This window comes from Bubalus bubalis, chromosome 4 (assembly GCF_019923935.1).
Source record: "Bubalus bubalis isolate 160015118507 breed Murrah chromosome 4, NDDB_SH_1, whole genome shotgun sequence".
NCBI lineage: Eukaryota > Metazoa > Chordata > Mammalia > Artiodactyla > Bovidae > Bubalus > Bubalus bubalis.
The window spans coordinates 163,458,996-163,530,695 of record NC_059160.1 but is presented as its reverse complement, the minus strand read 5'-3'; the positions used below and the strand labels follow the sequence as shown (position 1 = coordinate 163,530,695).

Sequence of the window (71,700 nt, the reverse complement as noted above, 5' to 3'; positions counted from 1 at the left end):
TAGAGTAGAGTTTGGAATTTCAGGAATACAATGTTAAAGAAAAGATGAAGAGAAAGAAAGAGAGAGGAAAAAAAAGTCACAAAAGTTATAAAATATATATATATAGGTACAAAATTGATAACAAATACCAAAAAACTAAAATTAAAAATCTAGAGCAGAGTTTGGAATTTCAAAAATACAATGTTAAAGAAAAGAAGGAAAAAAAAAAAACAAGGTCACAAAAGTTATAAAAAATATATATATGAAGTTTGCTTTTTTAAAAAAAAAAGGGTCTTTTTTTTTTGCAAAGTAATAGTAGGTTATAAAAGTGAAAATTAAAGGAGTAATAGAGGACTTAAAATTTTTTTTAATTAAAAAAAAAAGAATGATCGTAAAAATAGCAAAAACATATCTAGGACTTTCTCTGATGTTGTTGTGGGTATTGTGGGTTCAGTTCATTTTCAACTAGTTCCTTGTTCCGGCTTATATTTCTCAAGATCTATAGGCCCCTTCCTATGTAGTCGGTACTAACCACGGGGTTTTAATCTATTGCCTGTTGTTTCCAAGGTGATTCCCTCTGTTACAGCTTCTTCTTTTTGCTGGTCTCTTCAGTGTCTGGTTTCTGCCCTCATACAAAGGGGGTGGTGGTGGACACCGTTTTTTTTTTTTTTGTTTTTTTAAGGCTCACTTGTTCAGTCGTGCTGTGGGGAGGGAGGGACGCTGCAAACAAATAAGACTGGCGTGTGCTTGAAGTGCCTCAGCCACACTGGGTCTGCCCCCGCTCACGGCGCGTGTAGCCTCCCTGCCCACACTTCTCAGGCTCTAGATTGCTCTGCTGGGAACAATCCGCGGTCGGCCCTGGGCTGCCTGCACCTTCCAGGTCCAAGCCGCTCAGGTTCAGGCACTCGGGTAGTCCTCAGAGGCACAGACTTGGTTGGGCCTGCGTTTTGTGCCCTTCCCAGGTCCGAGCAGCTCAGGTGATGAGGTGTTTGGCGAGCACGGTTGCTGCGACTTATCGCCTCCCTGCCACTCGGTTATCTGGGTGTACAACCGGTGCATCTTCTCAGGCGGATATTGACTGTCCAGAACCCCAAGAAGTTTTGGTTAGCAAAGAAGCCTGCTTACAGTTTTGTAGATAATGTCTCTCTGGGGCTGCGATTGCCCCCTTCCAGCTCTGGCTGCCTGTCACTGGAGGGGGATGGTCTGCAGCCAGCTATCTCTGTACAGTCCTTTGTTTCGTGCATCGGCCTGGCGGTGTCTTAGGTTAGGGCTGGCTTTTCGCGTGGTAGATATTCCACAGTCTGGTTTGCTAGCCCAAATTATTTTGCTCAGGTAGCGCTCAGGGTATTCAGGCCAGATCCTTACTCTATGCGATGAAGCCCACGCAGTGCCTCCCTGCCCAGCCCCCGCTTGCTGCTAATGGCGGATGCAGGCGTCTGTGCTGCTTCTCCGCTGGGGGAGTTACCATAGGGCTGGTAATCTGTGGGTTTTAATTGTTTATTTATTTTTCCTCCCTGTTATGTTGCCCTCTGTGCTTCCAAAGCTCGGCACAGACTTGGCAGTGAGAATGTTTCCTGGTGTTTGGAAACTTCTCTTTTTTTAAGACTCCCTCTCCCAGATGGAGCTCCGTCCCTCCCTCTTTTGTCTCTTTTTTTGTCTTTTATATTTTTTCCTACCTCCTTTTGAAGACAATGGGTTGCTTTCCTGGGTGCCTGATGTCCTCTGCTGGCATTCAGAAGTTGTTTTGTGGAATTTACTTGGCGTTTAAATGTTCTTTTGATGAATTTGTGGGGGAGAAAGTGTTCTCCCTGTCCTATTCCTCCGCCATCTTAGCTCCTCCCCCTGGAACTCTCTTGCTTTTTTGATGATCCAGCGGATGTTGGCAATTTGATCTCTGGTTCCTCTGCCTTTTCTAAAACCAGCTTGAACATCTGGAAGTTCACGGTTCATATATTGCAGAAGCCTGGCTTGGAGAATTTTGAGCATTACTTTACTAGCATGGGAGATGAGTGCAATTGTGCGGTAGTTTGAGCATGCTTTGGCATTGCCTTTCTTTGGGATTGGAATGAAAACGGACCTTTTCCAGTCGTGTGGCCACTGCTGAATTTTCCAAATTTTCTGGCATATTGAGTGCAGCACTTTCACAGCATCATCTTTCAGAATTTGAAATAGCTCAACTGGAATTCTATCACCTCCACTAGCTTTGTTCGTAGTGATGCTTCCTAAGGCCCACTTGACTTCACATTCAAGGATGTCTGGCTCTAGGCCAGTGATCACACCAAGGTGATTATCTGGGTCATGAAGATCTTTTTTGTACAGTTCTTCTGTGTATTCTTGCCATCTCTTCTTAATATCTTCTTCTGTTAGGTCCATAACATTTCTGTCCTTTATCGAGCCCATCTTTGCATGAAATGTTCCCTTGGTATCTCTAATTTTCTTGAAGAGATCCTTAGTCTTTCCCATTCTGTTGTTTTCCTCTATTTCTTTGCATTGATTGCTGAAGAAGGCTTTCTTATCTCTTCTTGCTAGTCTTTGGAACTCTGCATTCAGATGCTTATATCTTTCCTTTTCTCCTTTGCTTTTCACTTCTCTTCTTTTAACAGCTATTTGTAAGGCCTCCCCAGACAGCCATTTTGCTTTTTTGCATTTCTTTTCCATGGGGATGGTCTTGATCCCTGGCTCCTGTACAATGTCATGAACCTCCATCCATAGTTCATCAGGCACTCTATCTATCAGATCTAAGCCCTTAAATCTATTTCTCACTTCCACTGTATAATCATAAGGGATTTGATTTAGGTCATACCTGAATGGTCTAGTGGTTTTCCCTACTTTCTTCAATTTAAGTCTGAATTTGGCAATAAGGAGTTCATGATCTGAGCCACAGTCAGATCCTGGTCTTGTTTTGGCTGACTGTATAGAGCTTCTCCATCTTTGGCTGCAAAGAATATCATCAATCTGATTTCAGTGTTGACCATCTGGTGATGTCCATGTATAGAGTCTTCTCTTGTGTTGTTGGAAGAGGGTGTTTGTTATGATCAGTGCATTTTCTTGGCAAAACTCTATTAGTCTTTGCCCTGATTCATTCCGTATTCCAAGGCCGAATTTGCCTGTTACTCCAGGTGTTTCTTGACTTCCTACTTTTGCATTCCAGTCCCCTATAATGAAAAGGACATCTTTTTGGGGTGTTAGTTCTAAAAGGTCTTGTAGGTCTTCATAGAACCATTAAACTTCAGCTTCTTCAGCGTTACTGGTTGGGGCATAGACTTGGATTACTGTGATATTGAATGGTTTGCCTTGGAAAGGAACAGAGATCATTCTGTCATTTTTGAGATCGCATCCAAGTACTGCATTTCGGACTCTTTTGTTGACCATGATGGCTACTCTATTTCTTCTGAGGAATTCCTGCCCACAGTAGTAGATATAATGGTCATCTGAGTTAAATTCACCCATTCCAGTCCATTTTATTTCGCTGATTCCTAGAATGTTGACATTCACTCTTGCCATCTCTTGTTTGACCACTTCTAATTTGCCTTGATTCATGGACCTGACATTCCAGGTTCCTATGCAATATTGCTCTTTACAGCATCGGACCTTGCTTCTATCACCAGTCACATCCACAGCTGGGTATTCTTTTTGCTTTGGCTCCATCCCTTCATTCTTTCTGGAGGATCCTTTCAGCAGGATCCTTACAAAGAAAGACACTCATGAGTCTTAAGACTTAGTTTTATCCCTCTTATTCTTCCTGGGATAGAACAAATGGCAACAAATAAACAATGAGGCTGGGAGGAGTTGAGAATATCTACCCTGAGGGGAAGTTGGTCAGAATTTTGAAGACATCTATCCTAAGACTCTGGTGCGGGGATGGATGTCTGGACAAGACTTCTTTTTTTTATTTCTCTAAATCCCCAATGAATGAGCATTTCTTTTTAGTGCTCAGTGGTAGACAATGTTTAATTCTGTTTAACTATTCTGTTTAACAGCAAATGGGTCAGGAGGAATTGAAATGAGCTATAAACATTTGGAGCCAGAAGACAGAGTGGTCCTACAAAACATCCTCCAGAGAAAAAGGACTGCTCAAAGGACCCGAGCCCAGTGATGCTCTTGGCCAGCTAGAACACCAGGGCTGTTGTCCTGCAGGAATGCCATCACTGCAGGGCTTCCTGTGGACGTGTCACCGGTTCCACTCCATGACTCATGGCATCATGTGATCAACTAGAGGGGAAGTTAGAGTTATTCTCTTGAGTTTAGGTTCATGCTGCCTGTCTGCTCTGCCAACCACAAAAACCATACTTTCCAAAACTCTCCTGGTGGTCCAGTGGTTAAAACTTCACACTTCCAACACAGGGGATGTAGGTTCAATCCCTGGGTGGGGAACTAAGATCCCACATGCCGCACATCATGAGGAAAAAAAAAAAAAAAAAACATACTTTCTTAGCAAATTTCAGGCTCTCCAGTAAGAGCCTACCTAGGAATTATTTACATTTTCTCTATGACTGGCATTGTGCTGGAGACCAAGACATGAATAAGACAATCCCTGCCCTCAAGTACTTCAGAATATGTTAAAGGAGATGGCTGCTGCTGCTGCTGCTAAGTCACTTCAGTTGTGTCCGACTTTGTGCGACCCCATATACAGCAGCCCACCAGGCTCCGCCATCCCTGGGATTCTCCAGGCAAGAACACTGGAGTGGGTTGCCATTTCCTTCTCCAATGCATGAAAGTGAAAAGTGAAATTAAAGTCGCTCAGTCGTGTCCGACTCTTAGCGACCCCATGGACTGCAGCCCACCAGGCTTCTCCGTCCATGGGATTTTCCAGGCAAGAGTGCTGTAGTGGGGTGCCATTGCCTTATTTGAAAGGAGATGGAGACAATAGAAAATACTGACAAGATGGAGAGGCAATACGCCAGATTGTGGCAAGAGCCAAAGTCGTGAGAACTCAGAATACGTGCAGTTAACTCTGCCTGGGGAAGTCAAGAAGGGATCCATGGAAAAAATAACATTAGTGCAGGTTTTTGGAGGAGGAAATCCAGAGACAAAGAAGAATAGGAGTATTTCCTACCAAGGGAAGGAAATGTGCCAGAATTTCATGGGACGAGAAAATGTAGAGTGTTCAAGAAAGAACAGAACAGGTGAAGCAGAGTAGGTCAGCTTTATTCATCAACGTGGCTGGGCTACAGTACTTAGTTACTCATTCATAGGTGTTTCTATGAAGATATTTTGAAGACATAATTAATATCTACAATCAACTGACTTTATGTCAGAAAACATTATCCTGGATTATCTGGATGGAACTGATTCAGTCCTTTGAAAGGCTCTAAGTACAGAAATGAGTTTTCCCTAAGAAAACAGAAATTCCAGCAGCATCAGCACCTGCCTGAGAGTTTCCAACCTGCCTTCCTGATAGCGTGACCCACAAGAGTCAGGCTTACCCAGCTCTTAGAATCACATAAGCCCATATTTGTAATAAATCTCTTTATTTGTACACATATCCTTCTGGCTCTGTTTCTCTGAAGGAACTCCTTCAGATACACATGGAAATGTAAAGCAGTGAGTGGATGAGGGCAGGTAGGGAGAGAGAGTGAAGGGCCAATGCACAAAGTAGATACTTTATCTTAAAGGCAGATGATTCTCAAAGTGTTTGCACTTGCATAAATGACCTAGAGGACAAGAGTGGGGGGAAGGGATGAAATAAGAGAAAAGCCAAGAACATTAGTTCACTTTATATTCAACCAGATTGTCTTCTCTTTTGTTTCCTTACAGGATTTCATTTGAGAAAAAAAAAAAAAAAGAAAGGAATTCACTCTTCAGATTATGGGAGTACGGATACAAAATAAAATTTAAAATATATATATATTTTAAAAAAATAAATAAATATTTCCAGAACAACAACATGAAGAGCTCCACAAACATTCTCCAGAGTGAAACAATCATAACTGGTGAAAATTAAAAACAAAACAAAAAATATTAAAGTGAGTGGAAATTGTCCTAAAGGCATGTAGCAAATGAAGACACATTTATCCAAGAAAATCTATTGATCTCAGTAAGAGAAGTGAGAGTCTGCGACATTTAAGCTTTGACCTGCTTTCTCCCTCCTTTCCACCCAGCCCAGTGAAACCAAAATTCTACTCTGGCAATGTGTGGCCATGAAGATAGGGCTGCCTGCCCTATTACCCAGCTCCCAGACTAGAGTTACAGTTTCACCTTGAGGGAAATCACCATTTCTCATCTCATCTGGCTCTACATTACAAAAGGTCTGTTCCAGGCAAGCTTGGCAGAAAAGTCTTGAAGCTCCTTTTTTCCACTCAACCTCTACTCTTAGAACACAAACTCTATCCCAGGTGCAGCCAATGAGAAGAATGGACCTTGAATGATCTCACCCTGGATCACTCATAGGGTGGAAATTCCATGCCAAAAGAAATGGTTCCATACCTGGAGATGCAGAAGAACAAGGGGTACTGCCTTATTCATAATTAAGGAAATCCATCTGAGAAAAGTACGCCACTGTCTCCAACCCAGGTCAAGAGCAGTGGCATGGAGAATCTGCTCACAGGGCTAACTTTATTTGGAAGAGAGCGTGGGGAAGTTCAACCCTATTCTGTTCAAAAACAGGGGAGATTTTGGTGGTAAGCAATTAAGAAGAGGATGACAGCTTTATGAGAACAACAGTCGAAACCATAGACCAACTAGACATGTGTAAGAGAAACTACATAAGGAGACAGTTAAGGAGAGACTTTCTAGGTTTAAACAAAATTCAAAGGCAGGTTTCAAAGACTACTCCTGTAAGTTCAGCTCAGTTCATTCACTCAGCCATGTCCGACTCTTCGCGACCCCATGGACCACAGCACAGTAGACTGGGTCACCTCAGGCCAAACAACCACAGGGAGGAAGTGCAATCCCGTCCCTCAGCAGATAATTGGATTAAAGCTCTACTGAGCAAGGCCCTGCCCACCAGAACAAGACCCAGTTTTTCCCATCACCAGTCCATCCCATCAAGAAGATTACACAAGCCTCTTAGCCTCATCTGTCAGAGGGCAGCCAGAAGAAGCAAGAAGCACAGTCTCACAGTGGCCAAAACAAAAACCATTTTACAGAAAGTTAATCATGATGAAAAAAGCAGAAAGTTATGTCCCAGAGAAAGGGACAAGATAAAACCCCAGAAAAACAACTAAATGAAGTGAAGACAGGCAACCTTCCAGAAAAAAAGTCAGAATAATGACAGTGAACATGACCCAGGATCTCGGGAAAAGAATGGAGGTAAAGATTGAGAAGATGCAAGAAATGTTTACCAAAGACCTAGAAGACCTAAAGAACAAACAGAGGAATAATACACTAGAAGGAATCAATAGCAGAATAACTGAGACAGAAGAACAGAAAAATGACCTGGAAATCACTGCCACAGAACACAATATAGAAAAAATAATGACATGAAGACAGCCTAAGAGAGCTCTGGAACAACATTAAATGCACCAACATTCACATTATAGGGGTCCCAGACAGCGGAGAGAGAGAGGGGGCCTGAGAAAATGTTTGAAGAGATAATAGCTGAAAACTTCCTGAACATGGGAAAGGAAATAGTCAACCAAGTCCAGGAAGCACAGAGAGTCCCAGAAAGGATAAACCCAAGGAGCAACACATTGAGAACACAGTAATAAAACTGACAAAAATTAAAGACAGAGATAAAATATTAAAAGCAACAAGGGGAAAATGGCAAATAACATACAAGGGAACTCCCATCAGGCTATCGGCTGATTTCTCAACAGAAACTCTATAAGCCAGAAGGAAATGGCATGATATATTTAAAGTAATGAAAAGAAAGAGCCTACTACCAAGAATACTCTACCCAGCAAGACTCTCCTTCAGATTTGACGGAGAAATCAAGAGCTTTCCAGACAAAAGTTAAGAGAATTCAGCACCACCCAACCAGCTTTACAACAAATGCTAAAGGAACTTCTCTAGACAGAAAACACAAGAGAAGGAAAAGACCTACAGAAAATAAACCCCAAACAATTAAGAAAACAGTAACAGGATCATACATATCAATAATTATCTTAAACGTAAATGGATTAAATGCACCAACCAAATGACATAGACTGACTGGGTGGATGAAAAAAAAAAAACATGTATGCACTTCCACTTACCACATCACTCTGCTGGACCGCCCCCTTCACATTGTATGCAATTATCCTAAATTGTTAATCATGTTCCCATTACGGCTTGCAATTGTAATTTTCTTTTATTTTTGTCTGGCTATTGATTGTGAAACTGATAAACATGATTATATAACTATTACTCACTAATACCATTGTATTGTGATTGGTCAACAGAAAAATAATAGAACTCTATATCAACAAAACTAGGATCTAAGAGGAAAACCTGTAATCACTTTTTTAAATCTAGATACATATCAGAATTATCCTGAAATTTTTGAAAAATACAATGCCCAGTTATTGCTTTTCTTCACCAGAGCTCCAGATATGTTTCTAACGAGCAGTCATGTCTTAAAACAACTGGACTATATGATGATCTTTTACTTTTATCTAGTTTGTTTCACTTTTTCTATTTCATATTTAGTGCTCCCCTTTCATTTAGTTTATGTTCTCCAATTTCTCCATCTCTTTTTTTTTAATGTTCGTTCTCAAGCTTTTATCAAGTGTAGTAGAAAGCTTTCCTACACATATATATGTATCAGTTCATTTCAGTTCAGTCACTCAGTCATGTCTGACTCTTTGCAACCCCATGGACTGAAGCATGCCAGGCCTCCCTGTCCATCACCAAATCCTGGAGTTCACTCAAACTCTTGTCCATTGAGTCGGTGATGCCATCCAACCATCTCATCCTCTGTTATCCCCTTCTCCTCCTGCCCTCAATCTTTCCCAGCATCAGGGTCTTTTCAAATGAGACAGCTCTTCTTGTCAGGTGGCCAAAGTATTAGAGTTTCAGCTTCTACATCAGTCCTTCCAATGAATATTCAGGACTGATTTCCTTTAGGATGAACTGGCTGGATTTCCTTGCAGTCCAAGGGACTCTCAAGAGTCTTCTCCAACACCACAGTTCAAAAGCATCAATTCTTTGGTGCTCAGCTTTCTTCACAGTCCAACTCTTACATCCATACATGACCACTGGAAAAACCATAGCCTTGACTAGACGGACCTTTGTTGACAAAGTAATGTCTCTGCTTTTGAATATGCTATCTAGGTTGGTCATAACTTTCTTTCCAAGGAGTAAGTGTCTTTTAATTTCATGGCTGCAGTTACCATCTGCAGTGATTTTGGATCCCAAGAAAATAAAGTCTCTCACTGTTTCCCCATCAATTTGCCATGAAGTGATGGGACCGGATGCCATGATCTTCGTTTTCTGAATGGTGAGCTTTAAGCCAATTTTCTCACTCTCCTCTTCAACTTTCATCAAGAGGCTCTTCAGTTCTTCTTCACTTTCTGGCATAGGGTGGTGTCATCTGCATATCTGAGGTTATTGATATTTCTCCTAGCAATCTTGATTCCAGCTTGTGCTTCATCCAGCCCAGTGTTTCTCATGATGTTCTCTGCATATAAGTTAAATAACCAGGGTGACAATATACAGCCTTCACGTACTCCTTTTCCTATTTGGAACTAGTCTGTTGTTCCATGTCCAGTTCTAACTGTTGCTTTCTGACCTGAATACAGATTTCTCAGGAGGCAGGTCAGGTGGTCTAGTATTTCCATCTCTTGAAGAATTTTCCACAGTTTGTTGTGATCCACACAGTCAAAGGCTTGGCATGGTCAATAAAGCAGAAATAGATGTTTTTCTGGAACTTTCTTGCTTTTTTGATGATCCAGAGGATGTTGGCAATTTGATCTCTGGTTCCTCTTCCTTTTTCTAAAGCCAGCTTGAACACCTGAAAGTTCACGGTTCATGTATTGTTGAAGCCTGGCTTGGAGAATTTTGAGCATTACTTTACTAGTGTGTGAGATGACTGCAATTGTGTGGTAGTTTGAACATTCTTTGGCATTGCCTTTCTTTAGGATTGGAATGAAAACGGACCTTTTCCAGTCCTGTGACCATTGGTGAGTTTTTCAAATTTGCTGGCATATTGAGTGCAGCACTTTCACAGCATCATCTTTCAGGATTTGGAATAGCTCAACTGGAATTCCATCACCTCCACTAGCTTTGTTCGTAGTGATGCCCACTTCCTAAGGCCCACTTGACTTCACATTCCAGGATGTCTCGTTCTATGTGAGTGATCACACCAACATGATCATCTGGGTCATGAAGATATATATTTTAGAAAACATGAATTATTACCTAACTAAAAAAATTATGACATTTTGATTCCACTTGTTTGACTTAGTATGAATAGAATGCTAGATTTCTAATTAAAAAATAGATACGCAACAAAGGTTTGCTATATAGCATAAGAAACTATAGTCAGTATCTTGTAATAACCTATGATGGAAAATAATTTCAAAAATAATACATGTGCATTTGTGTAACCGAATCACCTTGCTGTGCACCTGAAACACTGTGAGTCAACTCTACTCCAATAAAATATATATATTAAAAAGTACAACCACAGAAAAAATCAGCACACAAAAATCTGTTGCATATCCAAAAAATAATGAACTATCTAAAAAGGAAATTAAGAAAGCAATGCCATTTACCATAACATCCATAAGTATAAAATACTTTGAAATAAGATTAACCAATGAGATAAAAGACTGGTACACAGAAAACTACAAAAAAAATAGAGACAGCTGAAAAAAAAATTTAGAGACACATAAATGAAACAAACATCTCATGTTAATCTTGTTAAGATGACAGTACTACCCAAAACAATGTACACATTCAATCCAACCCCTATTAAAATCCTCACAATGTTCTTTTTTTTTTTTTTTTTACAGAAACAGAAAGTCCATCCCAAAATTCATATGGAATGGCAAGGGACCTTGAATAGCTAAATAATCTTGCAAAGGAAAAATAAAGCTGGAAGCACCACAATTCTTGATTTAAATTCTTATTCCAAAGTAATCAAAACAGTGTGATATCAGCATATGTTGAAAACTTATCCTACACCACATACAAAAATTAAATCAAAATGGATCAAAGACACATAGGAAACAAACTTACAGTTTCCAAAGGGTCAGTGTGGAGAGGGATCAATCGGGAGTATGGGATTAACAGATGCACACGGCTATATATAAAATAAACAACATGGATTTACAGCTAGCACAGGAAATGATACTCTATCTTGTAATAAACTATAAAGGAAAAGAATTCAAAAAGAATATAGATACATACGTATACATGTACGATCAAATCACTTCACTGTACACATGAAACTAACACACTATTATAATCAAAAAATGAAAAAAGAGGATCAAAGACCAAAATTCAAGACCTTAAACTATAAAACTCTCATACGAAAACAGCAAAAATCTTCAAGACATTGCATTTGACAAATGATTTACTGAATATGACAACAAAAGCATAGGCAACAAAAGAAAAAATAGAGATAGATAAATAGATAAAATTCAAAACTTCTGTGTATCAAAGAATGTTTTTAACACAATGATAAGATAACTCATGAAATGAAAGAATTCTTTACACATCATATATATGATAAGGAATTAATATCCAGAATAAAGAACTCCTACAACTTAACAATAAAAAAAAAATTAACAATGCAATTCAAAGTAGAGCAAAGAACGTAAACGGAAATTTCTCTCAAGACATACAGATGGCCAACAAGCACATGAAAACATGTTTAACATCACAATTTCCTTTCCTTTCCTAGCAATTTCTAATCACTAGGAAAATACAAATCAAAACCACAATGAAATACCACCTCTCACCTACTAAACCAGCTGTTGGTAAGGATATGGAGAAATCAGAACCCTGTACATTGTTGGTAGAAATGTAAAAAGTTCCAGCCACTGTTAAAAACAGTAGTGATTCCTCAAAAAAGTTAAACACAGAATTACCATATGATCCAGCAACTCCACTCTGGGTATACATCCCAAAAAACTGAAAGCAGGGATTGGAACAGATATTTTACACCAATGTCCATAGCAGCATTATTCACAATAGCCGAAAGGTAAAAACAACCCAAATGTTCATCAACAGTAAATGGATAAACAAAATACGATACACTGGAATATTGTTCAGCATTAAAAAAAGGAATGAACTGACACATGCTGCAACACACGTTAGACATTATGCTGAGTGAAGCCAGCCAGACACAAAAGGACAACTACTGTATGATTCGCATCCAGGAGGTACTAGAATACCTCAAGTTGGTAAGAACAAAATAAATTGGTGACTGCCAGGGGCCATAGACAGGAGGGAATAGAGAGTAACTGTTTCATAGATAGAGTTTCCATTTGGAAAGCTAAAAAAGTTCTGGAGAGGAAGGCAAAACATCATAATGTACTTATAGCCACTGACTGTACACCTAAAAATTATGCAAACGGTAGTAAATTTTATGTTATATGTGTTTTATGACAATAAAAAGAAACTTTCATAAAATAAAAAAATTGCTATTATAAATTTAGTTTATGTATTTGTACACAATAATAAAAAGAATCATATATCTAGCAAAACTACTTTCCAAAGATGAAGGTGAAATAAAGACATTCACAGAGAGACTTCATAGGTAGCAGGCTAACCCTAAAAGAAACACTAAAACAAGTTTTTCAGGATGAAGCAAGTGATATCAGATAATAATTTGAACCCACCCATAAAAACCAAGAGAACAAGTAAATTTAGTTATATAGGTAATTATAAAATACAGTTTAATTCAGTACAAGCATATATTTTTTCCTTTCTTCTTTTAACTGATTTAAAAGACACATGTATTAAATGAGGAACAAGACAAGGGTGCTTGCTTTCAATACTTAAATTCTGTCTTGTGCTGGAGATTCTGGCCAAGGCAGTTAGGCAAGAAAAAAGAATAAAAGGCATTCAGAAAGATAAATAAGAAGCAAAGTATCTGTACTCTCACATGACACAATCTTGAATAAAAGGAATATGCACATACATGCAAAGCCATTTGAATCAATAAACAAGTTTGGCAAGTTTGCAGAATACAAAATTAATACACATCAATCAAATGTTTTTCTATAAACTAGCAATGAACAATCTGAAAATAAAATTATAAACCAATTCCATTTACAGTGATGCCAAAAGAAAAAAAATACCTACTAATAAATTTAACCAAGGAGGCAAAAGATTACCAAAAACTGTAAGATTACAATAAAAGAAATTGAAGACACAAAAAAATGGAAAGATATTCTATGTTCTCAGATTTAAAGAATTAAAATTGTGAAGATTTATATACATACATATATCTGATAAGGGACTAACTTCCAACCTACACAAAATAATGTACAGATTCAAGGCAATCCGTATCAAAATTGCAATAGGACTTTTCACAGAAATAAAGAAAATAATCCAAAAGTTCATATGGAACTACAAACAGCCAAAGCAATCTTGAGAAAGAGGAGCAAATATGGAGGTATTTTTGGTATCAAATTATATTACAAAGTTATAGTAATCAGAACAGTATGATACTGGCATAAAAACAGACACAGATCAATGGAACAGAGTAGAGAGTTCAGAAATAGTGTGTGTGTGTGTGTGTATATATATATGTATATGCATGTCAACTAACCCAAGAAAAGGGTAGAAAGAACACACAATGGGGAAGGAATAGCCTCTTCATTAAATGATGTTGGGAAAACTGGATATCCACAAGCAAAATGAAGTCAGATCCTTATCTTACACTATATGCAAAATCAGGTCAAGATAGATTAGAGACTTAAATGTAAGATGTGAAGTCACAAAACTGTAGAAGAGAACATGGTGGAAAAGCATAGGGGGAAATCGGTCTCGGCAATGATTTCTGGATATGACACACACAGGACAACAAAGGTGAAAATAAAATAGGGCCGTATCAAACTAAAAGCTTCTGCACAGCAAAGGGAACCACCAACCGAAGGAAATGGCAACCTACCAAGTGGGAGAAAAATTTGTAAACCACATATCTGATAAGAGGGGCTTCCCTGGTGGCTCAGATGGTAAAGAATCTGCCCACAGTGCAGAAGATCTGGCTTCGATCCCTGGGTTGGGAAGATTCCCTGGAGAAGGTAAAGGCAACTCACTCCAGTATTCTCACCTGGAGAATTCCATGGGCAGAGGAGCCTGTCGGGCTACAGTCCATGTGGTTAACCTTTAAGCTACACAAGGGACAAGGAACTCATACAACTCTGTAGAAAAACAAAACAAAACAAAATGTCCAATTTAAAAATAGGCAAAGGATCTGAAGCTGCACAAAGATGAACAAATGGTCAACAGGTACATGAAAAGATGCTCAGCATCACTTAGCAGAGAAATGCAAATCAAAGCCACAATGAGATACCACCTCACACTTGTTAGGATTATCAAAAAGATAAGTGTTGGTCAGGATGTGGAGTAAAGGGAATCCTTGTATATTGCTGGTATGTAAATTGGTGTAGAAACTATGGAAAACAGTAGAGAGGTCCCTCAAAAAATTAAAAGTAGAATTGCCATATCATCCAGCAATCTCACTTCTGGGTATATATTCAAAGGAAATGAAAGGATCTTGAAGAGATATCTGCACTTCAATGTTCATTGAAGCACTATTCACAATAGCAAGATACAGAAACAACCTAAGTTTTGATGAATGAATGAGTAAAGAAAATGTGATATACGCATACATATGTGTGTGTGTGTGTGTGTGTGTGTGTGTGTGTGACCCAATGGAATAGCGTTCAGCCATAAAAAAGGAAATTCTGCCATGTGACAACATGGATGAACCCAGAGAACATCATGATAAGTAGAACAAACTAAACACAGAAAGCAAATGCTGTATGATTTCACCTCTATGTGGAATCTTAAAAAGTCACATCAAAGCCAGAGAGTACAGCAGTAGTTACCCAGAGCAGTGGTAGGGAAAATCAGGAAAGGTTGGTCAAAGGGTACAAACTTTCAGTTATAAGATGTATAAGTTCTAGACATCTAATGCACAGCATGGTGACTATGGTTAATAATACTGCTTTGTATACTTGAAATGTGCTAACAGAGTAAACCTTAAGTGTTCTTGCTGCAGCAAAAAAAAAAAAAAAGTAACTAATGAACTAAGGGATGTGTTTACTGGCTTAACTGTGGTAATCATGTTACAGTTTGCTTTTATTTTTTGCAGAAATTTACAAGTTGATCCTATAATTTATATGAAAATGCAATGGACACAAAGTAGGCAAAACATTCTTGGAAAATAAAGAAGAAGGGCAGATTCGCACTTCTCAATTTAAAACTCACTATAAAGTTACAGTAACCAACACAGTGTGGCAGTGACAGAGACACACATATTGGTCAAGGGGATAAAATTGATAGTCTACAAAGAAACCCTTACATTTATGCTGAATTCACTTTCTACAAAGATGCCAAGGCAATTCAGTGGAGAAAGAATCTTCTCAACAGTCCAGGACAACTGTATAATCATATGCAAAAGAATGAATTTGGATCCCTATATTACACCATACATAAAAATTAGCAAAATGGACCATAGGCCTAAATGAAGACTCAGATGAAAAAATTCTTAGAAGAAAACATAGGAGTAAATTTTTGTGACTTTAGCATAGGCAACAGTCTCTTGGGTATGGCACTAAAGTCACAAACAACAAAATAAAATATATATGACTTGGGCTTACTTAAAATTAAAAACTTTTGTGCTTCAAATATAACCATTTAAAAAACTGAAAAGAAAGCAACAAAGTATCTATAAAAGAGTTGATAAGGGGCTTCTATCCACAATGTATGAACACATACAACTCAATAATGAAAAGATAAACAAGCTAAACATTTTAATGACTCAAAGATCTAAATATATGTTTCTCAAAAGAATATATACTAGTGACCAATAGCATGAGATAAGATGCTCATCATCATTTGCAATTAGGAAAGAACAAATCAAAACCACAATGAGATACCCCTTCACAAAGAATATAATGTGTTGATGAGGATATGGAGAGAATGGAACTTTGTATATTGCTGATGAAAACACAGAATGGTACAACCACTTTGGAGAACAACCAGGCATTTCCTCAAAATGATACACACATCAAATTATTTGGACCCCCTGGATCAAGGGGAATGGTCCAGCAATTCTCCTCATAGTTATTTCCTGAAGAGAAATGAAAACATATGTATACACAAACATTTGAGTGTTCATATCACCATTATTTACAATAGCCCTAACTCGAATTTCCATCATCTGATGAGCAGATAAACACAATCTGGTATATCCATAAAATGGAATATTATTCAGCAACAAAAAGGAGTAAAGTACTGATACATGATGCAACATGGATCAACCTGGAAAAAATGATACTAAGTGAAAGAAGTCAGTCACAAAAGGTCATATACTGTATGATTCCACTCATGGGAAATGTCCAGAACAGGCAAATCTACAAAGATAGAAAATAGATTTGTTTGCCCTGACTGGAAGAAGGAGGAGAGAAGGAAATGGCAACCCACTCCAGTATTCTTGTCTGGAGAATCCCATAGACAGAGGAGCCTGACAGGCTACAGTCCACGGGATCGCAAGAGTCGGACACGACTTAGCGACTAAACCACCACCACCAATGGGAAGTGACTGCTAATGGAGTGATGAAAATATTCTGAAATTGACTGTGGTGAAAGTCTCAGAACTCTGAACATTACATTACTAAACAGCATTGACACAAATGCTTTAAATGAGTGAAATTCATGGCATGCTAATTACATCTCAATAAAGCTGTAAAAATAAAGAAGAAAGGAAGGAAGGGACAAAAGGAAAAAAGCAAACCACGATGGACTTTAAGTAAGGCAATACATGACTCCACCTATGCTACAGAGAATTGGGGGATGGGGTGGGGGCTGGCAGTTAGACTAGAGATAAAGGTATTAGATAGGACACAGTCACTACAATCCATACAGAAGATGTTGAAAGACTGAGCCAGGGCAGAGCAGCAAGGACAAGACGGAGATATCTTGGAAACTATCCCAAGATGGCAAAGTTTCTGTTGAAACAGACATTTCATTTCATTTTCTGCATGAGAGTAAAGGGCATGAGTAGCTTAATAACATGTTACAAAGGTTTCAAAATGTTCATACACGTTGGTCCCTATATTAAGAAAAACTTAATGTCTTAAGCACAAAATATGTACTACAGCATTATTTATGAAGGAAAGCAATCTAAATGCCCAATAAAAATGGATTAATTAAGGGAATGATGGTATATCCATATAATTATAATTAAATATTACACAGTTGACAAAATATTTAAGACATGAAACTACATAACAAAATATCTTACAATAGTAAGGAGAATAGAAATATGACAGGAAGTTACACATACAGTGTGCTCTTAATGTAAATATATATAATGCAATTAGTGTTTACTCACTGCTTTTTCTGCACATTGTTATGAGTTTTATTTGTGTATCAAACTTCTATATCCTACAAAGACAGTTCATTACTTTCATCAAGAAACATATTGTATTTCTTTTTTCTAGAAAAAATAATGGCCATTTTATTCTTAGATTTGAAGAACATTTCCATAGCCACCCTGCATACCTTCTCCAGAGTTCCCTGGAGCACACATTTTGGCTGGCAGGAGCTGGATCCCATTTTTGTGATATCATCATTCACCCTATCTCAACTGTAGCCAGTCTTTCACGTCCTACGATTTGATTCCCAGAGAATCCCTCTGGTATTTGTCCTCTGATAAATAAAACCAGTCCTACTGAAATCTGCCCTCATTCCCACCTGTAGACAACGGCAGGTGCGCACTCTCTCCCTCTGCCCAGAGTGGTGGTCCTACCAGGCAGAGGAGGAAGCAGAACTTGCCACCAGGCAGTCTCAGCTCCCAGAAATGAGAAATCTATCTTTAGCCTGCCGCTTTGCCTGTCTCCAAAAGTGACTGTGCAAAACAGGCAACTTGAAGGACCCGCCACCTCAGGTGGAATGAATTTATTTTTAAATTTAGCTCAACTCATTACTGAATGCATAGCACAGTCAGTTTTGCAGTTGGGTATGGGGGAGGTATGGAGAAGGCGATGGCACCCCACTCCAGTACTCTTGCCTGGAAAATCCCAAGGACGGAGGAACCTGGCGGGCTGCAGTCCATGGGATCGCTAAGAGTAGGACACGACTGAGCGACTTCCCTTTCACCTTTCACTTTCATGCATTGGAGAGGGAAATGGCAACCCACTCCAGTGTTCTTGCCTGGAGAATCCCAGGGATGGCGGAGCCTGGCGGGCTGCCGTCTGTGGGGTCGCACAGAGTCGGACACGACTGAAGCGACGCAGCGGCAGCAGCAGCAGCATGGGGGAGGCATGGGGAATACAGAAGACTTCTGAGATCAGGACACAGCAGTTAGAAAGCTGACCACCGCGGGAAGTTTCCCTCTAACACAGAAAGCCTTTTACTACCATCCCTTCCGGGCCTCTGCCCATCATCAGTTACAAAGCCGATTAAAAAATAATTAAAATAGATAAATGAATAAATAAAACTCTGCCAGGCAGCGGGTTTTCCAAAACCAGCTCTAACTCCTGGAACATCCTTGCTATGGAGTCCACATCATCTTCCCTAGACTTCCGGCCATGCTTCCACTCCCAAACCATCTCCAACAAGTCCCATTGCACGCCCAGCCTCCCTGCCCTGAAGCTCCTGCAACCCTTCTGAGCTCTAGCCCCCTCCATACACCCTCCTAAGTGTCCGGATTCCAATTTTCCTGTCCTGGCCTCCCTCCCTCTCTGGCTGCCCTGCCTCCCACTACACACTGACCATCTCCAGGCCTGAGTGTGGCTGGCACCTGACTCCCCTCAATGCCCACCTACACCCGGCCTATTGTGACATTCCAGAAAGGCTGTGGAGGAAGCCCATGCCCACGGAAGTCTCAAAGTACCAACTCAGGTGTCACCCCTAAAAAGCTTTGCTGACGCCCCACCTGGGCTCCTCTTCCCGCCCTAGACTCCCCAAACACCCCTGCTCTCAAGAATCACAGAACTGCCCCAGTCGCGCCGCCTCCCACTCCCCCTGGGGCCTCAGTGAGAGCAGGGGCTATGTCTGGTTTTTCTAGGGGTCCTTGGAGCCCAGCCCTAATGCCTCACAGGAACTCGGGACTGAGGGAGGCCTAGGCAGGAAGGAAGGGTGAAGAGTGAAAACAATGACGGAGAAACGGAATGAGTGAACGGAGGGACAGAGAGAGCGAGGAGGGGTAGCCGCTGAGGTGCAGTCAGTCCCCTGACTGCTAAAACACACGCCAAGTCGAGGACATGAGGTGCAGGGACGGGTGACGCTCATGATGCCCTAGGCGAGTCCGGCGGGGTCAGAGCTGCGGGAGGGCGGGCCCGGGGCGGGGTCAGAGCTGCGGGAGGGCGGGGCGGAGGCGGGAGTGGGGCGGGGGCGGGGCGGGGTCAGAGCTGCGGGAGGGCGGGCCCGGGGCGGGGTCAGAGCTGTGGGAGGGAGGGCCCGGGGGCGGGGCGGGGGCGAGGCGGGCCCGGGGCGGGGTCAGATCTGAGGGAAGGCGGGCCGGGGCGGGGTCAGAGCTGCTGGAGGGCGGGGCGGAGGCGGGAGTGGGGCGGGGGCGGGGCGGGGTCAGAGCTGTGGGAGGGAGGGCCCGGGGGCGGGGCGGGGGCGAGGCGGGCCCGGGGCGGGGTCAGATCTGAGGGAAGGCGGGCCGGGGCGGGGTCAGAGCTGCTGGAGGGCGGGGCGGAGGCGGGAGTGGGGCGGGGGCGGGGCGGGGTCAGAGCTGTGGGAGGGAGGGCCCGGGGGCGGGGCGGGGGCGAGGCGGGCCCGGGGCGGGGTCAGATCTGAGGGAAGGCGGGCCGGGGCGGGGGCGGGCCCGGGGGCGGGGCGGAGCGGGGGCGGGCCCGGGGCGGGGGTCCCAGGGGCGGGGCGGGGCGGGGCGGGCCCGGGGCGGGGGTCCCAGGGGCGGGGCGGGGCGGGGCGGGGGCGGCGAGGACCCGGAGCGCTGGGACTGAGGAAGCTGCGGAGCCGGGGGGAGAGGTGCTGAGGCGCGCGAGGCTCCCCGTGCTGACTGCGCCCGCGCCCCGCGGCCCCCGCTGCCCTTTGCCATGCCCTCCTACACCGTCACCGTGGCCACCGGCAGCCAGTGGTTCGCGGGCACCGACGACTACATCTACCTGAGCCTCGTGGGCTCCGCGGGCTGCAGCGAGAAGCACCTGCTGGACAAGCCCTTCTACAACGACTTCGAGCGCGGCGCGGTGAGGGCGCGCGACCGGGACGGGCTGGGGCGGCCGCGGGGCGGGGTGCGGGCGCGTCCAGGACCCATCGGGGTGGCTGGGACCCAAGCTTGGGGGCGAGGGGCTGAGCACTTAACTGAGCACTTGCCCAGTTAAGAGAATCCTTAACTGGGCAAGTGCTGTGACCATTACTTGCGCCCACTTCGTGGGACTCCATAGATGGCGCCTCAGCAGTGGGGAGAATGAGGAGGGCTAGGAATCCGGAGACCTGAGTTCCACCAGGGCCTGATCACTAGCTCGCTCCGCCCCCATCCCGGGCGTCAGTTTCCCCAGACATAAAGTGCAAATCTAGGAGTCCTGGCTTCAGGTTGGTCTAGGAGTCCCAGCCGCTGGCTCAGTGTGGAACTAGCTGATGTCTCCACACCTGGGCAGTTCACACTCCCAGGCCAGGTTCCCAGAGGGATGCAGGGCGAAGGAACGAGAGACCGAGGCCAGGAGAAGACTTTTGCAAACCTGGAGGTCTTCACTGGCTCCCAGTAGGGTGTACACCGGGGAACATTTCCCCCAGGCTGTGAGTGCTCAGAGGAGGAAGAGGAAGGAGGGCTTCCCCTTTCCCCACCTCACCAGAAACCCTGGTGCCCTGGGAGTACAGGAAGCAAAGGGACCCCGTGTTGACTGCGCCTCTAGTCTGCGGTGCCTCGCGCTGCAATAAGGTTTCATTCAGAAGTGGATTCCCAGTGCTGACCTGGGAGTGAATTCTAGCCTGTAGCGTTCTCTGTGAGCACAGAGGTGCTCACAACTGGTCCTTACCAGGTGTTTGGTGCCCAGTCCACTGGGTTTATTAAATGATCATTACTTAAGTGCTCATTAAATGTGGTGATAGTCCCAACACACTACAGGTACCCAGAAAATATCTGTTCCCTTGTGCCACTCCCAACTTCTGAACTGGACCATAAAGATTTAGCTTTTATGAAGCTGTCTTTTTACATCTTCATTATTTTGTTGAACCAAAAGGAATTACTCATAGTTGACTATTTTTGACAAATAAAACTGGCAATTTCATATGGTTCAACCAAACACTTCTTGGGTAATATTCATGAAGCCTGTTTTAGGTCTGCAGAGCCTAAAGTCAGCCAGTAATAGTCCACTCCTTTTCCAGACTCAGAATGGGCTTGATTCCTACCCAGGTGCCTCAGAACCTCGCTCTGGAAGTCCACCTGACATTTAGCCAAGTTCAGCATACTTATGCGGCTAGAGAGTACCCTTCTGGAAAAGTTTTTAGGCATTGAGTATAAGAACTACCTCCTGTTGTTTGGTTTCCCCAACCAGGGACCTGGCCGAGAGGATTGTGGTGCAGGAGGGCTAATGAATCATCCATTTGGGGTGATGATACCCTCAGCTATTTCTGAAGCACCATTATTTACTTCCATTATTTTGTGGCTTCCACCAATACGCGAGGAGGACAGGGTGCAGACTGCTTGATCTTTATAATCTGTCTTCAGGGGGTCCATTCTCCTTCATACACTACGCATCGGTGTGTTCATGCTGTTCAGCATGGGGCACCTGGGTGTGGCTTCTCAGAGGGGAGATAAGGATGTGACCAGAACACTGGGCGTTGGAAGAAAGATGAAAGCATACCTCTGTTCATTATTTCCCCACCCTGAGAATTCATTCAAATGACATTGTGATTAAACACCTCGGTGAGAGTCCCAGAAGCAAATTTCAGGAGAGATTTGCATATCACATTTGAATGTGATATCACATTGCATATCACATTGGGGTGAGAAGGGGCACTTCAGGAGGGGCACTGCAGGGGACTTGCTGTCTCCAAAGGCTCTTTGAAAAAAAATCAGCCTTTGAGAAAGTTCGCGTTGATGCAAAGTTACTCCACACTTGGTCTTGCACAGCCCTGAGCTACTTCCTGGTTCTCCAGACAATGTCTCTTTAAGGACAATCTGTCCCTTCGGGGTAAAGGTGAGGGAGAAATCTTAGAAGAAATACTTTCGGAGAAGATAATGCTATCCCATTTACCCTGAAAAGCATTACAGTCATTATAGTAATAACAGTAATGGTAACAACAATAAAGACTTTTTCCAGGCAACCAATTCAGACATTTCCAGGTCATTGTCAGGTCAACACCACACTCCCCTCACTCAAAATTCAGTCCCTGTAATGAACAGGACTGCTTTTTTTCCCCTGCAATAAATTGAGTCACAAATCACTGGTTATTCTCATCAGAGTTTTGCAGAGTGATTCAGGACTGGAGTGGGAATCAGAGTCTTTCACAGGTGAGATTCTCCTGTCAAGACAAGTTGATGTTTCTTTGACTCTGTCCATTTAAAGTAATTCAAGTCCAGGTGGGATGACTTTCACAGATCAGAAGACTTCTGGGAAATCTTAACCTGAGCCTTTTTCATTCCCTGGCAGCACTTTTAGGAAAGCAAAAGGCCATAGGGTGCTGTTTAGTATATCTCCTTGAATGTAGTCAGTGAGTGTGAACAAGTCTTACAGCTTCACTTATTAAATATTTTCAGTGAATATTCTTACAATATGTTCATGAAGAATATATTCTAGAATACTGCCTTCCCAGAAAGACTATATTACTGAAGAATAAGGGCTTCCCTGTTGGCTCAGATGGTAAAGAATCTGCCTGCAATTCAGGAGATTCGGGTTCAGTCCCTGGGGGAGGGGTGGGAGAGATCCCCTGGAGAAGGAAACGGCAACCCCTCCAGTATTCTTGCCTGGGAAATCTGAAGAAAACATATTTCCTTCTGATCCTCAGTCTATCCTTCACCTGCCCTCTCTGCGCCATCTATTCCCTGCGTTCTGCCTCTTCTTCCTCCTTCTCTTCCTTCCTCTGCTCCGTTCTCCTCACAGTTCCCCAATGCCTGGAATCTCTGTCGTCTTTTCTGCTCCAGTTTCTCCCTTCTGCTGTCTCCTAGATTCCCCCAGCTCCCCAGTTCTTTGCTTCTTTAATCTCCCTAACCACTGCCCCTTTTCTCCCTCTCTCTGCCCTGTTGCTGCTGCTTCTGCTAAGTCACTAGCCTCTCCCTATCCACCCCTTAATCACCTCCCTCTCTCTGCTCCACAGGCCCCTCCTCTCCCTTCCCACCCCCCATCAGCCCCTCGTTAGCCCCCTCCACAACAGGCCGTCCAGGCTGGACCACATCATGACTGTTCTCTGTCCTTCCTGTAGCAGGAATCTGGGGCAGAGACAAAGGAACCTTTCTTTAAATGCCAATATAAAGATCAAAACAAAAACTGACCAACTAACACTTTGCTGAAATATTTCAAAGCCTTAGGGTTGTGTGTCCAATGTTGAGTTGAGAGCAACTGGATGAAATCAGCAAGCTGGCCCTTCTGAGAAAGGAGGCTAGTGAATATCAGGTTTCCCTGCCTCCACGTCTCTCTCCAGTGCCTGACTGCTGCACCCACCACTTCTGCCCCAGGAACTCCATGCACCAGACTCCCTCTCCCACATGTGAATTCCTCACCTCCTTTCTCCACATTCAGAATGCCCTGTTCATTCCCCTTCTCCACTCAGCCCACCTCCAAAATCTTACCAACTCCTAAGAGCTACCTCAAATGCCATCTCATAAGAAGCTTCTCCATGTCCTCCACCCCACTCCACATTACCTTCATACTCCATAGAGGGCTTGAACCCGGGCTCAAAGCCAGGTCACCTGGCTTCCAGGCCAAGGTTTTTCCCGTGATGTGATCATCGGGAGAAGTGAGAGGAACCCAGACTGGGCCATCACACAGGTATGGGTTCTAATCATGGGGCCACCAGTTACTTACTAGCATGGTAGCTGCCTGACCTCAGCCTGAGCCTCAGTTTCCAGCTAAAAAATGAGATGAGCATCTGCTCGGCCAGGCACATGTGCTGTATTTAGTGTGTGCTGCACCACCCACTGCTGGCACTGTAGACTGTGCAGAACGGACACGTGATGTTAATGAGTCAACAAGCATAGTACCCATCCAGCACAGCGGCCCAGGGAGAGGAGGAAGGAAGGTCATTACACCTCCGGCTCTTTGCTCCTTCCTAAGACCTGACTTTCTGTTTGATGGACAGGACCCTGAGATCTCCCTGGAGGCCCCCTCTATCCTCTGTGACTCTCCAGCAGCAACTCCCCCAGAAACCAGTTTCCAGTCACCAGACTGTCCCTAGACAGCCCGAGTGAGGACTGAATTCCTCAGACCCTCGTTCACCTCCTGGGGCACTGCTCCAAAGCAGGGCCAGCCAGAGACCAGCCAGACGCGCAGGCCTGTCCTGCCCCCTCCCTGTCAGATAGCATATTGAGTCCCTGTAAGTCTGTCCACTGATTCCATCCCAGGTGAAGCTCAGGGCCTCCCACCAGGTACCTGTAGGGGCCACTGGGCCCGGGGGACCTGAAGGGTCCATTCTCCTGTGACATAGGCGAGACAGGGTGACCCTGCTCTCCCTTCCCTCAAAGAAGCTACTTCGTCTCTTCTTTATCAGTCGCCACCCACAGCTGGACGTCTGGCCCTCCCTCTGAGAATCGCCCTGGAGAGGCTTCCAGGGCTCCATCCCACATCCCTGAGAATGTCCACCTCAGATGCTCATGGCTCAGTGGCTGTTCTCTCCCCCTTCACCTCAGCCTTCCTGCATCAGCCCCCAGACACCTGCAGCCCCCGACCCCCACCCCTACGGAGCCGCAGGAAAGCCACTTCCCCTGGAGCCGCCACCCGGGGCCCAGGATTCACCGCACTTCACCACATGTTGACTTCCCTCTGCGGGGTCTGCGCTGCCAGCAGCAAGATGCCTGCAGGCCTCACTCGGCCTCAGTTGGGTTCTCAGTGAGAAACAGTTTCTGGCAACAGAATAGCCAGCCCATGTGGTGGGTCCCTGTTCTGCCAGATGCCCCACCCTTCAGGCAAAAGAGCCCTCCCGTCCCACGTCCCACGGTGTGTCTCGTGAGAGAGCAGGGATCACAGAGAAGTACACAGAGAACGTGACCCCCAGCCCGTGGGGCCTTGGGCGGGGAGGGGCTTGTCTGTACTACAGATTGTCAATCCCTGGGGAGAAGGCGGCAGGCCCCAGGTTGGGAAAGGAGTCCCAGTGAGGGGCTGGGTGACCAGAGGAGCTGGGAGGAGGGAGAGGAAAGGTCCAGACCACAGGGAACTGGCAAGAGGCTTCCGCTTTCTGACCATAAGCGTCTAGCATCCGCAGCAGTAAAGATACGAAACAGCTCCCTGTGCTCGAAGCAAGAGGGTTTGCTGAAAATACCCAACTTCCCACTCTTCTTAAGAAGTCCTCCCAGGGGTGCCCTGGGGTTTGGAGGGCGAGCATGGAAGTGGGGATGCACAGGGTCTTGTGCACGATGAACACCCGTCCCCTCTACTTATCTCACTATTGCACTGAGAACTCTTTAAGTTCTGCTAAGGAAAAACCTCGGAGATGGGTGAAATCTGGCTTAGAAAGTGCGGCAGATGGCACTGAGTCTGAGTGTTCGAGCCCCAGTCTTCTCCTCCAGCTACACATATGGAGAGGAGGGCCTCCAGCAGCACTGCCGCCGTGCCGGCTCGTCTTCTGGGGTCGGGAGCCTGGCAGCAGCCCGGGGTGCAGTGCTGCGCGTGGCCTGGGACAGCAAGGCCAGCCTCAGCCCACCACTATGCCTCTGACATGGTGGGAACCACTCATCTGATTTTCTTGGCATCACTGTGGCTCAGGGAACTGCAGAGGTCCCGGGACAACTTGAATCTGTGTGACTTCACTTTCACCCGAGCCTCCTCATTTTCACCCAGTTATCTGCCCCGCTGATAATGAGAGACATATGGAAAGGCTTGGACTGGAAGTCCAGCTCTGCCAATTAGTAGTGGGAGTGGGACTGAGTCCCACTGTCTGCATCTGAGACACAGGTCATAACCTTCCGTCCTCCCAGAGTGCCTGTGGAACTGAGAGCAGCAGCAGTGAGCCCTTTGCCAGTCGCCCCTGTGCACAAGGACCAGTTTGCCTCACCCAGCCCTATAGGGAAGCAGGGCCAGCAGCCTGCTGCCCTTGTGAGTGGGGCCAGCTGCAGAGGCCCTCACAGCCTGGCCTGGAGGAGGCACTCCTGCCTGGAGACTCCACCTCCCCCATCCTGGGCCTTGTGAAGACAGCAGAAGGTCTCCCTCCAAGCAGCGCGGTCACTTACTCACTTCCATCTCCCGAGGGCAGAGCTGGGGGACTCGGCCATCTCTGTCACCCAGGGCACAGCACAGAGCCATGCCAAGGGCAGACATCAGCAGACATCTCTGCTAAATGAGCTGAGGATGATACAAAGGCTCAGGGGCTCCCAGACTCTGATTTGCCTTTTCTCCTCCTCAGGTTGATTCTTACGATGTGACAGTGGATGAAGAACTGGGCGACATCCAACTGATCAAAATCGAGAAGCGCAAGTACTGGTTCCATGACGACTGGTACCTGAAGTATATCACGGTGAAGACGCCCTGTGGGGATTACATCGAGTTCCCCTGCTACCGCTGGATATCGGGCGAGGGCGAGATCGTCCTGAGAGATGGGCAAGGTGAGCGGCTCAGTCCCCGCCCACCTCCTGGGCCTCCAGGAAATGAGAGGGTTTTTGGCCCTCTATCCCCGAAGAACTGTATCCACGGGAATAATAACAATGCCGCCCATGGCTGAGCACCTGCTCTGCGCCCTGATGCACCTGCAGGAAATGTGACTTCCTCTGGGTACTGATAAATCCCGGTCTCAGAGGGTGGAGTGACAGGCTCCAAGCTCCATCCAGCCATGTCCCGCCTCTGCCATACAGTCCTTCAGGGGAAGATTATGAGCCCCCCACTTTTGTCAGAGGGTAACCAGGATCTCTAGTAGCACATACCACTAGGACGTGTCCCTGGATGGATGGTTCTCCAGTTTAGTTCTTGGCTCTTCTCTCTGGGAGGTCACAGTGGGGCTTGGGCTCCTAGGGATCCCACTCAGGCCAGGGAAAGGAAGGGGGTGACCAGGAGTACCTGTGCGCCAGCTCAGAGGAATCACGGGCAAGGCTCATGCTTAGTGGTCACCAATCATTAAACCTGAAGTCTCACTTCTTTGCTGAAAGAGAGAAGAACCTAAAATGTGCCCTCTATGCAAGACCCTCAAATGTGCAGACCCCAATCTGACGCTTCCTCACGAGGCCATTCTTGGTAAGAGACACACAGCTAGTTTGATTGGAGGTGGAAGAGAGAGACGAGATGGTGGGGTCAGCTCAGGCCGCTTCCCCTCTGAACAATGCACCTCCCCACTTGCTCACCATCCTCCTAACATGATTCAAATCTGTGCCTGGTGCTCTTAAACCCTCAGACCACATCCCCTTGTTTCTGACCTGGAATTTAACTCAAGAAAGAAAATTTCAGGAGCATTTCTGAACTAGATGATTGGGGCAAGAAAGATTTTTACCTTCTGTCCTCATGGCAGGGAAAAGATCACAAAAGTCATTCTGTCTTTCGGTGGCCACCATGGAAAAGGTCACAGACAGGGCACTTCTCTTCTACCAAGATTTTGAAATTGCAAGCTCCGCTTCCTCCTGCCCCCTGCCACCCAAGGTCTCAGCTGTATAGTCCAGTCCTTCTTCCCACAGACCCCAAATCTCTTTCCAGCAAAAAAAAAAAAAAAATATATATATATATGGCACATTCAAACTGGGATATTTAGAAGGCATAGGCCAGTGTGGAAGGCCATTAGCACTGCTAGTCCTAATTGGGTGGGGGAGGGAAAAAATGCCAGAGTAATTCAGAAGGGGAGAGTCCTGCAGCCAGAGTTGCCTTGGGAGGAGCTATAGCCCTCAGCAGAGATGCAGACAGTCTGAGGAGACACTACAGAGAGGCTGGGGAAGAAATGTCTTCTCCTCACTGTCCCACGCCCTCCACTCTCTAGCCAGGGTTCCCAGTGGCTTGACCCAAAGTGAAGCCCACTGATGCACTGATCAGGGACCCTCAGGGATAGGACAAGATGAAGGGTGGATCTGGAGGGGCACATGGAAGCCACCCAGCATGTCTCACAGATCCATTGCCCTGTGGCAATCTTAGTGGCTTTAAATAGCCATTTTATCTTGCTCATGACCTTAGGGGTCAGGAATTTGGGAAGGGCTTAGCTGGGTGGTTCCTCTGTGAGCTGAGGGGGGAGGGCTAGAGAATCCACTTCTAAGATGGTTCTCTCACGTGGCTGGAGCTTCGGGGCTCCGCGGTCTCTTGCTCTCCACATGGCATCTCATTTTTGAGGCTTCCCCATAGAGCTTAGACTTCTCACAGTTTGGTGGTCTCAGGGGACTCATGCTTCCTAAGTGGTGGTGGGCTTCCGAGAGTCAGAAAGTGGACGCTGCCAGTTTCTTCACACCTGACTCTGGAAGCTGGCCCATGTAACATGCACCGTATTCTGTTGGCACAAGCAGGTTTCTGGGGGAAACCTGAACACTGGATGTTATTTCTGTCCTTCTCTAGGCTCATTTCACACATGTGCTTTCTTCACAGCGAAGTTGGCCTGTGATGACCAAATCCACATTCTCAAGCAGCACAGACGCAAAGAACTGGAGACACGGCAAAAGCAGTATCGGTGAGTATCAGTGAGACTGAACAGCCATGGAGCCATGGTTTCTTCTGTCTCAGAGGCATAGCTCTGCCCACCACTTATGGCCCATCAGTGTTGGTATGTGATGACTAAAGCACCAGATGCCTTCAATTCCCCTCAATACCCAAGCTCCACCTTACCACCACTCCAAGCAGAGATGGTCAAAGAGTTATGAAAGATGTGGAATCAACCATATTGACATTTGGAAGCAATGGGACAGCATTCTCTCACTTCCCATTGTAGGGATTACCCCCTCACTTTTTATGTCTTCTTATCATACTTATCATAAAGTATGACTTCCCTGGTGGCTTGGATGGTAAAGCGTCTGCCTACAATGCGGGAGACCCGGGTTCAATCCCTGGGTTGGAAAGATCTGGAGAAAGAAATGGCAACCCACTCCAGTATTCTTGCCTGGAGAATGCCATGGATGGAGGAGCCTGATAGGCTACAGTCTATGGGGTCGCAAAGAGTCGGACATGACTGAGTTACTTCATTTTTTTTTTTATCATACTTAAGTTATAAATGTGATACATGATCCACAAGAAAACTGACAAATCTTTAGCAAACAGACCAAGAAAAAAGAGAAGACTCAAATTATTAAAATTAGAAAGAAAAGAGGGAACATCAATACCAACCTCACAAAAATTAAAATGAATGAAAGGGAATAGAATGAATAACTGTATACCAACCTGTTAGATAACTTAGATGAGGCACTTCCCTGGTGGTCCAGTGGTTAAGACTCTGGATTTCCAATGCAGTGGGCATTGGGACATCCATTCAATGGCATTGAATTATGTATACATGCTAAACTATAGATGAGTCTCAAAGACATTATGCCAAACGCTATTTACAAAAGGCTGTATGTTATGTGAATCTCTTTTTGTGAAATTTCCAGAATAGGCAAGTCTATGGACAAACATTAGATCAGTCATCAGCTAGGGCTGAAAGTTGGGAATGGGTCATGGGGAATGACTATTAGTTGGATGCAAAGTTTCTTTTGGGGGTGAAAATACTCCAAAATTAGATTATGGTGATGGTTGCACAACTCTGAAAATATAAAAACCTTATAATTGGATATTTTTAAGGGATGAATTTTATTGGATGAATTTCATTAGATGAATTTTTAAGGGATGAGAAAATTATATCTCAGTATAGCTGTTTTTCATGTTCACTTTTATTTATTTATGCGGCTGTGCCAGGCCTTTGTAGTGCCACACGGGACCTTTGGTTGTGGCACGCGAACTCTTAGTCGGAGCCTGTGATATCTAGTTCCCCGACCAGGAATTGAACCCAGGCCCTCTGTATTGGGAGTGCGGGCTCTTACCCACTGGACCACCATGGAAGTCTCTTAGTACAACTGTTTTAAAAAATAATACACATGAGCAAGAGTTCACATCTGGAAAGTGATGCTCAATGGGCTGTATGCAGCCTATAATTTAATGGGAATTTGTGGAATTCTGAGTGAATGGAGCTTTTATTATCTTTCCATTTTTGTGTGCATTTTTAAGTATTTCCTCAGGATAGATGCCCAGGAGTGAAACTGCTAAATCAAATAGTATAAATTATTAGTATGTGTTGACAAATTTCTTTTCAAAAATCTTTCAGCTAGTTTTCAGGATCAGTGTGTGGGCATCCATTTCACTTAATACTTGCCAAAGCTGAATAGTATCTTTTATTTTTTAACTTTCCTAGTTTGTGAAAGCATCTCTTAGCTCCTTATTCTTCCCCCACTTCTCAGAGACCCACTCCTGCCCAGTGGTTGAGAAATCCCCATTGAGACCACTGATTCCCCAGTCTCAAAATTATGTTTAGCTCTATCGCCCTTTCCTTCAAAAATTTACATTTCCATGAAACAGAATGGAAAGTGAAAGAGTCATACACATGTAGATATATTTGATATATTATAAATACATTTTGATGTATTACAAAGGCGCTGATGGTGAGTGGTGTGGGGCTATTAAGCATCATGCAGAATGGAAAGAAAGAGGCAGAGAAAGAGGAAAAGGAGACTAAACTGAACTCTGCATCATGGTGTTCAGAAAACTTATTTTTGGATTGAGTAGGCTTAGATATTAAAGGCAAAACTGTTAACACTTTTAAACCATAAAAGATTCTTCTTCATGACCTCAGGGAAAAAAAGATTTTTCAAATAAGACTCAAAATGCCCTAACCATAAAGGAAGACTAATCTCACCTATTTGAAAGTGAGGAAGTCCTGTTCCCTACAAAATAGCACAAAGAGACTGAGAAGGCAGTTCACAGAATGATGAATGAGAATTATTATTCAGTGTGTACCAGGGATCTCAACAAATCTGCAAGAAGAGGATTGTCAGTTTAGTAAAAAAATAAAAAAGAGACTTGCAGTCACTGCACAAAATGTGAACAGCAACATCAAAAAGGTGCTCAGCCTCATTTGTAGTCGGAGAAATGAAAAGATCAGAATGAGCTATTGCTTCTACTATACTACACACACAGGCAGAGCTGAAACCACCTGACAAGGCCCAAGTGTCAAAGACGGCGTGCGGGGTGGGAAGGCTCAGGCACTGCTAACAGGGCTGAAAACTGAAACAACCTCTGCACAACACAGTTTTGTAACATCTGATGGAAGTCAAGCTACATTATGATCTGTGGCTCAGAAGCTCTACTCCTGGATCCAAATCCAGGTGTGCATCTGCACCTGGACCCATGCACAGAGACGGCCACAGTGGTGTTATTTATGAGAGCAAAGCAACAGAGACCACCCAATGCCCATCAAGAGTAGAAGAGATGAATAAACTATGACAGCTCTACGCTGCAAGGAGGAGCAATGAGCTGCTGGCACTCAGAGCAACAGGAACAAACCTCACACACACAGTGCTGAGCAGAAGCCAGCCACGTGTCTGGTCAATTCATGAGGTTTGAAATTATATTGTTTAGGGAAACTTGTATAGCAGTAAAACAATAAATAGTAGCAGGAAGTGATTATTACAAAGTTGAGGTGATTGGGGAGGTTGAGTGGGCATGTGGGGGGCTGAGACTACTGGCAGTGTTCTGATTCTTGATCTGGATGTTGCTTACACAGATGTTTTGTGCATTTTTCATATGTGAGTATGTGTGTGCATATATATATATACACACACATATGTTTATATATTCTTTTTCATAGTAAAAAATTTTTAATAAAACTTTTATGATTTTAGTACCACATATGGGAGAATAAAGGGCTTCCCAGGTGGCACAGTGGTAAAGAATACGCCTGCCAATGCAGGAGACACAGGAGATGTGGGTTCGACCCTGGTTCAGGAAGATCACCCAAAGGGCAACCCACTCCAGTATTCTTGCCTGGAAAATACCATAGACAGAGGAGACTGGTGGGCTACAGTCCATGGGATCACAAAGAGTTGGACACAGCTGAGCCCCTGAGCGTGCATGTGTGATGTTAAGGATCTATGAATTTGCGACTTGTTGCAGAGTATTTGTGAGTAAGCCTCTCAGCTCAGGCAACATGTGAGCTTTGAGACTTTTGTGCTTGATGCAGCGCACAAGGCATTGTCCAAGAGCGCTGCGCCGCCCATTCCCATCCTAGGGGGCTGCTGTCCTCATACCCCTTCCCTTCCCATTTCAACCACAGTGGAAAGCCCCTACAGCAAGTACTCCACGTGCTTGTGGAAGGAAGGAGTCCTATGCTATGGTGAGTTAAGCAGCAGCAGAGAATCTGCGAGTTTATGTGCAATTAAGAGAGTGGACAGCAGATTTTATCAGTTCCACACTAATTCAGACTAAGATGTTAATTCTTATAACAGGCATTTTGTCTTAAACCAGTATTTTCCAAAATGCACCCTGGAGCATTGGTCCCCAAACTTTCTCTCCAGAAAAGGGTTCCATGGTAAAACAAGTTTGGGAAACTGTTTATCACAATCTCCTCCTGGACGTTCATGGTGCACATAAGCACTGAGAATTCTGAGACGTTTTGGAGTAATGATCCCTGGTTGATCTTTTTTAACCCAAGATTTCCTGAGAGAATTTGATGTAGGCCTCAATGTCCTGAAGAAGGAGGGCTCTGTGAAGCTCCTTTGGGAAACACCCCTTCCCCAGGGAGAGGTGGATTCAGTGGTGTGTTTGTCTTATAGGGATGGGGCTTTGACAGGCTCTAGAGAAGCCTGGCGGGCTACAGTCCATAGGGTTGCAAAGAGTCGGACATGACTGAGCACACACCACGCACGAGCGCACAGGGACACGGGGCAGAGGGTATTCTGATGAGGTTGTCTGCTCCTTTCGTAGATCTAATCATTATTTTTCTTCTTCTTTCTGCTCATCTGTTCTTTTCAGACCTCCTCCTCTGTTTCCGTTTAGGAAACACTGAACTTTGCACAGTCTGCGTATTCTTAGAGTTCCTCTTTCACATGAACCCTCAGGCTTCCAGATAAGAGTTTGAAAGTAAAGTTAACAGCTAAGAATAGTCTCCAGAACATCAGAGGCTGGCAAATTCAGCTGGTTCTCTTCACTCACTCAGCCAAGCTGGAAGATGGAGAAGCCCACGCAGCGCATAACGCAGCACCCATGTTCTCTCACTGTGACCGCATGTGTGGTGTACAGTCACACACACACACAGAGCAAACGAGAGTGTAGGGGGGTTTCGTCTACATCATTTAATCATTCCATGGCTTGCTTTTTCTTCCCCCGTTATTCTGTTGCAGACAGCTGCCAATTGATAGGTGCCGTCCATTCATTTCGGAGAAGGCAATGGCACCCCACTCCAGTACTCTTGCATGTAGCTTCTGTGTAGCACACCGTCGTGTGAATATACCATCATGCTCCCCACTCCCCTGCTGGTGGACATGTCGGAAGTCTTTAATTTCTGGCTGTCACACCCAGTGCAATAAGTCTCCTCATACATCTTGGCTCCTGATTTCTTCAATGAGTTGCTCCAGGGAACAGACACAGGAGCGGACCGCAGGGTTGCAGACCACGTGTTAAGTTTTCTAAATATTGCCTATTGTTTTCCAAAAGGCTTCTGCCAGTTTTCACCCCAGGAGCTGTTCCTGAGTTGCTGTTTCCCTACATCATCCACCCACTTTACACCCTGACACATTTTCATCCTTGTCAGTATAATGTGTGTGCAATAGCATCTCACTGCTTTCCTCATCCTTAAGTTGCCTCTGTTTCTTGCTTTATGTGACGGTATGAGAGTTTATTCAACCGTTCTCCTACTGATGGACATTCGGTTTGTTTCCCATTTGTACACTGGATTATACTTTGTATTAAAACCAGTGCTGCAAGAAGCAACCTCATACAAACATCTTGATGTACTGGTGCTCGAATTACTGTCAGATTAATTTCCAGAACTCACATACCTGGGTCACATCATCATTTTTCACTTTAAGAAATAATGACAAAACTCTCTTCCCAAACTTTTACAGCAGTTTTCAATCTCACCAATGTTATATGAAATATACTATTACCTATACCTTCGCTAATGCCTGATGACATCAATTTTTCAAATTTTTAACAAAACAAAAGGCCCTTACCCTGAAGTAAGAGCCTACTGCTGTCTTAATCTGCATGCCTCTGACCACTGGTGAGTTTAGCCTCTGCTTTGCTTCTTGTTCAAATTGCCTGTTTCTACACTTTATTTTTCTATGAGTTTATTATTAATCTAAAGGGGTCTTCATATATTGGGATAGCATCCCTTTGTTATATGTATAGTGTATGTCATTTATCTTCTGTTGCTCTTGCCGCAGATTTTAGCTCTTTATTTTCTTAATATATGCATTCTTTTTCTTTGTAACTTTTGGGTTTCCTGCTTTGCTTAAGCAGGCCCTCCCCATCCCAGGGTTACATAAGTACTCATATTTTTCTAATATTTTTATAATTTTGTTCTTGACTTTAGGCTTTTAATTCATCCGCTATGTACTTTTATACATGATGTGAAATCAGAGTCAGTGTTTCTGGTATCATTTGTTAAGTAATAAGTTTCTTCCTGCTGCTTTGGGATGACCCCACGGCACTCGGAGCTGCCGTGACAAGCGTGTGTGCAGGCTCTGCAGTCGATGCCTGGGCTCAGCCCCACTTACTGCCTCTGTGAAAGCTGTCCAGCCTCTTTGCACCTCAACTGCCCCATCTGTGAAGTGGGAGAAATGATAAGACCACCTCTTAGGGCTTTGAATTAAACAGGTCACACTATGAAAACACATCAAGGATCTGACACACAGAAAGCACTGGGTGAGTGTTAACTAGTTTTAGCTGCTAGCTACGTAGGATTAGCTATTTTCTTGGGTCTGTTTTTCTACCCCATGACCCAGCATCATCTTTTGGTGATCAGAACTTTCTAATAAATGTGAATGGTTGTTTTGCTATCTCACTGTTCTTTTTAGTTTTTCATGATGAGAATTGCTTTGAATTACAAATAAATGTGTCCCATGCTGGCATTTTAATAATGTTCCATCTTTCCACCCACTTAGATCTATGTGATATCCTTCAGTGGAATTTCTAGTTTTATTCATGAAGTGCTTTCACCTTTCTAGTCGCTTTATACCAATGGAAACTGTAGCTGTTACCATTCTAAGTGGGATATTTTTTCCATTTTTAATGAATACTGCTGGGATAAAGATGAATTACTCATTTTTCACTATTTACTTTGTATTGATACCTTGCTGAACTACTTTATTGGTTCTAATTATTTTTAAGTGAGTCTTTTAATTGCCTGGTTATTTGATCATGTTATAAAAATGATGATACTGTTGTCTCTTAGCTTACATTATTTACATGAGTGATCATTTTTTTCTTATTGCCAGAACAAAGTAACAGTAGCAAGGATGAACATCCCTTCTAAGTCTTAATGTTTTAGAAAATGCCTTTGATATTCTTATTTGTTCAATATCTTGTTTTCTGATAAACACTCTTTGCTTATTTATTTGTTCAATATATTAGCTACTGTTTTGAGATAAACAGTAACTTCATGGTTCATTTTAACATCATGTCTGTTTAGCTGAATTTGTTCAATTAATATGGGGCTTCCCTGGTGGCTCAGCAGCAAAGAATCCTCTTGCAATGCAGGAGGGGCAGGAGACGCAGGTTAGATCCCTGAGTCGGGAAGATCGCCTGGAGGAGGGCATGGCAACCTACTCCAGTATTCTTGCCTGGAGAATCCCACGAACTGAGAAACCCGACGGACTACAATCCATAGCGTCACAAAGAGTTGGACATGACTGAAGCAACTGAGTGCTCACACACACACTTTCAGTTAATATATGAAAAAGTGGGCAATGTGATGCCCCATTCCCTGCTTGTCTCCACAACCCCTCCCCACAAAAGTATTTCTCCTGCCCTCACTAATTCCTCGACTTGATGTAAGAGGCTTAAATGATTATCTGAACGACGTCCGTTAAACAGCCTACGCTGCCTCCCTGTCGTCACTGTGGCCAATAGGAAGCCTAATGCTAGTTCCTTAGTTTCCTTTTCTGGAAGTTTGTGAGTTGGTAGGAGCAGCTCTCCTCCTCCATATCCATTCCTTCTGCTCCCCTCCTTCCTCCAACTTTCTCCTATTTGGCATTTACAATATAATTAGAATATATCTAGGAATGTCTTTTTTTCCTTTGTTATTTTTTTCTGTATAGGATTTACTCAGAAAATTGAGGTCTCTTCAGCTTAAGGACGGAGAAGGCAATGACACCCCACTCCAGTACTCTTGCCTGGAAAATCCCATGGACGGAGGAGCCTGGTGGGCTGCAGTCCATGGGGTCGCTAAGGGTCGGACACGACTGAGCGACTTCCCTTTCCCTTTTCACTTTCATGCATTGGAGAAGGAAATGGCAACCCACTCCAGTGTTCTTGCCTAGAGAACCCCAGGGACGGGGGAGCCTGGTGGGCTGCAGTCCATGGGGTCGCTAAGAGTCATACACGACTGAGTGACTTCACTTTCACTTTTCACTTTCATGCATTGGAGAAGGAAATGGCAACCCACTCCAGCGTTCTTGCCTGGAGAATCCCAGTAATGGGGGAGCCTGGTGGGCTGCTGTCTATGGGGTCGCACAGAGTCAGACACGACTGAAGCGACTTAGCAGCAGCAGCAGCTTAAGGATGTTTTTCTCCAATTTCTTTGATTTTTACTCCTCCAGATATTACTCTCTGTCCTTTGGAACTCTGGCTCTCCACATATCAAAGCCTGTATACCCAACTTTCATGTCTCCTGTGTTTTTTTCCATGGCTTCCATTTCTGTGTATATCGGTGTTACAGTTTCTTCCATTTGGCACAGGGCAGTTCCCGTCATATAACAGGTGCTCAACAATCAGATAATGAATAGACTTTGTCTTCCAGGAGACTGATCAGATCTCACAGTGACTGGTATTCTCTTCCCATTTTTCTATGGAATTTTCAGTTCAGAAATCATGTGTTATGGTTGCAGAAAGTCTTTTTAGATTCTAATTACATCTCCTTAAGACCTCTCTAGCTCTCTCTCTTTTTTAAGAAATTAAATGTCTTTTCTGCTTTTTCCTTCCAATTGATTGTTCAACATGGTCTTCCCAATGGAGTGTGGTTTCTCTCTGCCTACTTATCTATGGCTGTGAAGGTCTTTGGGCCTTGCCCAGGTCAGCCTGCCAGGTCTCGCAGGCACCAGGCCTTGAGTGGAAGGAACATAAGCGTTTGGTTCAGGTGCCAGCTGTAAACTGGCTGGCAAACTGCACTGTCTCCATGCACCAAGAGGCTGTGGTCTCATGACCGCCCAAGGTGGAAGCATTTCGGAGGCTGGGGTCAGCGGAAGTCAGGGAGGTCCTGAGGAAATGTGCTCCAGGTAAACTCTGCACTTAAAAAAACTGGGAACGCGTTACCTGGCACCTCTCCCCTCATTGGCTCAGTGCTTGCATACTGAAAAAAATCCAGCTCCACTAAGCTCTTAAAATTGATTAGAGCCCTTGGACTTCCAGTGCCTTAGAGAAAATGTTTAGTAATGTTTAAATTGATTTGACCAACAGTAATTGGTGGCACAGTGATAAAGAATTTGCTTGCCAGTGCAGGAGACACAGGATAGGGGGGTTCAATCCCTGGGTCGGAAAGATCCCCTGGAGGAGGAAATAGCAACCCACTCCTGTATTATTGCCTGAAAAACCCCATGGACAGAAGAGCCTGGCAGGCTACAGTCCACAGAGTTGCAAAGAGTCAGACATGACTGAGCGATTGAGCATGCATGTGCCCACAATTGGTAGTTAATACCAGTGGGGCTACCAGATGACTGTCTTAGTTTTAGAAATATATTGGAGATGCCTCGAATCATTTTTTAAAACAAAGGAAAAAAAACAATAAATTGGTTGATATTTGTGCATTCACCCACATTTTTACTCTGGTTAATGTCCCAGCATTGGTGTTAATACAAACAACAAAAAAAGAAGGCTTCCTTAATGTCTAGGAAAATAGAACACTGTAAGTAAACCAATAGCAGGAAACATATGGTTCTATGCAACAGAAAACACTTATCAAAAGCACCCTGAGTGATTATAAGAGTGCTCATATCCATTTCCTGTTCACCTCTAATGATAATGAGAGGCTTACTGGGCAAACACTTCAGTTCAGTCGCTCAGTCATGTCCGACTCTTTGCGACCCCATGAATGCAGCACGCCAGGCCTCCCTGTCCATCACCAACTCCCAGAGTTCACCCAAACTCATGTGCATCAAGTCAGTGATGCCATCCAGCCATCTCATCCTCTGTCATCCCCTTCTCCTCCTGCCCCCAATCCCTCCCAGCATCAGAGTCTTTTCCAATGAGTCAGCTCTTCACATGAGGTGGCCAAAATATTGGAGTTTCAGTTTCAACATCAGTCCTTCCAGTGAACACCCAGGACTGGTCTCCTTTCGGATGGACTGGTTGGATCTCCTTGCAGTCCAAGGGACTCTCAAGAGTCTTCTCCAACACCACAGTTCAAAAGCATCAATTCTTTGGCTCTCAGCTTTCTTCACAGTCCAACTCTCACATCCATACATGACAACTGGAAAAACCATAGCCTTGACTAGACGGACCTTTGTTGGCAAAGTAATATCTCTGCTTTTCAATATGCTATCTAGGTTGGTCATAACTTTCCTTCCAAGGAGTAAGCATCTTTTAATTTCATGGCTGCAGTCACCATCTGCACTGATTTTGGAGCCCCAAAAAATAAAGTCTGACACTGTTTCCACAGTTTCCCCATCTATTTCCCATGAAGTGATGGGACCAGATGCCATGATCTTAGTTTTCTGAATGTTGAGCTTTAAACCAACTTTTTCACTCTCTTTCACTTTCATCAAGAGGCTTTTGAATTCCTCTTCACTTTCTGCCATAAGGGTGGTGTCATCTGCATATCTGAGGTTATTGATATTTCTCCCAGCAATCTTGATTCCAGCTTGTGCTTCTTCCAGCCCAGCATTTCTCATGATGTACTCTGCATAGAAGTTAAATAAGCAGGGTGACAATATACAGCCTTGACATACTCCTTTTCCTATTTGGAACCAGTCTGTTGTTCCATGTCCAGTTCCAACTGTTGCTTCTTGACCTGCATAGAGATGTCTCAAGAGGCAGGTCAGATGGTCTGGTATTCCCATCTCTTGAAGAATTTTCCACAGTTTATTGTGATCCACACAGTCAAAGGCTTTGGCATAGTCCATAAAGCAGAAATAGATGTTTTTCTGGAATTCTCTTGCTTTTTCCATGATCCAGCAGATGTTGGCCATTTGATCTCTGGTTCCTCTGCCTTTTCTAAAACCAGCTTCAACATCTGGAAGTTAATGGTTCATGTATTGGTGAAGCCTGGCTTGGAGAATTTTGAGCATTACTTTACTAGAATATGATATGAGTGCAATTATGTGGTAGTTTGAACATTCTTTGGCATTGCCTTTCTTTGGGATTGGAATGAAAACTGACCTTTTCCAGTCCTGTGGCCACTGCTGAGTTTTCCAAATTTGCTGGCATATTGAGTGTAGCACTTTCACAGCATCATCTTTCAGGATTTGAAATAGCTCAACTGGAATTCCATCACCTCCACTAGCTTTGTTTGTAGTGATGCTTTCTAAGGTCCACTTGACTTCACATTCCAGGATATCTGGCTCTAGGTAAGTGATTACACCATCGTGATTATCTGGGTCATGAAGATCTTTTTTGTACAGTTCTTCTGTGTATTCTTGCCATCTCTTCTTAATGTCTTCTGCTTCTGTTAGGTCCATACCATTTCTGTCCTTTATCGAGCCCATCTTTGCATGAAATGTTCCCTTGGTATCTCTAATTTTCTTGAAGAGATCCTTAGTCTTTCCCATTCTGTTGTTTTCCTCTATTTCTTTGCATTGATCGCTGAGGAAGGCTTTCTTATCCCTCCTTGCTATTCTTTGGAACTCTGCATTCAGATGCTTATATCTTTCCTTTTCTCCTTTGCTTTTCGCTTCTCTTCTTTTCACTGCTATTTGTAAGGCCTCCCCAGACAGCCATTTTGCTTTTTTGCATTTTTCTTTTCCATGGGGATGGTCTTGATCCCTGTCTCCTGTAGAATGTCATGAACCTCCGTCCATAGTTCATCAGGCACTCATCAGATCTAGTCCCTTAAATCTATTTCTCACTTCCACTGTATAATCATAAGGGGTTTGATTTAGGTCATACCTGAATGGTCTAGTGGTTTTCCCTACTTTTTTCAATTTAAGTCTGAATTTGGCAATGAGGAGTTCATGATCTGAGCCACAGTCAGCTCCCGGTCTTGTTTTTGCTGACTGTATAGAGCTTCTCCATCTTTGGCTGCAAAGAATATAATCAGTCTGATTTCCATGTTGACCATCTGGTGATGTCCATGTGTAGAGTTTTCTCTTGTGTTGTTGGAAGAGGGTGTTTGCTATGACCAGTGTGTTCTCTTGGCAAAACACTTTTAACCCTTGCCCTGCTTCATTCCGTATTCCAAGGCCAAATTTGCCTGTTACTCCAGATGTTTCTTGACTTCCTACTTTTGCATTCCAGTCCCCTATAATGAAAAGGACATCTGTTTTGGGTGTTCGTTCTAAAGGGTCTTGTAGGTCTTCATAGAACTGTTCAACTTCAGCTTCTTTAGTGTTACTGGTTGGGGCATAGGGTTGAATTACTGTGATATTGAATGGTTTGCCTTGGAAATGAACAGAGATCATTCTGTCATTTTTGAGATTGCATCCAAGTAGTGCTTTTCAGACTCTTTTGTTGACCATGATGGCTACTCCATTTCTTCTAAGGGATTCCTGCCCACAGTAGTAGATATAATGGTCATCTGAGTTAAATTCACCCATTCCAGTGCATTTTAGTTCGCTGATTCCTAAAATGTCAATGTTCACTCTTGTCATCTCCTGTTTGACCACTTCCAATCTGCCTTGATTCATGGACCTGACATTCCAGGTTCCTATGCAATATTGCTCTTTACAGCATTGGACCTTGCTTCTATCACCAGTTACATCCACAGCTGAGTATTGTTTTTGCTTTGGTGCCATCCATTCATTCTTTCTGGAGTTATTTCTCCACTGATCTCCAGTAGCATATTGGGCACCTACTGACCTGGAGCGTTCCTCTTTCAGTATCCTATCATTTTGCCTTTTCATACTGTTCATGGGGTTCTCAAGGCAAGAATACTGAAGTGATTTGCCATTCCCTTCTCCAGTGGATCACATTCTGTCAGACCTCTCCACCATGACCTGCCCGTCTTGGGTGGCCCCATATGGCATGGCTTAGTTTCACTGAGTTAGACAAGGCTGTGGTCCTAGTGTGATTAGATTGGCTAGTTTTCTGTGATCATGGTTTCAGTGTGTCTGCCCTCTGATGCCCTCTCGCAGCACCTACCATCTTACTTGGGTTTCTCTTACCTTGGGCGTTGGGTATCTCTTCACGGCTGCTCCAACAAAGTGCAGCTGCTGCTCCTTACCTTGGACGAGGTCGCTGCTCCTTACCTTGGACAAGGTCGCCCCTCCTGACCTTGAATGTGGGATATCTCCTCTCGGCCCTCCTGCACCTGCGCAGAATGCCTCAAAAAACACTGGGAATTTTTGTGACAGTAAAAATGCAACATGATATTAAAGGGCCGTAAGGCTTTTTAATGACCTGTACACTCAGTGTTTTACTTCCCTCTCATAAGAAAGATTAAAAAGTAAAGATAGTTAGGACTACAAATGGAAAAGCTGAAATCCCAGAATGTAAATTTTGGTTTTTAAACAAATATAAGATCGTTCTCCCTGCACTAAAGAAGTTAACAGATTTTTGGTTTAGTTTGCTTCTGTAGTAAACAAAATTTTTTAAAGATTTAGAGAATTCTCTGGCAGTCCAGTGATTAAAACTCTGAGCTTCCACTGCAAGGGGCTGGGTTTGATCCCTTGTTGGGGAACTAAGATCCCACAAACCCTGAGACATGGCAAAAAAAAAAAAAAAAAAAAAAAATTAAATGCCCAGTGCTGCAGAATAAATTTCAAGGATAACAGACTCTAAAGACTTTGGTATAGACTTTGGTACTTTGGGTAGAGTACAGGGCCTGTGTTTGAGGGGGAGCTCTTTGACTGAACCCGCTATTGGCAGCTGTCTGTGCCTGGAGGTCCTTGCCAACTACCCTGCTGCCTGTGCCCTGTGTGTGAAGGCATGACCACTGTCCCCTTTCCCCTGACCGCCACACACAATACAAGGGTGTTGACCAAGCTGGTGAGACATTGGACGTCCAGGTCAGATGTGGGAACAGCCTACACCGCTTCCCACTCCAGTTAACAGCAAGGCAGCTCTGGGCTGCGGGCATCGCCCTTGAATGTCACCTCAAAAAAATGAGGTCTTCTGATGCTTTCTGTATGCCCATACCTTCCAGTCCTCTGCTGGAAGCCCAGCCTCAGGTTTAGGAGACCTCAGGCCTCCCACTGGGAGGCTCAGGACCCAGCAAGGTGGGGGGCTACCAGACCGTGGGAGGCATCCCAGTACCTCACCTGGCACACACTCAGCCACAACGTGGTCACCTGATAAGCAGCCTTCAGCCTGAGGGGCCCGTCCAGAGGCCAGACATTGAATTCTGTTTTTTCTCCTCCGCTTTCACACTCAGATGGATGGAGTGGAACCCTGGCTTCCCACTGAGTATCGATGCCAAATGCCACAAGGACTTACCCCGAGATATCCAGTTCGATAGTGAGAAAGGAGTGGACTTTGTTCTGAACTACTCCAAAGCGTAAGTGTGCAAGAACTTGAGCAGCTGGGGCCGGAGGCGGGACTCCCATTCCTCCCCTCATGGGGGTCTTGGGCTGAGGGAGCAGCTCTGCTGAGCAACTCATCTCAAATCACTTGATTACCTCTTGGTCATAGCATGGATCCTGAATGCGCAATCCCTGGGGAACCTGTATCTAAACAAAGTTACAGCACACAGGACTCTAGATGCCAAACTGAGCTGTTTCCAGCCCAGAGTGAAGGTCTTTACTTGGAGTGTCTCATCTCCCTGTGGACCAGTTCCAGGGTAGACAAGGCGTAAGCTGTCCCCTAACAGCAGGGTCCTGCAGTAATAAAGGCCAGCATGCCAGATGGCTCAGACGCACCTCTGTTCGTCTTTCACTGCAGCCCCATGAGGTGGGCACAGTTCTTAACCTCATTCTGCAGTTGAGGAATCTGCAGAAGAAGGAAGTCAGATATTTGCCCGATAGCTCCTGCTGATAAATGGCAGAGATCTGACTTCTGTGCTCCTTCTTGGCAGCTGAATTGCTGACGGTTTTCAAAGACTCCTCAGGTGCTTGTTACCAACGTGGGGCCCCAGGCCCACCCCGGGGCTAGTGGAGGGGTCTTTGAATCGTTACACTGACGCTTTAGGGAATTCTCCCCGTCGTGCAAATCTGGAAAACCCGAAACCGTGGACGTGCTCCCCGACCAAGCCTTGCACTGCCCTGAGGAGCTTCAGCACCTCCTGGTGCCAGCCAGTCCCTACCGCCAGGGTGAGAGTTTCCCCAGGTGGGCCCTCGCCTTGGGTTGGCGTAACCACGAGGCAGACAGGCTCATTAGTTAGCCTCTGTGGCAACGTGTGCTTAGTTACACAGCTTCTCCCCTCGAGAAGTTGCCTCATTTGGTTGAACTTCTGCACTTCTGTAAAGAAAGGGTGGGAGGCCACACCCCCAGGTCTTGCTCCTGGGGACATTTGAGAAAAACCCTACACAGACACACACACAGCCTGACAAGCAAGCTCTGCAGGGAAGCCCTCATATCAGAGAGACCCAGTTTATCTGTCTTCCTGAGGCTGTGTCTCTGCGAGGAAGAGAGTAATAAGGGCCTGACGCTTACCACGCCCCAAGTCAGTGCCAGGCTGTAGGTATGGGTGCTTTCTCCATAGGACTGTCTGCTTTAACCTTCATGGCGACCCTGGGGGGAAAGCGATTAATCTCTTAAAATTATAACAAATGTTAACTCATCTCTAAGTACCCTTTACAAGCAAGGGGTCACCTTATCTAGAGCCTGGAAAGCAGTGGCCATTTCAGATTCTAGCTGCACCATCTTGGGAGAGGCTTTTAAGTTTCCTGACTTTAAAGTTCTCTGACTATAAAGTAAGGCCGATGCTGCCTAACTGCTAGAATTGTGAGACTGAAATGAAGTCATGCGGGCACTGCCGCTGTGGGGGGGCCTAGCACACTGTAGGGGTGTGGCCTCCAGTAGCTCCCTTCTGGGTGACTGGGGGGACCGCCTTTTCCCTGAGTGCAGGGAAGGAGACTGGCCAGCAAGCTGCCACCTGAGGCTCTGTCACGGCCCATCTGCTGGCTCCCCTGGGCCCCCTCCACCCCCGTGGAAGCTGGCCCAGAGCAGGCCATCTGCTGCTCGCCCTTTGACAAATGTTTATTGAGCTCCTGGGAGTGGGGGCCTGAGATGCATCAAAAGCAGTCCAAGAAGCTCAGAGTCTAGTGGAGACAGAGCTGCGGGCGGCTCATCGCGATGGCATGTGATGGATATTCCTTAGGAAAGGAGCACTGGGGAAGCGGGAGGCAGGGAGGGAGCTCTGAGCAGGCAGCATCAGGAAAGAGCTTTCTAAGAGGGAAGCCCAACCTGGGTCTTGAAGGATGTATAGGAGTTCACCAGGCTGATTGGAGGAGGACAGGGGTGGCATTCAGGGCAGTGACAACTCCGTGATCTGTGAGGACTGGACCCGGGGGCCTGTGTGGGGAAGTGGGAGTGAGGCTGCCAGTGCAGGGAATGGGGCAAGGATCCCAGCCTTTACTGGGATGAGGCTGCAGGACTAAGGGTTTGAAGCACCCTCACCGGGGATGAGGTCCATGGGGGTCAGTATTTTAGTGTCAAGGAAAGAGAAGTTGGTTTGTCAGATGCTTTGGGGAGGTGAGGGGAGCTTAGAGCTGACTCTGTGGATACAGTGACTAGGATGTGACCCCCAGTGTCCTGGAGGAGAGCACTCAGGGACAGCAGAGGCGAGGAAGCAAAGAGGAACCAGTACATACAGATTCCTTGGTGAACTGAGTGTGAAGCAAGAAAGGGATGAGTGAATTAGACAGCAGGACCCCAGGAAGGAGGGGGCAAGTGCTGTGCCGTAGCCTGGATTGTGAGCTTATCCACTGGTCCCCCCAGAACACCATAGCTTAAGGCTACAGACTTTAATATTAATATTAACAGTAAGTGATAACCAGGGTGCTAGTCACTAATATTTGTTGAACTCATTTTACATACCAATGCTTTTTGTATATCATGTCAGCCCTGTGAGGCAGGGACAACCATTATACCCATTTCATGGATGAGGACACTGGGCATAGAAAGTTAAGGATTTGCCTGAAACTACACTTCTGGGAAGAGATGGGGCTAGGATCTTCAGCCAGGCTTGGCGACCTGCATCCATCTCAACTGTCCTCTTTGGCCTTGGCCTGCGCTTGCATATAGACTCCAGCCCCACTCAGGATTCTTGTGTCCAGAGCCCAGCAGTGGAGCTGGGGCTCCAAGACCCTCTGGTCCATCCCCTCTGTGGTCAGAGGGGAAAAGCTGTCCACACTGCATGTGGCAGCCCTACTGCCCTGAAGGTCCCTGATCTGACCTGACCTGGGCCCTGGCCTGCCTCCCCATAGCTCCCTCCACAGAGGCGCCACTCTGCCCTCAGCTAACCTCGCTGGCATTTACTATGGAAAACAGACCCAGGGAGGAGATCTTCAGGGCCCTTCCCTCTTGAACCTCCGCCTTTGGACAGGTCGGTTTCTGCACCACTTCTGGGTAACTGGCAAGTTTCCTCCGAGCCACCTGCTCTGCCTGGAACGGGGCTAGCCCTGTTCAGTAAGCTTGGCCCCCCACCCCAAAGAGCAAAACCATGAAATGGGAAATGGAGAAGCTGTTCAAAGAAGGAAAGGGGTGGAGGGGGCGGAGGAAGCAGGAGCTCCCGCCTCTGTCAGCGCAGGGCCCACAGCTGGTGCCCAGCCCAGGCCAGCGAGCGGCTCCATGTGAGTTCCCGCCTGGCTGTGTCTATATCTGGTTCTGTTTTTACCTGGCCGTGCCATTACCTGTCCTTGCTGTCACCTGGCTGTGTGACCTCAGACGAGCCAGTGCCCTCTCTGGCCGCAGGTTCTGCTCTGTGTGATAACACGTCTTTAAAGTCCCTAATATCCAGTTGTCTGTGAGTATGTAACAATACTTTGCCTATAGATGACTTGCAAATAATTTTCCTCCTAACTCCTCTTCTTCCTGGATCTCTGGCTTCCTCTGGGTAGTCCTACCACACCCCACCCTGTGTTCGGTGCCGGGCTTCTGTCTTAAGGTCAAAGAGACCAGCTAGGGAGACCCGCGACCACGTGGGGCTGTGACATGCTCCCAATCCCCCACAAGGCGCCCCGGGGCCCGAGACCTCTTCCAGGGCAATGTGTGGCGCTGGCCATCCTCCAGGCAGGGAGGGTTGTACAGGCCTGGGAAGGGCTCTCCACACCCAGACACCAGAGATATCAGAGGTTTAGTCCTCCACCTTAACAAGGATTCCTGTCCCAGGAAGCTCAGCTAACAAAGGAGGTTGGAGGAGGAGGGCTGGGTGCTGGGTGAGGAAGGAGGAACATGGCTGGTAGAAGCTTAGCTGGGGGCGTTCCTGGAGGCCTGCCTGCAGTGGTGAGGCTGCAACAAGCATGTGCGTACAGCAGGCATGTGGGTAAAAGCGCCCCTTCCCCATGAAGGGCCGGCATCATTGCTGGTGATAATAGACAGAATGACACCAGGGTTCTTCTCAGGCTCCGAGGCGCTGAGCACCCACTGTGTGCGCCACCACAGCCCAGGCTGTGCTCTAGCACATTCCAGGCCTCACAGTGTATCAACCATCCATAGGCAGCTGATTCCTCTAACTCGCTGAGGTCATTGGCCTCGTGGCCCCAGGACCTGCCCTCAAGCAGAGTGGGCTCCCAGGCCTCCAGGTGTCCGGGACCAACAAGAGCAGCATTTGCTAAACCGTGGCAGGACCCGGACAGGAGTCTTCAGGCAGGGGTGTCCTTTTCTGCATCAAGCCTTTCCTGGGACCAGCAGAGCCAGGAGGGGCCCCAGAGCCTGCCGCTTGTCTGCTGAGTCCCCATCTTTGGTCGCTGGGACTTGCTGCCCTCCTGCATGCTCACAGGTGTCCCCTACCCACCCTCTGCCCCCCACCACGATGCTGTTCAGAGCCCTCTGTACCCGTCAGCCAGGTTCACTCCAGACAAAACACCCAAACCTCAGTCCCTGGAAGGCGTGAGGAGGCTCCGGGATTCCCAGACATTTGCGGACATGCTCAGTCCCCGCCAGCCCACTGCCCCAGGAATAAATGCAAGGAGGGGGCTGGGGCCTCTCCATAAGGGCTGCTTTCTGGGGGAGGCGCCCTTGGGGAAGATGGGTGGGCAGGACAGGCAGCCCACTGGAGGAGCACCGGCAAGGTCCCCCACCCCAGGCCCTGACTATGCTATGACCACGCACCCTGAGCCCACTGTTGCCCAGAGCCCAGGCCCAGCGGAGCAATGCAGACCCACCTCACCCTCCTGGTGCATGGGCAGCAGGCAGGTTTTCATGTGAATGTGTTTGTACATAACCTGCCATCAGCGACGTGGAAGTAGCATCACAGGCCTGTGGGGAAGGGGAAGCTTCACGAGATCAGAGGAGAAGTGGGGTTCACTAGGCAAGCCCTCCAGAAACATTCACCCCATATGCTCAGGAGGAGGAGAAAGAGGGGCACACGGCACTCCAAATGGGGAGACCACACAGGCCAACACCACCAAGTCAGGATCAAAGAGACAGAGCCGGTGGGGAGGCCTGGACCCTGGAAGACTGGCCGGCAGGAAGGAAGCAGGGTGACTGCTCGTCATTCTCAGCTGCGTGTGCCAGAGAGGGAAATGAGGCCGCCACCGCCGCCATGAGCACTGGCCAGGGTTCCCACAGCTCCGTCGTGCACCTTGCCTAGGTTATGTAGGAAAGCCTGGGATACCCCTTCCTGCCTTCTCCACCTTTCCCCACCCATCCCACAGCTGCCTCCTCCAGGAAGCCCCCCGGGTTGCTCAGGCCTCTCAGATCTCTCTCCTTGTTGCCTGCAGCCTGCCTTTTGAGTTTAGTAAGCTCCTATCCTGGGTTACTTTGCTCTCCTGTGTAATGAGTATTTGAAAGCTGTGTCCTCCTCAGCACCAGGCAGAGAGCCAGAGTTAGGCAGACAGTGAAGGATGGCTATGCTCCACCGAACTGCTCATCCTCCCAAATCCAGGAGACCCAGGAGAGCAGCTGCAGAGGAAACAGCAGTGCTCGGTCCCTGGAAGCTTGCCTTCATCGGGGGAAGCAGCAAGTGCTCGGTCCCTGGAAGCTTGCCTTCATCGGGGGAAGCAGCAAGTCTGATGCCTGAATGGAGGCGTGAGCACTGTAGACTGTTGCTGAGGGCAGACCACTGGGCTCCTTCTGAAGGGAGTGCAGAGGAAGCACATGGGCATGCGTGCCAGTTTCGTCCTGCTTTCCACAAGGCCAATCAGCTGCCCCTTGGAGCTGCCCCGGGTTCAAGGCCCCTAGAGGCGCCATGAGACCCAGGTGCAAAGGGACTCTCAGGGGGAAGCGAGGCCAGAGCGTGTGCAAGGGGGCCACCATGTCTCGATCTGCAGGATGGAGAACCTGTTCATCAACCGCTTCATGCACATGTTCCAGTCGTCCTGGAGCGACTTCGCCGACTTTGAGAAAATCTTTGTCAGGATCAGCAACACTATTTCTGGTGAGTGTATTTTGGGACGCTCTCGTGGTGCTGGGGGAGCCTTGCCTGGACATGGGAAAGGGCTGCCCCCCTGCTCCAGCCCGGGCCCTCCCTGTGCCCCAGGCTGGCACTGCCTGCACCCACACAGCGCCCTCTCCGGGGGACCCCTCCCCTGGCCAGAGGTGTCCACTCCTTGGATGTTCAAGGCTGAGCACCCTCAACCTCATTCCACCATCAAAAGTCTTGAAAATATCAGAATCTTTTCTTTACATAAATCATTTTTTATGCTTCTTAACCAAAAAAAAGGCAGGAGTTAGAGTGGTTTTTTAAGCATTTACATGAAAGAAACAATGGGTTCCTTTGGACTAGGATGTGTTTGGTAGAGCAGTAGCATCGTATACCTGCCAGGGATGGCATAGGATGAACCATGCAGCAACAGAAAAGTTAGGAGACAGTAAGGAAGCAGGCACAGGGAACAGCTGCCTTCACCGACTCCTCCCTAGGCTGCCCCCTGCTCCCCTCCTTCTCCTGCATCCCGGGCCCCCCTCCTTCCTGGGCACAGGACCTGGGCTCTTTTTCTTTCTGTAGGTACAGTGTTGCACAGCAGATCTCTAGAACTTATTCATCTTGCTTGATTGAAACTTCATGCTCACGGATTACTAAGCCCCCCACCCCCTCCCAACCACCACCACGCTATGCTGCTTTCTGTATAGATGTTTTCAAGATTTTTTTTTTAATGTGGACCATTTAAAAAGTCTTTATTGAATATTTTGCAATATTGTTTCTGTTTTATGTTTTGGTTATTTGGCCATAAGGCATATGGGAATCTTAGCTCCCCGACCAGGGATTGAACTCATAACCCCCCGCACTGGAAAGTAAAATCTTCACCACTGGACTGCCAGGGAAGTCCCTGTGCTGCTCTTTGATTCTATGAGTGTGACTAATTTCGACTTTTCCTGTAGGTAGAATCATGCAGTATTTGTCCTTCGGTGACTGGCTCTTTTCATTGAGCGTAATGTCCTCCAGGCTCATCTATGCTGTGATATACTGCACATGTACTTATTTTTAAGGCTGAATAGTATTCCACTGGATGTATACACCACATTTTCTTCATCCCTCTGTAGATGAGCATTTACATGGTTTCCACATATTGGCTGCAACGGATTGTGCTGCAATGAACATGGGGATGCAGATATCTCTTCGAGATCCTGATTTCAATTCTTTAGGATGAATAACCAGAAATAGGATTGCGGGATCATGTGGTCGTTCTATTTTGAACTTTTTGAGGAAGCTCCACACTGTTCTTCATGACAGCTGAGCATCCTGCCTTCCCACCAACTTTGCACAAGGGCTCCAGCTTCTCCACAGCCTCACCAATACTTGCCTTTAAAAAGTAATAATAACAGTGTCCTGACAGGTGTGAGATGGTAGCTCATGGTGGTTTGATTTGCATTTTGCTGATGATTAGTAATGTTGAGCATTTTGTCATATTCCTGCTGGCTATCTCTATACCTTTTTCAGAGAAATGTCTGTTCAAATCCTTTGCCCCCTTTTAATTGGGTTATTGGTGTTTTGCTATTGAGCCGTAGGAATTCCTTATATATTTTGAAGAGGAGCCCCTATCAGATATATGGTTTGCAAACACTTTCTCCTGTTCTGTAGGTTGACTTTTCACTCTGCTGTTTCCTTTACATGCACAAGTTTTTTAATTTGATACAGTATCATTTGTCTATTTTTGTTGCTTCTGAGCCACTAAAGGCTAGCTCAGGGAGGATGGGGCGGTGCCCTGGCCTGACTGAGTGGTCAAGAAGTTTGGCATGGTGGGCTATCCAGTGAACACCTGGGAGAGAGTACCAGCTGGGACTCTGGCCCTTGGTCTGCATCAAGATGACCTCAGCCTGGCTCAGAGCTCAGGCTGAGCTGCAGTTCTCTCCCCGCAGAGCGGGTCATGAATCACTGGCAGGAAGACCTCATGTTTGGCTACCAGTTCCTGAACGGCTGCAACCCTGTGATGATCCAGCGCTGTCTGAAGCTGCCAGACAATCTGCCGGTGACCACAGAGATGGTGGAGTGCAGCCTGGAGCGGCAGCTCACCCTGGAGCAGGAGATCGAGGTAGGACCTGGTCTCGAGGTGGGACCTGGTCGGCTGGAGACAGTGGCCTGGGCCAGAGGCAGCTCAGATGGCCAGGTCACACTCAGTCAGTCAGAAACCACTTACTGCTGGCCCATGCTTGCTGGCCTCCGGGCCACTATCTCCGGGCTCTTGTTGATGGTCAGATTGGCTGCCTTTGGTGAAGTGGGCTCTTCCTTTTCCTGAGCATTTATGAAAATGGTCTTGTCCAACATAGGTGAGGGAATTGAGAGTAACATTTCTCCACGATGCTCAGGTCTGAGAGCATAAGATCAATGTTTTCAGTATCACTATCATAATTAAAAGAGCTCCCTCTAACAAGGGCCTGTTACGAGTCAAGTATTGTGAGAGATGCTTTACATGCAGAACCATCAATTGTTACCCACCTTGCAAAGGTAAAGAAACTGGAGAAAAAGCTAATGTTACATCAGGACAAAACAAAACCAAGACAACAGGAGAAAACCGCTGGGACTCTGGCTTTTTAATTAGAAGTGTTGGTCTGCTCCTGTCCTCGCCCTCTTCCCACCCCTCTTGTTGGCCCTCATCTGCAGGACCAGCTCTCTCCAGTTCCAAGACTCATCTAGTTTTGAGACAGAAAGGGTTCAAACCTCCTCCTCTGGTGGGACTTGGTGTCAGCCACCTCCATGCCGGGAGCTTGAGGCTCTGGGAATGGCCCTTAGTCTCTCGTCATCTGGCCCCTTCCCACTAGAGCCAGGATGAGCAGGCCTCCTGCCAGCCGCCCCTCAGGTGTCTAGGGGGCTTTCTGATGCTTCTAGGCACCCCGTGTAGCTTGCTCGGCTCATCTTAGGAGCCTGGCAAGAGAGGGATGGTCAGTGCCATTTGAAGATAGACCTCCTAGCCCTCACACCCTGCCCGCCTGACTCCAGAGGGCCGCCTGCCCAGGTAAGGTCCCCAGGCAGGGCTCCTGCCTAGTCACATGGACAGGTGACAGCACACACCCCCACGCATGTAGGCGCACACAGCAGTGCTTCTCTGTAGACTTGATGGCTGGACCTGGCAACGTTGATTCCGTGATATTGATTTCAAGCTTCAAGTCAGAGAAGCACTGAACCCTGAAAGTCAGAGAATCCTAGAACCGGAAGGGACCGAGCAGCCAGCCACCCTAGCAGGGGGATCAGCCTCCACTCAGGAGTCCTTGTCACCACAGTGGCCACTTTTCCTGTGAGTAATGGTCTTGGTGCTCAGCTGTGGCTTCAGGGTGAAGCAGTACTCCAATAGCTACCATTGACTGGATCCTTAGACATGCACCACCCATCTCTTACGCGTACATGGCCCCATCCCCCATCTCTTACACGTACATGGCCCCATCCCCCATCTCTTCCGCGTACATGGCCTCATCCCCCATCTCTTACGCGTTCATGGCCCCATCCCCCATCTCTTACACGTACATGGCCCCATCCCCCATCTCTTACACGTACATGGCCTCATCCCCCATCTCTTACACGTACATGGCCCCATCCCCCATCTCTTCCGCGTACATGGCCTCATCCCCCATCTCTTACGCGTTCATGGCCCCATCCCCCATCTCTTACACGTACATGGCCCCATCCCCCATCTCTTACACGTACATGGCCTCATCCCCCATCTCTTACGCGTACATGGCCTCATCCCCCATCTCTTACACGTACATGGCCCCATCCCCCATCTCTTCCGCGTACATGGCCCCATCCCCCATCTCTTCCGCGTACATGGCCTCATCCCCCATCTCTTACACGTACATGGCCCCATCCCCTATCTCTTACGCGTACATGGCCTCATCCCCCATCTCTTACACGTACATGGCCCCATCCCCTATCTCTTACGCGTACATGGCCCCATCCCCCATCTCTTACGTGTACATGGCTCCATCCCCTACAATGTAGTTCTCAATCCCCACAATCTTTTCTGCTACCTCTCTTTGGCAGCATCTTATGATCTACAGAGATCATAGATTTGTGGCCAACTAAAACTCCAAATTTTTTTTTCTTCTTTACCTATGCAAATTTTTTTTTTTTTTTGCAATATGAATAGGTAAATTCTACCCCTATTGTTGTTTTTGAGTCATTGTCACAACTCTTCAAGAGTGTTTTAGTTCTTAAACTTTATATTAGGATTCTGTGGTTTCAAGTTAAAACCAGTTTAGTCTAAGAAATGCCTTGGCTGGGGCAGCAGCATAGAGCAGACTGAACTAGCGGGTCCAAGACTCAGGTGATCCATTAGCCTCATTTCTCCAGTTATCAATTTTCTGCTGCTGTTGGAATTTTTTTTTTTCCTGAGGGTGTCCTTATGTGGAGGTAAATATGGCCGCTAAGAGCTTCAGATTTACCTTCCATCATTTTAGCAAACACTGCTGAACCCCAGAAAAAAAGTCCCTATTTCCCGACACTTTCAGCAAATGTCATGGGTCCAGTTTGAGTTGTGAGACAATTCCCTGAGCCAGTCACTGCAGCCAGGAGAATGGAGAATGCTGGCAAAAGGAGAGGACAGCAAGACCACCATATCTTCTACAGAACCTAGAATATCAGAACTGAGATATGGTTGACTCCTCACTTTCCAGAAGGATGAAATCACAGCCAGAGAGAGGAGGTGGCCTGGAATGACAGAGAAATGCCCCATAGGTAGCCCCAAATCCCAGGCCTCCAGGTTCCCAGGGTCTCCCTTTAGCCTCTCATTCATCAGGTTAAATAATCTGGTCTGCTCAAGAGTTGATTGGCAGACATTTCTTCTGCACAGTGGTCACTGATGGCTGCTTTGCTCTGGAAGTCCATTTGTCCAGCCCATCTCAGAAGCCCAGCCAGGCCCATGACCCACCAGGCCTGGGTGTCTCCAATTTCTGGCCAAGGTGTCCCGAGGGACCATCACATACTCTGCTGGAGGCTGCCTGTCCCCACCTTCCCTCTGCCCTGACTGGCCAAGGGCACCATTACCTCTTGCCCCCGCCCTGGCCCCTTCCTGCCCCAGGTGCCTCTCAGGCCGATGCTCAGAGCTCATCACTGGTGTCAGCTGCAGGGCGCTGCAGCTGGCGGGCCTGAAGCCTGTGCGCTGTGGTCACCCCGCGCCCTCTGCTGGCAGGCTTATGGACACGCAGCTGACTTGAGCACCTGTTGACAGGTCTCTACCACATACACCTTGACGGCCTTCCCCAACCGGATCGCAACCCCTGCCTCCATTTCTAGCTTAAAACACGAGAGGCTTTAGAAGAAGCACCACTTGTCCTCCACCCAGAATCTTCCAGCTCTGTCCTGAGCAGGCCCCGGCCCTGCAAAAGGAGCCCTCACGACGCTCAGGTTAGGCTCCGTCTTGGTGGCTCAGATGGTAAAGAATCTGCCTGCAATGAAGGAAATCCCAGGTTCGATCCCTGGATCAGGAAAATCCCCTGGAGAAGGTAATGGCTACCTACTCCAGTATTCTTGCCTGGAGAATTCCATGGACAGAGAGCCTGGAGGGCTACAGTCCATGGGGTCACAGAGTCCGACACGGCTGAGTGACTGACACGCGGGGGACTCAGGTGTAACCTGGAATGCGCAGCTTGCTACCTTCCCCACATGCATTTTTGTTTTATATTAAAGTATGATATCTACAGGAATCAAGAGTGGCAGCAAGCTCAATGATGGCTTGGTAGCACCAAGTTACCCTGCCATGCCAGAACCTCACACCAGGACACAGAACACACACCACCCCTGCAGACCCCACCCCCACCCTTGTAGACCTCCTTACCCCTGAAGACCCTCCCTGGAGACCTCAGGGTCCGCCAGCCCTGACGACCCCCTCCTGGCATGGCGGATGCCCGCTTTTGAACCTCAGAACCTCCCTGCTGCTGCCTTTCCAACTCTCCTCCAGGGGCAACCTTTGTCCTGACTCTGACACTTGAGTTTGCCCAGCTTGGAACTCTTGTAAGTGGAATCCTGCAGCATCACTCTCTCATTTATTTCATCCAAATTCTGTCTTCTCTCTTAACTGTCACTGTGGGTGGTCTTTCAACATCTTTCATGAGGGTCAGGCAGACTCAGGTACAGCAAGTGTGTTAGGAGCCCCTGGCATTTCTTCACCTTGCTGAGCCCCACCACAGCCTATGAAAACTTCTGTCAATCAGCCTTGGAGTCAGAGGACTCCAAGAACTCTAATCTCTGAACTCCACTATGTTGATTGGACCTCCTATCCCTCCCACTGGGCCCGATTCCTGGGCCCGTCTCAGACTGAACCTGATTTGGATGTATTCCCTCTTACCTCCTGCAGCAAGGGAACATCTTCATTGTGGACTTTAAGCTGTTGGATGGCATCGATGCCAACAAAACAGACCCCTGCACTCTGCAGTTCCTGGCCGCGCCCATCTGCTTGCTGTACAAGAATCTGGCCAACAAGATTGTCCCCATTGCCATCCAGGTAGGCGGCCCAGCCCGGTTCTCATCCTGGGCGGCTCCATCCTCAGTAGCCAGGGCTCAGGGACAATTTCCTGGGTGGATCCAACAAGCCTCCAGGAGGGAAAGGCAGCAGCTCTGCCTGGGATTGCCTGCTTAAGACTCTGCAAGGTGGGCAGGACAAGCAAGAACACAGGGCTTCCTGCCAGTGTGGGGAGGGCTGACCATAGTTGGCAGAAAGGGCTCCACTCCACAAGATGCCCTTGAGCACTTCCTGGCTCTGGGGGGGGACCTGCCCTGGGATGGCACGGGCTCCCCACCCCAGCATTCTGACCAGCCCCGAATCAAAACACCTGTAGGACATAGAAAACCTGAAGATAGTATCAGAAAACCACTAGAGCCAATCAGTGAATTTAGCAAAGTGCAAAGTTGCAGGATACAAAATCAATATACAGAAATCACTTGCATTTCTATATACTAACAATGATAAATCAGAAAGAGCAATTAAGGAATCAATCCCATTCACCATTGCAACAAAAATAATTAATATCTAGGAACAAACTTACCTAAGGAGACAAAAGAACTGTACACAGAAAATTATAAGACACTATGGAGGTGATGGAATTCCAGTTGAGCTATTTCAAATCCTGAAAGATGATGCTGTGAAAGTGCTACACTCAATATGCCAGCAAATTTGGAAAACTCAGCAGTGGCCACAAGACTGGAAAAGGTCAGTTTTCATTCCAATCCCAAAGAAAGGCAATGCCAAAGAATGCTCAAACTATCACACAATTGCACTCATCTCACACGCTAGCAAAGTAATGCTCAAAATTCTCCAAGCCAGCAATACGTGAACCGTGAACTTCCTGATGTTCAAGCTGGTTTTAGAAAAGGCAGAGGAACCAGAGATCAAATGGCCAACATCTGCTGGATCATGGGAAAAGCAAGAGAGCTCCAGAAAAACATCTATTTCTGCTTTATGGACTATGCCCAAGCCTTTGACTGTGTGGATCACAGTAAACTGTGGAAAATTCTTCAAGAGATGGGAATACCAGACCACCTGACCTGCCTCTTGAGAAGCCTGTATGCAGGTCAGGAAGCAACAGTTAGAACTGGACATGGAACAACAGACTGGTTCCAACTAGGAAAAGGAGTACGTCAAGGCTGTATATTGTCACCCTGCTTATCTAACTTCTATGCAGAGAACATCATGAGAAATGCTGAGCTGGAAGAAGCAAAAGCTGGAATCAAGATTGCCGGGAGAAATATGCAGATGACACCACCCTTACGGCAGAAAGTGAAGAGGAATTAAAAAGCCTCTTGATGAAAGTGAAAGAGGAGAGTGAAAAAGTTGGCTTAAAGCTCAACATTCAGAAAACTAAGATCATGGCATCTGGTCCCATCAGTTCATGGCAAATAGATGGGGAAACAGTAGAAACAGTGTCAGACTTTATTTTGGGGGGCTCCAAAATCACTGCAGATGGTGATTGCAGCCATGAAACTAAAAGACGCTTACTCCTTGGAAGGAAAGTTATGACCAACCTAGACAGCATATTAAGAAGCAGAGACATTACTTTGCCAACAAAGGTCCATCTAGTCAAGGCTATGGTTTTTCCAGTGGTCATGTATGAATGTGAGAGTTGGACTGTCAAGAAAGCTGAGGACCAAAGAATTGATGCTTTTGAACTGTGGTATTGGAGAAGACTCTTGAGAGTCCCTGGACTGCAAGGAGATCCAGCCAGTCCATCTTAAAGGAGATCAGTCCTGGGTGTTCATTGGAAAGACTGATGCTAAAGCTGAAACTCCAATACTTTGGCCACCTGATGTGATGAGTTGACTCATTGGAAAAGACTCTGATGATGGGAGGGATTGGGGGCAGGAGGAAAAGGAGACGGTAGAGGATAAGATGGCTGGATGGGATCACCGACTCAATGGACATTAGTTTGAGTGAACTTCAGGAGTTGGTGATGGACAGGGAGGCCTGGCATGCTGCGATTCATGGGGTCACAAAGAGTCAGACACGACTGAGCAACTGAACTGAACTGAATGAAAGAAATCAAAGATGACATAAACAGATGGAGAGATATTCCATGTTCCTGGGTAGGAAGAATCAATATTGTTAAAATGACTATACTACCAAGTGCAATCTACAGATTTAATGCAATCCCTATCAAAATACCAGTGGCATTTTTCATAGAACTAGAACAAAAAATTTCACAATTCATATGGAAACACAAAAGACCCTGAATAGCCAAAGCAGTCTTGAGAAAGAAGAATGGAGCTGGAGGAATCAAGCTTCCTGACTTCAGGTTATACTACAAAGCTACAGTCATCAAGACAGTATGGTACTGGCACAAAATCAGAAATATAGACCAATGGAACAAGATAGAAAGCCCAGAAATAACCCCATGAACCTATGGGTACCTTAGTTTTGACAAAGGAGGCAATAATATACAATGGGGGCAAAGACAGCCTCTTCAATAAATGGTGCTGGGAAAACTGGACAGCTACATGTAAAAGAATGAAATTAGAACACTTCCTAACACCATACACAAAGATAAACTCAAAGTGGATTAAAGACCTAAATGCAAGACCAGAAACTATAAAACTCTTAGAGGAAACCATAGGCAGAACACTCGATGACATAAATCAAAGCAAGATCCTCTATGACCCACCTCCTAAAGTCATGGAAATAAAAACAAAAGTAAACAAGTGGGACCTGATTAAACTTAAAAGCTTTTGTACAGCAAAGGAAACTGTAAGCAAGGTGAAAAGACAACCCTTAGAATGGGAGAAAATAATGGCAAATGAAACAACTGACAAAGATTAATTTCCAAAATATACAAGCAGCTCGTACAATTCAATACCAGAAAAACAAACAACCCAATCAAAAGGTGGGGGAAAGACCTAAACAGACATTTCTCCAACGAAGACATGCAGATGGCTAACGCATGAAAAGATGCCAAACATCACTCATTACTAGAGAAATGCAAATCAAAACTACAATGACCTCACACTGGTCACAATGGCCCTCATCAAAAAGACTACAAACAATAAATGCTGGAAAGGTGTGGAGAAAAGGGAATGCTCTTACACTGTTGGTGGGAATGTAAATTGATACAGCCACTATGGAAGTCAGTATGTGGATTCCTTAAAAAGCTAGGAATAAAACCACCATATGACCCAGCAATCCCACTCCTAGGCATAAACCCTGAGGAAGCCAGGGTTGGAAAGACACGTGTATGCCGTTGCTCACTGCGGCACTATTTACAGCAGCCGGAGCATGGAAGCCGCCTCGATGTCCATCTACAAATGAATAGATAAAGAGCTTGTGGTAAATGTACACAAAGGAATATTACTCAGCCATAAAAAGGAATGCATTTGAGTCAATTCTAATGAGGTGGATGAACCTAGAACCTATTATACAGAGTGAAGTGAGTCAGAAAGAGAAATACCATATTCTAACACGTATATACGGAATCTAGAAAAATGGTTCCAAAGAATTTATTTACAGGGCAACCGTGGAGAAACAGACATAGAGAATAGACTTATGGACATGGGGAGAGGGGGGAGAGGGTGAGATGTATGGAAAGAGTAACGTGGAAGCTCACATTACCATATGCAAAATAGGTAGCCAACGGAAGTGTGCTGTAGGGCTGAGGAAACTCAAACAGGGGCTCTGTACCAACCTAGAGGGGTGCGATGGGGAGGGAGATGGGAGGGAGCTTCACAAGGGAGGGGATGTATGTATACCTATGGCCGATTCATGTTGAGGTTTGACAGAAAACAGCACAATTCTGTAAAGCAGTTATTCTTCAATTAAAAAAAAAAAAAAAAAACCACCAGTAGGGCCTGAGCAGGTGAAGCTGTGAGATGAGCTCTTAGCTGTGGCTGCCAGGGAGGACCATGGCGGTCAGGAGCCATGCCAGTCCTGAGATGCTCTCGGATTCTTGTCTCCACCGAGGATGATGGAGGAGGAGAGGGGTGCAGTTTGGGGAAGGGACAGGCAGGGCCAGAGCTTCCTGTCTCCCCATTCCTGGCTCAGGTGCTTTCTCAGGGTGTCATGCCACTGCAGTGCTGTGGGAGATGTTACGCAAGCAGCAGGAAGCCACACCAAGGCCAGGGCCAGGTGTGGGTCTGTGAAGGAGGGAGGCTCCACAGGGCCCCCAAGGGCACAGCAGACAAGCACTCAGCAAACAGCACTTTGAGTCAGTCATGGACCGGGCACTGGGCGCCGTGGGCATGATAGCAGCTGGTTTTGCCAGAGGTTAACCACATGCCAAGTTTACCCAAAGGTTTGCCCGCACAGTCCACAATATCTTACTCCCAATTCTGAAATCTAAACTCTTAGATTCTCAAAAAATCTGTAGCAGATTCATTGGCAGTAAAGCTTGCTCTGAAGCAATGTGCACGCATGCTCAATCGCCCAGTCGTGTCTGACCCTTTTCGACCCTGTGGACTGCAGTCCGCAAGGCTCCTCTGTCTGTGGGATTCTCCAGGCAAGAATACTGGAGTGGGTTGCCATTTCCTCCTCCAGGGGGATCTTCCTGATAGAAGGGAATACTTCAGAGGCTTTCTCCCACTCAGTGTGAAAGGTGTATGTTTCAAGCAGAAATATTACATGTTTGAGTGTAAAACATTGTGTTGCCGCAGACCCAGGGCGAGGAAGACAGCTGTCACATAATGATGTGTACACGCTGCTAAAATCCTAAAAATCCTGGATTCTGAAACACTTGGCCATCAGGGTTTCAGAGCAGAAAGCCTGCCTTTATTTACATAATGTCACTACACCCTCTGAGTAGACAGGCAGTCCACCTACTGATCATTTTAAGCAAATAAGGGGACCGAGGCACCAGGGCACACAGTCAGCGGCAGAACGGAGACTGGGGCCAGGCCATCTGGCTCCAGAGTTCGTGTCCCCCCCACTGTCCCCCAGTCCCCACCAGTCTAATCAATCAAGGGCAAGAAGGGGATTCAGAAGCACCCAGACAGAGTCTGGGGAGCAGCAGCATTTAAGAGGAGAGCCAAGGAAGGAAAAATCAGGAGACCAGAGAGCAGCTGCAGAGCAGTGGGTGGGACCAGGAGAGAGGGGAGAGATGGGGAGCAGGTGGAGGGCCACCGCCCACACCTCCACACACCACAGCTCACCCTGTGCTGCCTTCGCACCCTTCCATTCGCTTCCCCTGGTAACTGCCAGGCTAGTAGACCCCGTGCCCTTGTTAACGACAGGGAAGCTGGAGTTCATAAGGGCTAAGTTGTCCAGGGTCCCACAGGTAGTAAATGATGCAGCCGGGAGGAGAAATTGTTACAAACCTGGGGCTTCTGCCCTCCTTCGTGATCCTCTCATGATTCAAAGTCTCTGTTGAAGAAATCTGGATTCTCCTGGAATTTCCTGAGAGGGCAGGCTCTCCTACAGTTACAGCCTGGAGCAAAATATTGCAATGCCTTCTCTTTCTGCAACGCATCAGCTCAACCAGGTGCCGGGAGAAGAGAATCCCATTTTTCTCCCTTCGGATGCAAAGTATGACTGGCTCCTGGCCAAGATCTGGGTGCGCTCCAGTGACTTCCACGTCCACCAGACCATCACCCACCTTCTGCGCACACATCTGGTGTCTGAGGTGTTTGGCATCGCCATGTACCGCCAGCTGCCTGCCGTGCACCCCATTTTCAAGGTACAACAAGCTCCTGCCTCACCTAGGGGGAGAGGACAGAAGGAAGGGAGGAGGGGTACCAACATCCCCGCAGGACTGTGGCTGGGAGAGGCTGGGGAGGAGGGGAGGCAGCCCCAGGGAGAGAGCAGCTCAGAGCCTGCTGGGCCCTGAGGACATCGGGCGCAGCCGGGGTCTGGGCCTGCTCTGGCTGTGGCTGGCCTTGGGGGAGGGAGCAGAGTTTGAAGAGACAATGAGTTCAGCGTTGCTCTGCCTGATCCCAGCGGGCAGCCCCACTGTCACTGCCCTTCTCTCTCCTGAGTCCTGCGGACACTGACTGCTGGAGTGGCTGCGGGCTGAAATTACCTCCATTTCCCCATCTGTAACACCGAGATCAGATAGCACACCTGCCCCCTAGGATCGCTGTCAGGGTTGAAATAGTGGACACAGTCGGAGAATTTCAGAGTGCCCAGCGCACAGTTACGCTCTGCGTAAGCGGTGGTGATGGTCATTTTCGTCACGATCATTCTTGCTGAGCGGCAGTCCCCAGGCTGCCATGCCAGCAGCTCGCAGCAGTGCAGGTCGACACGCCAGCTTCTCTCCCTCCGTGACCCTTGGCATCACTCCTCCACAGTGCACTGGGGTGGGGTGGGGCTGGGGGCCTGGGGACCCCGAGGAGGCGCAGGCCGGGTGGGGAGCCCCTGCCCCGGCCCCCTCTGAGGCCCACCCCTGTGGCTGCGCCAGCTCCTGGTGGCGCACGTGCGGTTCACCATCGCCATCAACACCAAGGCCCGGGAGCAGCTCATCTGCGAGTACGGCCTCTTTGACAAGGTGAGGGCCTCCTCCCGCCCACCCCAGTGCCCGAAGAGCCTCGGCGGCCCCCACCCGACCTGAGGCCCGGATTTCCTCTCCGGAGACCAGCCCCCTAGGCACCACCTGGGTGGAGGCCTGGAAGGGTGGGAGGCTGGGTGCGCTCCGAGTGAAGCCCCCCCATGTTCTCTGGCTGGCATCCGCCCCTTCCATCCACCCTGTCTTCCTCTTCACCACGGTGTTCTTGTCACCTCCTCCCACCCCTCCCCTCCCCTCCCCCTGGCATGTGGGTGTAAGCCCTGCCTGCCTGCCCCCGCAGCCCACACTAGGTTCCTGCATCTCCCCACCCACTCTGCCGCCCATCACTCTGAGCACAGCCTCCCACCCTTCCTCCCTTCCAGGCCATGGGCACTCCCAGCCCACTCTTCCCTTCAGTGGGGCCTTGTATCCCCACCTGCCCATCACGCCCTCTCAGGCAATACCCCTTGCTGTGACCCCTCTGGAGCCTGGAGCCTCCCACAGCCTTACCCCCAACCTTGCTCCTTTCCCACCTCCAGTTAGTAAGCCAGCCAGACCATCCCAAGGGTCACCATTTGGGTGGAAAATGACAAAACTCATCTCAGGCCAGCTACAGCTGGAATGGGACTGTGTCATCTCACACACCTGGACACGTCCGGGTGCTTCAGCTCCTGCTCCAAGTTCCCTTGGGCAACGCTGGCCCGTGGCCTCCACCTCAGTACCTGGTGCTGGGCCCGAAGCCCCCAGGCACCCCCTGCCCTCTAGGGTGCCTCATACACGGGGCCCGGGACTCAGTGTCCCCAGGGTACAAGCCCATTGGCTGGCACTCTGCCTCTCTTTAAACTGTGTGGGCCTCACTGTCTGAGACAGGCTTTGCAGACAGGCTTCCCCCAGTGGGAGCGGGGGCATCACAGAAAGCTCCAAGCTTACGATCCCACACATGACATCATCTTCCATGCAAATAGAAAGTACCAAGGAGCAACTCTGTTGGTCCTGCTCGGGTCAAACGCCCACCGTGGACCAGTGTCTGGTCCCAGCCCCCAAGTCCTCCTTGGAAGACACTGTGCCCTGAGCACTCAGCACGTGCATGCCTGCCTGCAGGCCTGTGTGCCAGCATGTCTGCAGCTGGGATGACGGCCACAGCCCTCACTCGGCACACAAGAGGCTCTCGGCAGAGTGGTGTGTGTCCTGGGGTCCAGTGTGCACCCCCGTCTTATGCTCGAAGATCGGGTCTCTGAGGGCAATGCTCGGCCCTGGGCAGCCTGTGCTCAGAACGAGGGCAGGCCTGGTGCAGGGGGTGCTCTGGCCTGGATTTCACTCTGCCTGCCGTCCTCACTGCACCACTCGGGTGGGGGGCTCACCCCTCCCTCCTGCATCTCAGCCCCTCATATTTGGATCAGGACGAGGCTCCTCCCCATAACCTCCTCCTGGGGCTGCCCTGGGCATGCTCCGAGTTAAATGTCCCTCCAACTCCACCTCACTGGACATAGGTTTGCTCTGGTGGGCCCGGACATCTCCCTGCCCTTTCAGTTTCTCATGCTGAGCTTTGGCCCTGGAGGAACTGGCCTCGGCTCACAGCGCTTCCTCCCCTCCTGCTCAAGGCCAACGCCACCGGGGGCGGTGGGCATGTGCAGATGGTGCAGAGGGCCATGCAGGACCTGACCTACACTTCCCTGTGCTTCCCCGAGGCCATCAAGGCCCGGGGCATGGACAACGCGGAAGACATTCCCTACTACTTCTACCGGGACGACGGGCTCCTGGTGTGGGAGGCCATCAAGACGTGAGCTCCAGGCCTGGGGGGTCAGCTCTGGGCAGCGGGAGCTGAGGGGCTGCAGGAGGAGTGGGCGGGGCTCTGACGGTCATGACGGGGGTGCTGGACCGCTGACTCAGTGGGCCGGGGGGCCTGGCTCCATTGTCGGGGCAGTGATGGGGGAACGGGGCTGTGCCAGGTTGGACGGGGTTGGGGGAGAGTGTGACCTGAATCCAGACATCAAGAAGTGACGGGGTCACGGATGGGGCCAAGAGGCCAGTTCTGCAGACCCTGGCTGGTCACCCACTCTTGGTTGGGCCTCTCCTCCTGAGCCAGGTTCGTGGCTGAGGTGGTGGACATCTACTACGAGAGCGACCAGGTGGTGGAGGAGGACCAGGAGCTACAGGACTTCGTGAAAGACGTTTATATGTACGGCATGCGGGGCAAGAAGGCCTCAGGTGGGGACTGCGCTCCACACTGCAGCCTCTCCTCTCTCTCCCCTGTGCCACTGAATTGCTGTAGGTGATGCTGGCCGTTGGCCTCCATCTTAGCACCTGGTGCTGAGCCCACAGCTCCCAGGGGACCCCTGCCCTTCATTGTGCGCAATGGGGATATCCCAGGGGCTTTCCAAGAGCCAGGAAAGGGAGGAAAAGCAACTGGAACACCGGGCCAAGCAGCCATGCTCTTCCAGTGCGTCTTGCTCATGCCCAGGCCCTCCCAACACTGGTGTGTGGGCACCCAGGGACCTGTATGGGTGGAGTGGGTGTCTGCTGATCGAGTGGCCCTTCCTGGGGGTGGGGCCTCAGCCAGCCCAGGGCTCTCCCTTAGGCTTCCCCAAGTCCATCAAGACCAAGGAGAAGCTGTGTGAGTACCTGACCGTGGTGATCTTCACGGCCTCAGCCCAGCATGCGGCGGTGAACTTCGGCCAGGTGGGCAAGGACGGGGCAAGCCCTCTGGGTGGGAGAAGGCCAGGGCCAACTCAGCTGCTTCTGAGGGCCCTGGGTGGGCCGCCCCACTTCCTCCACAGGAGCGGGGGTGGAGGGGTGGAGGGGCGTAGGGGCCAGGAGTCTGGTGCTCCCAGTGGCCAGTGGAGTTCTGTTCTGTGCTAAGCACTGGATGCCAGTATGAGGGAGGGGGCTTCCCTAGCCCCGCTGGGGTTGGAGGAGGGGGCTCGGGGAGGCAGCATGGGAGGCAAAGCTGGGCGAGGGCTGCACTCGCTACAGGGGCACCCAGCTGGGTCGGTGGCTGTCCCTGCAGTATGACTGGTGCTCCTGGATCCCCAACGCACCCCCGACCATGCGCGCCCCGCCACCGACGGCCAAGGGTGTGGTCACCATCGAGCAGATTGTGGAAACGCTGCCTGACCGCGGCCGCTCCTGCTGGCATCTGGGCGCAGTATGGGCTCTGAGCCAGTTCCAGGACAATGAGGTGAGGCTGGGTTTAACGCCTTCCTCAGTCCCAGGGTTTTATGATTCAGGGCTCAGGCTGGACCCCTGCTGGCCAGGAACCCTGACTTGCAAGGCTGGAGGGACCTGTGAGGTCCTCAGGCCAGAGTCTGGATGGAGCTCAGAGTGGGGTGGGGCAGGAGAGCAGGGGTCACTGCTCCACTGTGACGCTCCCCACAAGGGCACACCCAACCTGTTCCCACTGTTGGCAAAGCTCTTCCATGTGGGTTTCTCCCTGGCACCCCACAGGTGAGGGCTGAGTTTCCTGGGTGTCTTTTGAGACATACTCATACAACCTGTTGAACCTAATTCCAAAGGCCCAAAGCTGGCTCTCAGACGCCACCCCCGGTGTTAGCTCGGTGCCGCCCAGAATGACTGGCCGGTTGGACTGGCCCCAGACCCACCGGCATTTGTTGGCCGTGTGTTGCTTGGGGACCTTTGTGTCGGCCCCTGACATCTTCACACATAGGTCTCAGCACATGTGTTCAACAGAACCAGTGCATTCCTTGTAGAGGAATTTCTTGGTCAAAGAATGCTGAGACTGAATGGCCCTCCACAAACTGAATCCAACATCCCGTCAACAGTGCAGAACACTTCTCCCACCCTGCCCAGCCCTGGCTATGAAACTTTTCAATTTTAACATTCTCGGATTTTGTTTCTAAAAGATACACCTAGGTTCAATTTGAAGACATTTGTGTGAATGTGCAAATGGGCACACCACCCCAGCAGAGCCTGGCTGTGGCCAACCTGGGCTGCAGAAAAGGTCAGACTGGCCCTGTGCCCCCGTGGCCCCAACACCAGGTGGCAGGGTGCCTGGGGACTGGGCCACGTGCCCACCACAGCCAGGAACAGCCCAGCCTCCACATCTGCCTGAGCCATTACCAGTCCTTATAGCCTCCCTGCAGCAGGGCATTGATCTGTGAGGCCCCAGCCCAAGAGCATACTTGGGTGCTCTCAGCAGGTGGCAGGGGGTGGAGATGCGGGGAGCGGTGATGAGCACAGGCCTTGACTCCCAAAGGCTGGGCTCTAGTGGTGGGACAAGTCCTGTCGGTTTACATCACCTCATCACAGGTTAACCTATCTCTGTCTGTCTGGCTCTCAGCTGTTTCTGGGCATGTACCCAGAGGAACATTTCATCGAGAAGCCCGTAAAGGAGGCCATGGCCCGGTTCCGTAAGAACCTCGACTCCATCGTCAGCGTGATCGCCGAGCGCAACAAGAACAAGAAGCTGCCTTATTACTACTTGTCCCCAGACCGGATTCCCAATAGCGTGGCCATCTGAGAAGCCACCTGAGCCCGTCTCATTGCAGGATGCCCAGCTGCTCGAGGCTGGGCTCGGCCCCCAGACTGCAGCCTGCCTGCTTGGGCAGGCTCCTGGGGGCACCAAGGGGTGGGCCTTCAGATTCCTGGGAAGTGGCCTGAGGGACCCAGGCTCCTGGCTTCAAACCAAACACTTCCCAGATTGGACCACAATGTAGCTCAGCTTTGGAGCATTTTCCTGTTTGTTCCTCAGTCTTTAGCAAATGCCATACTTTGATCAGTGTGTGTAAAGACTGCAGGGACCTTTCCTACACGGAACAGGACTGTGCCCCTTCCAGTCCTTACACCCAGCTCAGCGCTTCACAGTAGGCAGCCCAGAAGAGCAAGACGACTAATGGATGTTCTTGCTGAGAAATGGGAAGATGATCTTCTGTTCTATTTATGCTTAGTCCAATCTCTTGCATACAGTAGGTATCCAGATAAATTCTTGTTGAATGAATTAAGAACTGGTTGTCATAAAAATAAAGGAGTTTGCTCTAAACAAGTCTCCAACATGCTATGTTCCAATCACCCCAAACAGCTCACATCCCCTCCCCACACAAAAAAAGCCATAATCTTTGTGATCCCATCTAGGCAAAAGCTGCCCCCATTCCATTTGGACAAAAGGCACTTTTCTCTCTTCTTTGCCCACAATGTTCCTACACTTCCTTCAGAACACACTTCCTTCAGGACACTTCCTATGTCTGTGGAAGGAGCCCCAGGACCAGGGCTCTCAGGTGACTAGATTTTATGGACCAGAAACGTTTTGCAGGAAAAATCAGGAGGGACATTGTTACCAAGTTTTTGTTGCTATGAACCAACCAATCCACAAAATCACCCCCGCCAGAGGGAGGTTCAAGAGGGAGGGACAAACTATACCAATGGCTGGTTCATGCTGATGTTTGGCGGAAACCAACACAATTCTGTAAAGCAATTATCCTTCAATTTAAAAATGAATTTAAAAAAATCACCCCCAACAAGAGCTACCATCTACTCTCATCACTGTTCTGTAACAGGGCATTTAACAACAGAAAAGTACGAGAATGGGGGTAACAGACTACTCTTTCTCGCAACAACCTATGTTGTCTTTTTCCCGTCTACCCCCTGCCCCACCCCCCACCAACACTGGTGCCAGGCAACACAGTGAGGCCGGCTCCCCTCTGCCAAGACCCTGGCTTTGTGTGTCTTGAGTGAAAGGGTGGAAGCTGGACGAGGGAACCAAAGTGGAGCCCGGCTCGGCTCCCTGGACCAGTGGACCTCCAGACACGTACTTCATGCAGAGGGAACCCTGAGATGCCCCCACAGAGCCTGGACTCTGCTTCTCTCGTTTCAGGTCCCAGAAGCAGCTTGGCTAGGCAGGCCAGACGAGGCTTCTCTGACAGCTGAGGGGCCGAGGGAAGCTCTCAGCTCAGGACAGCAGGCTGATCCCTTCTTCCTTTTACTCCTGAACTAACCTCAGCTCTTTCCAGAACCAGCAACAGAGATGCATAGCCGGACAACTGGTCACTGGGGCACCTCTGAGGCTGGGAGAAAGGACAGGCCCTAGAAGAGGGCCGTCTACACCTCTGTCACCACGTGGGCTGTGCACCAACTCCAGGGGCACCATCACACAGACCAAGGGTTGGCAAACTTTTTCTATAAAGGGGCGTGTAAATATTGTAGGCTTTCCAGGACAAAGGATCTGACAGTGTAGCAGGAAATAAGCTGAACACAGCAAGTGCACGAAGGGACAAGACTGTGTCTGTTAGTGTATTTACCAAACAGGAGGCAGGTCTGCGAGCACCAGTGGCCACCCCCTGACCTGGAGGACTGGAGGCTCCCCTAGCAGTGTGACTTAACCCATCATCCTGTTAGGGGACGCACACTGACTGAAGCCGCCCACCCTGGGCCAGAAACCATAGTAACCATTTGATGAGTTGTTTTATGACAGGAGATCCTGATAAGGAATACGGAACTAATGAGCCACCACCAACCGGAAGAGTCCGGGAAAGGTCTAAAGGAGACACCACGTGTCCGTCCATTTCCCAGAATCCCTCTGCTAGCATCCATCTTGATGAGCGATGCGTGCGCCACCAGGAAAGACTCTGAATTAGAATGATTGGCCAGAGACCACCTGGAAACTAATCCAATCACCATAAAACCCGAGACTGCGAGCCACACAGCAGAGCAGTTCTCCTGGGTTCCCTTACCCTACTGCTCTCCACCCAGGTGCCCTTTCCCAATAAAATCTCTTTCTTTATCAGCACATGTGTCTCCTCGGACAATTCATTTCCGAGTGTTAGACAAGAGCCCAGTTTCAGGCCCTGGAAGGCGTCCACCTTCCTGCAACAATTCTGTGGCTCACATCGAAGGGTGAAGAGGCTTGGGGCTGGCGTTGTTTCAAAGCCTCGCTGCAACAAGACCTTATTTGGCGTCTGTTCAGCCAAACTCACTAAAATTCATTGGGTCCCCAAAGAATCAAAGCCCCTCACGGGAAGCCCCCTCCTCACATTCTTACGGATTTCTCTTCCAGCTCCAGGCTCCCAACATTCCCTCCCACCAACAGTTGAGCGCGTGAGCCCGGGGGGCACTAGTCTCTGTCCCTCATGCAAGAACACTCCTGAGCAGGTTCAGCTGTTCTGCGGCCATCCTCTCCTCTAGGAGCTTCCACAGCCGCGCTCAGTTCCCGGGACCTGTTCTCCCAAGTTAGGCAAGGACACCAGCAAAGCACCCCCCTGCGTAGCTCCCCAGTCTCCTGGCAGCCCTCTGTGATGCCCTGAACTTGGGGGCCAATTCTCCTGGCTCACCCACACAGTATGTTGGGGCAACCTTGGCCTCCCTCCTTTCATCTCGTGAGCACAGGTGAAGCCAGGTGCCCACCCTCAGCACTCCCAGCCCCAGGAGTGGTTTGCATTCCTGAGACTGGAGGATCAACCACATGGGCATTATTCAGGGAAGCGCCGCGAGCAAGAGGGTAACAGGCAGGAAGGCCAGGGGTCTCCAGACGGAGGAAATAGGCTGCGAGTGTTAAGACACTTTTTCTCTCTTAAGGGGCAGGAGGAAACAAATGAGTGTTGTATTTTTCCCCTTATCTGTACAAATTTAAAAAGAGCTTTCTCTTAAAACTCTGTTGCCATAACGACACCTGGCTCCACCCAAACTTAACTTTTCTCAAACCTTGAGCTAAGGATGCATTTTTCTTATCTTAAGCTATGTTAACGTGCTATGCATTTACCCCAGACTCTGTCTTCAAGTTGGTTTGGCCTAAAGGCTCAGAACTAACTTGACAAACCAGTATGTTATACTCATACATTGCTCTCCTAATCTAAGTTAATGCAGCTATTTGTATGGAAATTTGCCTTTCCTGAGAGTCTTGTCAATCAATCATTTTATGTCGTCCCTCCCCTGCCTCGCCCCCCGCCATGACGCGCCAGCTGCCACGGAGCGCGCAGAAGCGCGGCAGGGAGGAGCTATCCCATGTCCAAGGAGCGGTGGCTGCGCAGGCGCAGGAGGGCCGAGAGGAGCTACTGGGGCGGCCGTGCGGAGGTACCCCTCGTCCAAGGTAAGGAGCAGCAGCTGTGCTTTGCTGGAGCAGCCCTGAAGAGATACCCCACGTCCAAGGTAAGAGAAACCCAAGTAAGACGGTAGGTGTTGCTAGAGGGCATCAGAGGGCAGACACACTGAAACCATAATCACAGAAAACTAGCCAATCTAATCACACGGACCACAGCTTGTCTAACTCAGTGAAAGTAAGCCATGCCGTGAGGGGCCACCCAAGACACGTGGGTCATGGTGGAGAGGTCTGACAGAATGTGGTCCACTGGAGAAGGGAATGGCAAATCACTTCAGTATGCTTGCCTTGAGAACCCCATGAGGCATATGAAAAAGCAAAATGATAGGACACTGAAAGAGGAACTCCCCAGGTCGGTAGGTGCCCAATATGCTACTGGAGATCAGTGGAGAAATAACTCCAGAAAGAATGGATGGAGCCAAAGCAAAAACAATACCCAGCTGTGGATGGGACTGGTGATAGAAGCAAGGTCCGATGCTGTAAAGAGCAATATTGCACAGGAACCTGGAATGTCAGGTCCATGAATCAAGGCAAATTGGAAGTGGTCAAACAGGAGATGACAAGAGTGAACGCTGACATTCTAGGAATCAGCGAACTAAAATGGACTGGAATGGGTGAGTTTAACTCAGATGACCATTATATCTACTACTGTGGGCAGGAACCCCTTAGAAGAAATGGAGTAGCCATCATGGTCAACAGAGTCCGAAATGCAGTACTTGGATGCAATCTCAAAAACGACAGAATGATCTCTGTTTGTTTCCAAGGCAAACCATTTAATATCACAGAAATCCAAGTCTATGCCCCAACCAGTAACGCTGAAGAAAAAGTTGAACGGTTCTATGAAGACCTACAAGACCTTTTAGAACGAACACACAAAAAAGATGTCCTTTTCATTATAGGGGACTGGAATGCAAAAGTAGGAAGTCAAGAAACATCTGGAGTAACAGGCAAATTTGGCCTTGGAGTATGGAATGAATCAGGGCAAAGGCTAACAATGTTTTGCCAAGAGAACATACTGGTCATAGCAAACACCCTCTTCCAACAACACAAGAGAAAACTCTACACATGGACATCACCAGATGGTCAACATGGAAATCAGACTGATTATATTCTTTGCAGCCAAAGATGGAGAAGCTCTATACAGTCAGCAAAAACAAGACCGGGAGCTGACTGTGGCTCAGATCATGAACTCCTTATTGCCAAATTCAGACTTAAATTGAAAAAAGTAGGGAAAACCACTAGACCATTCAGGTATGACCTAAATCAAATCCCTTATGATTATACAGTGGAAGTGAGAAATAGATTCAAGGGCCTAGATCTGATGAGTGCCTGATGAACTATGGACGGAGGTTCGTGACATTGTACAGCAGACAGGGATCAAGACCATCCCCATGGAAAAGAAATGCAAAAAAGCAAAATGGCTGTCTGGGGAGGCCTTACAAATAGCGGTGAAAAGAAGAGAAGCGAAAAGCAAAGGAGAAAAGGAAAGATATAAGCATCTGAATGCAGAGTTCCAAAGAATAGCAAGAAGAGATAAGACCCTTCCTCAGCGATCAATGCAAAGAAATAGAGGAAAACAACAGAATGGCAAAGACTAAGGATCTCTTCAAGAAAATTAGAGATACCAAGGGAACGTTTCATGCAAACATGGGCTCGATAAAGGACAGAAATGGTATGGACCTAACAGAGGCAGAAGACATTAAGAAGAGGTGGCAAGAATACACAGACGAACTGTACAAAAAAGAGCTTCACGACCAAGCTAAGTATGATGGTGTGATAACTCAGACATCCTGGAATGTGAAG

The 71,700-nt window shown here is 47.6% G+C and overlaps 1 protein-coding gene across 3 annotated transcripts; it reads left to right on the top strand.

Moving 5' to 3' along the window:
- The first annotated feature begins 19,956 nt into the window (after positions 1-19,956).
- Positions 19,957-66,845, top strand: ALOX5 (arachidonate 5-lipoxygenase). Of its 3 annotated transcripts, none has more exons than XM_025284955.2 (14): positions 19,957-20,240; positions 26,548-26,746; positions 28,692-28,773; positions 42,805-42,927; positions 48,803-48,909; positions 50,829-51,001; positions 55,256-55,402; positions 60,846-61,049; positions 61,770-61,856; positions 63,542-63,633; positions 63,940-64,061; positions 64,432-64,532; positions 64,861-65,031; positions 66,151-66,845. In XM_025284955.2, the coding sequence occupies exons 1-14, from the start codon at positions 20,091-20,093 to the stop codon at positions 66,328-66,330; spliced, it is 1,938 nt and encodes a 645-aa protein (XP_025140740.1). In that variant the 5' UTR covers positions 19,957-20,090; the 3' UTR covers positions 66,331-66,845. The 3 variants fall into 3 exon arrangements, with proteins under 3 accessions (XP_025140740.1, XP_006065760.1, XP_006065761.1); XM_006065698.3 differs by having other exon boundaries at positions 63,455-63,633; XM_006065699.3 differs by lacking the exon at positions 61,770-61,856 and having other exon boundaries at positions 63,455-63,633.
- The last annotated feature ends 4,855 nt before the right edge of the window (positions 66,846-71,700 follow it).

Bases quoted from the DNA above. Each gene is read 5' to 3' on its own strand.
- ALOX5 (XM_006065698.3), top strand. From the start codon at position 20,091: ATGCCCTCCTACACCGTCACCGTGGCCACCGGCAGCCAGTGGTTCGCG. The intron at 20,241-26,547 runs GTGAGGGCGCGC...TCTCCTCCTCAG, and splicing joins ACGACTTCGAGCGCGGCGCG to GTTGATTCTTACGATGTGAC. The intron at 42,928-48,802 runs GTAAGTGTGCAA...CTCGATCTGCAG, and splicing joins GTTCTGAACTACTCCAAAGC to GATGGAGAACCTGTTCATCA.